This window comes from Brienomyrus brachyistius, unplaced genomic scaffold, assembly GCF_023856365.1.
Source record: "Brienomyrus brachyistius isolate T26 unplaced genomic scaffold, BBRACH_0.4 scaffold107, whole genome shotgun sequence".
Classification (NCBI taxonomy): Eukaryota; Metazoa; Chordata; class Actinopteri; order Osteoglossiformes; family Mormyridae; genus Brienomyrus; species Brienomyrus brachyistius.
In genome coordinates this window covers 285,145-357,233 of record NW_026042382.1, presented here as the reverse complement: position 1 = coordinate 357,233, position 72,089 = coordinate 285,145, and the positions used below count along the sequence as shown (strand labels likewise).

Genomic DNA, 72,089 nt, shown 5'->3' with positions numbered 1-72,089 from the left:
AAATAATCGGACACAGCTGGGTACGATCAGGGAAGCACACGTGGATAATCAGGGGGCGTGGCACACACGGTGGTCGGACTGTCCGGGACCTCCTCGGGGACTAGGGCAGGAAAGTCTGGAGCTGGGTCAGGGACAGGAGTGGGGCCAGGAACAAGAGCCCCAGGGGGCACAGTCATTTGAGGCAGAGGGAGCGCCTCGGGTTCTAGGGCCGCAGGGGGCAGCGGAGGCGGCTGCTCGGGCTGCGCAGGAGCTACGGGCGACGAAGGCGGCTGCTCAGACGCTGTAGCAGGAACCCAGGACTTTATGCTCAGCCCACTGCTGTTAACTCCGATGACTCACAACTGAGCAGCAATGCACATTTCGAATCACATCATCAACATCAGGCTGATGACAAGACTGTGGGTCTCGTCAATAAAAACGGTGACTCAGCATACAAAGAGGAAGTGTGATGACTATCGGACTGCTGCAGAGCCAACAACCTGTCTCTGAATGTTGACCAAAGAAATGGTTGTTGACTTTAGAAGAACACAAAGCACAGAGTGACCACTCTCTGCTGCACATCGATGGCTCATCTGTGGAGATCGTAGAGAGTACCAGATTCCTTGTTGTCCATCTGGCGGAGAATCTCACCAGGTCCTTCAACATCAGCTCCATAGTAAGGAAAGCACAGCAGCACCTCTACTCTCCACGGAAGCTCAGAAAAGCCCATCTCCCATCCTCACACTCTATTGGGGAACTGTTGAAAGCACCCTGAGCAGCTGCATCACAGTCTGCTTTGGGAACTATGTCGCCTCAGATCGCAAGTCCCTACAACAGATAGTGATGACAGGTGAGAAAATCATTGGAGTATCTTGTTAGAGAAATATGTACTTTTTTTATTATCATTTTGCTAGACGCTTGGAAACAACACCCTGCCGCAGCTTGATCTTAATTGAGCAATAACACGTCTCAAGAACTGTCGCTTGAATATTTCCACCCCATATATGGTGACAAACAATGTTCAATGTCAGTTGCATATCCTGTTTGTGTACCTCAATAAAAGACACTGCGAGGGGAGTTCCTTTTTCGAAGTTGGCCGAGTTCGACTGAGAGGCTGACACCTCGAGGTCAGGACCGGGCTTCCCTTTGTAAGGAAAAGTGGTAAAAATGCCCCAAGGTTCTTGGTTGATCATTTGAATGCAGACAATGTTAGGAATTTATGATCATGGGGGAAGCCAGGGAGAGAATGGGGGTTCCAGTTGGCACCACTAGGGTGATAAGGATAAGATAAGGTGATAAGAATTTAATTACAATGATCATAAAAGTCTCTACCCTGTTCTGTCCTGTCCCCGTCTCAGGATCCTCACACTCCAGGGGGTCACTCTTTATATGTAAATTCACTCACAACACCTACACACAACACCTTGGTGGGGAGGGCCTTTTTGGGTATAAAGGGGGGTGAAGAACTGTCTTCAATTTGTGTCTGAGCTGCCTTTCAGTACCCGGTGTGTCTCTACACTGTATTACATTGTATTATTTTTGCTGTTCAATAAACCATCATTTTGCTGAAACTGCGGAGACTCTGCAAGTGGATTCCCTACACCTTGCAGCAAGTAAAACGTCATCACAGCTGTCTGTGTTGTTCTGTGTTCAGAGACTGGTTTGTTTCCAGCGCATCTTCAGAAGAAGATAACCCTAACATATCTCTCCCCTCCATCACGGATATTCACACCACACACTGCATCCGCAAAGCCACCACCATTGTGGATGACCCCACCCACCCCTCACATTATCGTTTCACCCTCCTGCCTTCTGGAAATAGGTCCCGGAGCATTCGGGCCTTTACAGCCAGACTCAAACAGCTTTATCCCCCATGCCGTCAGACTACTGAACTCTCAGGGACTAATCTGATACCACACACACATACACTCATTAACACACTTTATTATTTAACTACTATTTTTTTATCTTATTGTAGCCATGTTTACAGTTACTTTTATTTATTTTTATTGCTACCTCATTGCACAACCAAACTGCACCTTATCAGTATTGGGTTTACTGTGCTGTTTGTGCTCGTTGGTGTCAGTTGTCCTCTCTTTTTGCACTGTCCTGCAATGTTTGCACAGTTTTTGCTCATTATGCACCATACAGTATGTTGCTAGGTTGGTATGTGTTAGTCTTGTGTTAATTTAAGTAGCACCTTAGTCCGAGGGAAACAGTTTCTTTTGTAACTGTACTATACTCAACTGTGTAAAGTTAAAAATAACATTAAAGACCTACTTGACTTGACTTTTACTGATAACAGGTGCTAAAGTGAAGTGACTTGCTTCTGGGAAAGATCTCCAGCTGAAATTCTCTACAACAATTATGGGAGAAATATGGGAAGGACGCGGCGTCAGACCTGCCCCAGTGGGACGAATGTGGTTTTCCTAGAAACAGCAGCTTCAGTCCCAATCAGATAAGCCAGATGCGTTTGAAATTAGAGGAACAGGATCAGACTGGTTGCTCAGGTATTAATGTGGTAGAACTAAAACGGAGACAAATTGGAAGGTGTTTCAATTGTGGGAAAATGAGACAAAGCAGGCAGAGGAGATGCGGGTGGCAAAAAAGCATGAGATAAGGAATGCAGAGAATGTGGATGAGGGTGAGACTCCTGTGAAAACTGTGTATTGAAAATTAGGGCCACAGTATTGTCATCCATCCTGTCAGGGTATGTGGAAATACACTGAGGGTAAATGGCCTAATGCAGGAAGTGTCTTAATCCTATAACATCCAGCTGATTCAGGCTGTTGGGACAGTGTGGGACTGCACTCTTCTGGCTGGGACCTCGAATAAATGAATGAATGTTACATGTATACAGCCCTTTTCTAAGATACACAAAGAGCTTTACAGAGGCAATGGGGAGCCACTTCAACCCAAAGGTGAGGCAGCAGGAGAGGGGGCCCAGGCAGAGAGAACAGCCAACAAGAGGGGTGCTTCCACAGACAGGACGGGGGCCCCGGCAGACCAACGCTGACGACTCCTGGGACCAAGTCAACAGAGCAGCTGTTGTCATTGTGACTCACCCTCATACATCCATCCATCCATTGTCCAAACCGTTTATCCTACTGGGTCGCGGGGGGTCCGGAGCCTATCCTGCAAACAATGGGCACAAGGCAGGGAACAACCCAGGATGGGGGCCAGCCCATCGGAGGGCACATTCACACACCATTCACACACCATTCACACACACATGCACTCCTACGGCCAATTTAGCAAGAGAGAACATGCAAACTCCACACACATGTGACCCAGGCAGAGACTCAAACCGGGGTCCCAGAAGTGTGAGGCAACAGTGCTAACCGCTGCACCACCATGCCGCCCCACTGTTGGTTACATGTGTACATATTTTGTCTGATCTCTTCACCACCAGGTGGCAATATAGCAGCTCCAGAGTTGTTGATGGCTAGAGTAAAAATAAAAACACAGTAGCACAGAGGTGTAGCTAAAAATTCTGGGCCCCTGACAGAATGTCACCTTGCGCCCCTCTATCGAATTTTACATACTGGGAGAGAGATTTGTTGAGCCATCTTCCAATCTAATCCAATCCAGCTTTATTTAAAAAGCACTTTAAACAACCTTATAGACCAAAGTGCTGCACAAAGGAATAAATAAAAATATTCACAAACTTTAAAACGAATTAAAATAAATTTAATAAAAACCAAAACATTAAATGTAAGTAAATGGCCATTAAAATAAAAATATTATATTAATAATTATTTATGAATATATAAAAATTTATATTAATAAAGAAAAGGCTAAGATTGAAATAAAATTTACTATTAAAGTTAATATCTCACAAGGTGTCCAAGGAGAAGAGATGAGTTTTAAAAAGAGATTTAAAGATTTAAAGAGAAGAGGCCTCTCTAATGTGAAAAGGCAAATCATTCCACATTTTAGGAGCTGCGAATGCAAAAGCTCGATCCCCTCTAAGCTCACGCTGAGTCTTAGGAACCATCAGGAGCAGCTGATCAGCTGACCTGAGAGAGCAGGTGGGGGTGTAAGGGTGAAGCAGCTCACAGAGGTCAGGTGGAGCAAGACCCTTGAGGGCTTTAAAAGCAAATAACAGAATTTTAAAATGAATCCTAAAATGTACGGGCAGCCAGTGGAGTGAGTCTAAAATGGGGGAGACATGCTCATATTTCCATGTGCGGCAGTATTTTGAACCTTCTGGAGGTGAACAATAGTGGAGCCTCTAACCCCAACATAGAGGGCGTTACAGTGGTCCAAACTAGTACCGACAAAAGAGTGGATTACTGTCTCAAAGTGCTGCTTAGAAAGAATTGGCTTTATTTTGGCCAACTGCCTCAATTGTAAAAAGCTTGACTTGACAACTGATCTTATCTGCGTGTCAAACTTAAGGTTGGTGTCGACTTTAACCCCTAGGTGTGTGATGACTGGTTTACAATATTGTTCCAAGGAACCTAAAATTACAGTGGAGGTCAGAGGAGTGGAGTTACCAAAAACCAACACTTCTGTCCATTACCTCCCCACTTCCTTGTTAGTTACATTATTTGTTCTGCATTACTGTACTGCTTTGGAGCCTTTTGATATTAAGGTGAATAACACAGTGAAAAAAGAGACAGATGCATTGACAGCAGTTGTGGCCACACTTTGGACTGGGAGTGTAAGAGCAAAGGAAACTGAATCCACTATGTTCTGTCCTGTAAATTTTTATTAAACAACACATGACACACATACGAGTCCTGTTTTAACTTTCAGGGCTGATGGTCTGCAGCCTGGCTTGTGGTCTACAGTGCAGCGCAGGTGCAGTCACTGTGCTGAGCCCGGCGTTATAGTAATGATTGCAGCCTTTCACACTGACCAGTGAGAAATAACCTTGAAAATGACTGTGCTCTTTGTGGTTCTCCTTTTGGAAACATCTTACCACCAAGCAACAGACATTTGACAACAGACTTCTACTCATCAATTATCAGAAATGTCATGCAGTAATCAGAGGTTAGACGGAAAAAATGACTTTTGTATTTTTCATCTTTTATCTTGGAGCAAACAGTTTTAATTGATGTACATGAGAGTAAATGGTGAATCAGTTTATTTGCTTTCTAGCTTTCTAGCACTTGGCTACCCAACCATTCATCAGTATGTGACCACTGCCATCTGGCTGAGTAAGTCTACTGTAATACTATTATTACAGTAGTATTATTAGTATTATTATCAGCTTATTGTGAGAATGGGGTGTGGGAAAAATGTCTTAAATGCAGACTGGTTACAGTGATCAGGAGCTTACTAATGAAAATGAGAAGAGCAAAGGGTTTGAACATCATAGTGGTTCCACTTGTTTTGAATCAGCCAGTGAGAAACTGACAAAGGGACCGGAAACAGGGAGGTACATGCTACAGAGCAGGCTGATCTGATTGGCTGTTCACACAGGTTTGCACGGCACTGCAGTGATTTACATTTTAATTTTTCTGGGTGTCTGTTAGCTTAACCCTAATAAATCAGTTTCACTTGTTGGATTTCCACTTATGGTCCAGCATGGTGGTGCAATGGTTAGCACTATTGCCTCACACTTCTGGGAGCTGGGTTTGAGTCACGGCCATAACACCATGTGTGTAAAGTTTGCATGTTCTTCCTGTGTTGTTGTGGGGTTTCCTCCAGGTTCTCTGGTTTCCCCCCCCCCCCCCCCCAGTCCAAAAACATACTGAGGCTAATTGGAGTTACCAAATTGCCTGTAGGTGTGACTGGTATCTGTGCCCTGCGATATGCTGGTGGCCCATGCTGGGTTGTTCCTTGCCTCACACCCATATCCTCCAGGACAATGTACGCTACTGTAATACAGAATTGAGATCTTGCAAGTACAAGTATGAGTACGTTGGAGGGCACGTCAGAGGCGGAAATGCTGTAGGTGACGTCAGACGCCGGAGACTTGGCGGAAAATCTGAATGAACAGCGAGGGGAATTTGGAATCTCTTGTGGAATATATCGACTGGTACTTCAACATTATAGTCATGAAGAAGAACGCAGATGCATCTTCTCCAGCCAAAAGCGAGACACCGTCCTCCAAAAGAAGTTGCCCGGCAGACTCCCCTGGCACAGCATCGCCGACTGGTAAAGACTTTGCCGACATCCTGGATTCAATCGACAAACGATTGTCCAGCTTCGACGAGAGGTTGGCTCTCGTCGAGATTCTACATCAGGAATTCAAATCCCCGAGGGAATCTTTGGAATTCAACCAGCAGCAGGTGGAAACACTCGCTGCTGAAAACACCTCACTATGGGACTCGGTTAAGTCTCTAACTGAAAATGTGACCCATCTAAATGAAGAAAATAAAAAAATAAAAGAGACTGTCGTCGATCTACAGGCCTGTAGCATGAGAAATAACCTGGTGTTTTCAGGCATCCCAGAATTACCGTCAAAACCTTTATCAAGAACCACCTGAAGCTTTCAGAGGACACTGAAAAACATCTGCTTTGAGAGAGTCCATCGGCTGGGAGCCAAGAGGCCTGGTGCACTGAGACCGTATCCTATTGTGGTTAAATTTGGATATTTTAAGCAGAAGGAGCAGGTGAAGAGCCGCGGCTGGGAGCTGAAAGGAACAGACTTTGTCGTAAACGACCAGTTCCCCAAAGAGATCCTGGAGCGACGCAAAGTTCTGTTCCCAATCCGACGCAACTTTATTTAGAAGGGTTCCCGAGCTCTCATCGCCGTAGACCAGCTCTACGTGGATGGGCAGCTGTACGGCGACCCCAGTACCACTCCCTGGTAGCCAGCTTAAACTACAGGCAGACGTTTTATTACAAGAGACTCATAGACCTGCCAAAGGATGAACTTAAAACACCCGAGTTTCCCAATGTGTTCTCAGCCTGCTATAACTCTAGGCAAAGTGGGCACTAGGGGGCAGCGTGTGGCTCAGTGGGCTAAGCCTGTGTCCTTGTAATCAGAAGGTCGCAGGTTCGAACCCAGCCTCAGCACGTCTGCGGCTCCTTGAGCAAGACCCTTAACCCCCAGCTCCCTGGGCGCCACTATGAGTGGCAGCCCTTCGTGGTCAACTTACTCCACAAAGAGCAAGTTGAGGAGGCGTAAAGATTATTGATCCCCTGTAGGGAAATTAAGTTATTTATTTATTATTATTATTATTATTATTATTATTATTATAAAGAGGGGTAGCAATTCTAATACATCTATCCACCCATCCATTTTTCAAAGCGCTTATCCTACTGGGTCGTGGGGGGTCCGTAGCCTGTCCCAGAAGCAATGGGCAAGTGGCAGAGAACAACCCAGGATGGGGGGCCAGCCCATCGCAGGGCACACTCACACACTATTCACTCTCACACGCACACCTAAGGGCAATTTAGCAACTCCAATTAGCCTCAGCATGTTTTTGGACACTGGGGGGAAACCGGAGTACCCGGAGGAAACCCCACGATGACATGGGGAGAACATTCAAACTTCACACACGTGACCCAGGCGGAGACTCGAACCTGGGTCACCCAGGTGTGAGGCAACAGTGCTAACCACTGCACCACCATGCCGCCCCCATGGAACACCATAATACTCAAAATTAAATTAATAAAAATATCCATCCATCCATCCATTTTCCAAACTGCTAATCCTACTGGGCCGCAGGGGGTCCGGAGCAACAGTGCTAACCACTGCATCACCATGCCTCCCCATTCTAATACATAAAAATGTCAATTTCACAGTACTCAACACAATTATAGATCCACAGGGTAGATTTATAATCATTAAATTATCTATACTTAACAAAAAGTTATGTATTGTTAATATATATGGTCCAAATGTTGATAACCCCTCATTCTTCCACGTTTTCTTTACCGCACTCTCTGAACACCAGGACTGCGCACTTGTTCTTGTGGGCGACCTCAACTTTGGACCAAATAAAGAAATGGACAGGCTCAGTACAGCTGCTCAGCGCAATTGGGAATCCACAAACATAGTTAAACAGCACATGAGCGACTATGGACTTTGCGATGCATGGCGTTCTCTTCACCCCACCCGTAGGGAATATACTTTCTTCTCACATGTCCATCACTCTTACTCTCATCTGGATTATTTCCTAGTCAGTAGCTCTCTGCTGAGTGACATTTCAGACACAGAGATACACCCTATAGCTGTCAGCGATCATGCTCCTGTATCTTTAACCCTAATAAATAAGAAGGCCATTCCACCAAGTAGAAACTGGAGATTTAATACATCATTGCTTAAAGATGGAGATTTTATTAACTATTTTAAAAAAAGAGTGGGCTTTATATTTAGACTATAATGACCTGCCTGGAACATCAGCATCTGTTCTCTGGGAAGCAGGCAAAGCTGTGATGAGAGGTAAAATAATCTCATTCTCATCACATAAAAAGAAGAGAAAACAAGTGTATCCAGGACTTAGAAGAAACCATGTGTCACGGGAAGGTTCGGGTGGACAGGCGATCGTGCGGGCGGTGGTTCAGAAAACCAGGCTGACGAGCAGGATCGGGGTAATCGGGGTTTATTCGGGAAAGGGAGACACGGGAGACAAGCGAGGCTAGATACGATCAGTTAAAAATAAATATGGAAAAAAACAACTATATGTGCTGTTAAAGACTGAAATGGGGATACAGTATATGACCCTGACAGAAAAAACAGCACTTTCAGGGACTTTTACAAATCTTTATATTCACCACAGATAAACCCATCTAAAGACGAAATTGATCAGTTTCTTGATAGTATAACCCTTCCGAAATTATCAGACAATCAAGCGATGGCACTGGATTCTCCGCTGACACCAGGTGAACTCCAGGAAGCCCTGAACGGTATGCCCAATAAAACGGCTCCAGGTCCAGATGGATTTCCAGCAGAATTCTATAAAGAATTCTGGACAATTCTGGCATCAACATTCTGCAGAATGTTGCAAGAAACCAGGGAAAATGGTCGGCTACCACCAAATATGAATTCTGCAAACATTAGTCTCTTGCTAAAACCAGGCAAAGATCCTACAGTATCTACCAGCTATCGTCCAATATCCCTTATAAACGTTGACCTTAAAATAATCTGCAAAGCTCTCTCAAAAAGAATAGAGAAGTTAACCCCTCTCATAATTCATCCTGACCAAACTGGTTTCATAAGGGAGGCACTCATCAACAAATACACGTAGATTACTTAATCTAGACATAGACTATTCATGCAATAAAAACCTTCAAATTACAATACTGTCTCTAAATGCAGAAAAAGCATTCGATAGAGTTACAGTAACTGGAATTTTTTATTTGCAGCTTTATGCAAATTTGGTTTCAGAAACTCTTTCATAAACTGGTTAAAAATATTATATAGTTCACCAACAGCATGCGTCAGGACGAATGACTAAACATCCTCCAGTTTCTGTCTCAAGAGGGGCACCAGCCACGGATGTCCTCTATCCCCCTCATTGTTTGCGATTTTTATTGAACCACTAGCAGCAGCAATTAGACAGGCTACAGTGATTAAAGGCATTAAATGCAGGAATGTAGAACATAAGGTAAGACTTTATGCGGATGATGTGTTACTTTTTCTCCAGCATTCACAAACCACTCTTTCTGAGGTAATTACATTAATAAACTCTTTCTCAAGAGTCTCAGGTTATTCGATAAACTGGTTAAAATCTACAGTTCTTCCAATTAATTGCTCCTTCCAGAATAATTCTTCCTCTCCACTGTAGTCTGGAGATATTAAATATTTAGGAATTAATGTTACACCTAGGCTGGCAGATTCAACTAAACTAGACCATTTCCCACTTTTAAAGAAAGTAGCGGATGATCTGGTTAGGTGGAAGTCCCTACCCATATCACTTATGGGAAGGGATGCCTCAATAAAAATGATGGTTTTGCCAAGAACTAATTATTTATTTGCAATGATCCCGAGCAAAACATCACCTGACTGGTTTAGATCTCGGGACTCCGCTATCTTTCCAGAGGAATTCAGATGAACCCCCACGTATTAGCTTAGAAACACTGCAAAGGACTAAGGATAAAGGAGGACTAGATCGGCCTAACTTTCACCACTATTTCTTTGCCAACAGGCTCCAAAACATCTCAGGGTGGTTAAAACATACCCTCTTAGATGAGCCTTGGCCAGACGTAGAACAGGCACTATGCAATAAGATAGAGATTTCGGATCTACCATTCATTAGCTCAAACATCAAAACGACAGGAATGCTTCAAAAGCATCAGTATCAGCTCTTTTCTGACAGCGTGCTGGGAGTTTCTAAAAATGACTGAGTCTTCATTAATCCCATGCAAGCGTACTCCCATCTGGAACAACCCTGATGTACTACTAAACAATAATTGATAAACTTCCCAGATTGGAGTTGTAAAGGTATTAAATACTTGGAACATATATTTGAAGGAATAGACTTTATTCCCTTTGACATATTAAACAATATGGGATTAGCAAGAATAGATTTTTAGAATATCAACAAGTTAAATCTATAGTAAAAAAAAAAAATAAGGTCTAATCAAATCAAATTACAAATACCGCAAAGTGTGGCAGAATTCCTTAATCTGAAACCCCCCAAATTACTGTCTAAAATATACAGGACACTTTCTAAAATGGATGACTCATTGCAACATGGGTGGAAGATCTATCAGTCAGCTGGGACCACAATTTCTGGTCTAAGATATGTTTAAAAACCTATAAACTGATTAGAAATTCCAGTTTACAGTTAATACAATACGAAATCCTGCATAGAGTGTGTAATATTCGTGCAGAAAATATTGCATAATTTGTTAGACACAGAATTGATTATTTAAATGATGTGTACGTGTTAAATAGAAGCTTTATGTTGATTGGTTAATGCACACGTGATCTGTTTATGCATACTCGCTGAGACTCAGTCGGAGTAGTTCTACCTGCCTGTACGGAGTACAACATAAACTCCGTGTCATTCAATAAAGATTCTGCACAGCTATCCTGCCGTAATTCTTTATAAACAAGACAAAACATGGTGCGAGAGTAAAAGTGAATCACACGGACACAATGGACGTCGCTGGTGTTCCGTCGCCCCGCATGGACAAAACAGACAAACAAGACAAAACAGCATAAACGTCAAATTCTCAAAACGAATACTGGAAGAAATAATCAAGCTTAAAATTGAGTATTATATTTGTGACCTTGAGCGAGTACCCCCCTAATCAAGCGGTATCCAAAGCGAGCACACAGGAGAGATTAGGGCTGGATCATAAAAGTATTTATTGGTTTTATTAACAATCGCAACAAAAAGGGGAGGGTTCAATAACTCCCGGTGACCTGGTTGATGTTTCCACTGGTGAAGTATATCCCCCAGTAGGTAGTTTAAAACCCCGGCCCGCGCCACTGGGCAGCCAGAGATATCCTCACAGCAGGCTGGGACCCTATTGCTCGATTAGCACCCCTGGTTTAAACAAATCAAAATACCATATACTCAAAACAACAAAATAGTCCTCACTGCAGAACAAAATAAAAACCAATACCGACAGCGCACAGCAAATCCACTCCAATACGCACACTGGGGTCGTCAGAGCACTGGTCCCAGGCTCCAACTAATAAGTCCAGGGACAGCCTGCTAGAGGGTACGGACAGAGTCACCCGAGAAAGTCCACGGTCTCAGCGGAGTTATACATGTGTATCGTTCGCAGATAATTTTACAAAGGCAGTATATACGTTGCGCCCTAAAAGAGGGGAAGAGAAACAGTGGGTACAACTTTCCCCAAAGGTTGCGGTTTCCTGCAAATGCCAAAACAGAAATTACAAAACCCACACTCCATTCCTCATAATAAACATAAAACCAACATGTATCCCACACAGCAAAAGCGTTTATCTACCTCCAGAGGACCCGCACTCACACCAGCCGATCAGGTTTTCACCTCCGGTCGCTCTTTTATATATTACCATCGCGTCAGTCAATAATTAAAACTATGTCCGACTCAATAGCAATTAACTATGTTAGGAAAAAGATAAAACCCATACCTTGTCTTTGCAAACAATCTTGTTCTGGATACACGACTTCACCCCCTTGTGCCTTTGGGCAAATGCGTTCGTCCCTCACCATCAATGCCCCAAAACTTCACGAAGAGTGGTCCGCCTTATCCAGAGGAAGACTAGGCTACTTGCCGCACTCCCTCTTCCCAAGAAACCTCCAAGACCAAACAGTACTTCGATTCGAATCGCGAGATTATGCGGGTATAAATCTGATGGAATACCGCGCCCCATATCATCATAAAAATCCCCTCGGGGTATCAAAATAAAGGTCCCCTTTTCAGCTATATGGTCGCTACTCGTACCGGTTATATATTAATTGTTGTTTGTATTATGGTATAAAATTTAATCAAGAAATTGACTAAAACAACACCTGATGCACTGACAAATATAATACATTTTCATACCCGTAGTATCATATTTGATACACACATTTTCAGCACGTTTTTCTATAAAATATTTCATGATATATTAAGTTATTATTAGTTAGTTCACACTAATAAAGACTCATTTTGAAATATAATTAATTTTCGCTACATTGCGCTTACTGTAACTGTTCCCAAAATAGGACTTCTTATCCCATGAAAATCCTGCCGGCTACAACGTGTTTGCAGCCGTCAGTGATTCTTGAAAAAAAAAAGACGTTTTCCATCTGAACTACATAGGTCATCCACCAGAGGGCAGAATACAGGTATATCATTATATACACCAGGTTTTTGAGGAAAGGGATAATCGTATTACTGACGTAGAGGTCTTAAATATGATACATGTGGCGTTATAGGGAGTTAATGTAATTTTCTATTCACTCATGCAAATAAATAATTGTTTGATAACAAAAAAATACATTTGTTTTAATTCTTTTTTCCTGTAAACATATCACTTGTCCCCCCCCCCATGCTCCCACATTCAAAAATGAAACTTTTGATAGCACTTTATTGCCATCGGTTCCACGGGAATGCAGACCTCTATTCTTTTCTTCTACCTGGCAAGTCCACCATTATAATAGCAATTCACCAAGGTGCAAGCGCATGCAGCTCTTAAAGAAATTGTTTGAAAAAATTAGTTTATAGCATGTTTACACCCTAAATACACCAGTGACTGAGTACAACCCTTGTGGACCAGGCGCCTGGCTTTGACAATTTTTCTGCCATTAAACTAGCAAACATGGGTTGGCCATGAAGTAAAATAACTTGTGCCTTTAAATTGTTAAAAAAAAAGTCCTGTGTGTTGTAAAGTGAGGTATGAAACAGATACCAGGCTGCTTCCGTGAGGGTCAGCGTAAGTTTTATTCATGTGATTTTGCGGTTTCAACTGTTTCATTGGAATCAATCCAAGCAGCAGCATGAAGACTGTAAACCAAAGAAGTGGGACGATGCCTGAGAAGAACAACTCAGTCAATCCTCACATCTCCTCTCTCCTCAGGCGATTGATGGACTCTGAGCATGACACATGTACAAAAGATGAGGACTCTTCTCCACTATTCGAATGGAAATTGTTCTTAATCTTTTATTTATACCTTTTGCTTATACCGTAAGATTTAGGAACACACTGAAAAAGATCAACTTTAATACATTTGAAGGTTGAAGTTATTGGAATTTGTTACGGCTGATTTGGTGGAATATGTTTTTGGACAGAACTGTCAAAAAATGTGGAATGAAAATGCAGTTTAATGGTTGAATCTGTAGCTTGCCTAACTTGCTATAAATTACACACACATGCAGCATTAAAGTAACAGGGAGCTATTAGAACAGAGTTGTTGTATTACATTAACACAGACCAGCAAAAAATATTGTAACAAGTGGGCTACCAGGGCGCACTTGTCGAAGTTCGCTGCCACCACCTTTTTAATGTAAAGAGGCTGGGAAGGTCCAACCAAATAAGGACACCAAAATATAGGAAGATCTTTATTAAATATTCCCCGGATTACAACCCCTTCCCGAGGGCTAACTTCATCTCACTAGGAATGATACAACCACAGTTCCCCCCACGCCACTCAGAATCCAAATATACAGCACAGCAAACTTAAATCACAACGCCCGTGCAAACCCTTACACACAGCAAACAAATCATTCCCGATGCACCTTCTAACCCCGCCCTCCTACTCACGACCGCAATCCGGGGATAAAATTCATACACAAACATACGCTCATTCATTCCAAAATTACACCATTAAAAGCGGTTACTCCCCTGGAAAGAGGCACACCTGGCCTCCCCCGCTTTCTCCAGGGAAAAGAAGTTGAGGTCTCTCAGTCCACGGGGTTCGTCTCCCCGCTGTACTTCGCTGCCAGCCCTTTAAACCGCTATCTTTCTAAAAGCATTATCCCCCCCCATAACTAACTATAACTTCATCCACGGCCAGTCTACCACCGGCGACGGACACACCACGGTTCCTTTTCCCACAGACTGACAGCTACTCCAACTCCCCCAGTTTCCCTACAAGACCAAAGAAAGACCTTTTCTCTTCCCCCCCTCCCACATAGGCATCCTCTTTATAACTCTCCCTCCCCCACCCCAATCCTAATCACCGGTGTTCCCCATTAACATGGCAGCGAATGACCACGCCCAGATTCGTTCATTACACTATCCCCCCCTTCAACCGGAGAGGACTCGTCCTCGAGTCACTGCATGTCATAATCCTTGGTCCAGACAGGCAACCGTCTCTCTCGCCTCAGTTGCCATCTCTGAGGTCGAGGACCACCCCCTGTGTCAACCAAATCCCCTTGCACAATCACAGCAGTAGGGCCACTAGACCCCACTTGCACAGCCAACTCTTCCCGGGCTTCACTCTCCAGCTCCATCATACAGCTTGATGCTGCAATATCCTCTGTTGCTCCTGGATCTTCTAACTGGGAACCAGCCGCAGGAGCCTTTACCGATTGTTCCTCTGAGACTCTTCCTTGGGGAGTTCCAGACTGGAGGTAAATCCAACTAGCCGGGGAATGAACCTCTGGAGGTCCTGTACGACCTTTACCTCGCCGCCTCCACTCCTTCCACACAGGCCCAGACCCCCTGGAAGATGGAGACACCTCAAAAGAGGAAGGCACACAAGGTTTTAGTCGGTTGACATGAACGATAGTGTCCCCCCCCCCTTTTTCTGGACACACCCTATACAGCACCTCAGAGATCCTCTCTTTAACCTTAAATGGTCCCTTAGACCGCCGCTGTAACTTAGGACAAACACCCCTCCTTCTAGCCTTATCCCGCATCCATACCAACTCACCCACAGAATAGAACTGTGGCTGTGCTCTAAAATCGTAACACCGTTTCTGTCTATGTGATGCCTCCCCCTGATGCTTTTTCACAGCCTCCACCACAGTCGCTAATGTCTGAGACACACTAGACACATACTCTGACATGGGTTTTAATCTTTCACCATGATCCAAATTCAACATGACATCCACCGGTAAAATCATTTCCCGGGCAAACAAAACTTTATACGGGGTAAATCCTGTACTGGCATGTACACTGCTTCGATATGCCATCATCACAAAGGGCAACAAAGTGTCCCAATTCGACTGATTCTGATTAACAAACAGTGATAACATTGTTACAAGAGTACGATTAAACCTTTCAACCAGGCCATCCGACTGTGGTGAATATGGGGATGTACGAGTCTTATTTATTTCTAGTAGTTGGCACAATTCTTGAAATACCAGTGACTCAATCCCTGCACCACCGACGGACGTCCCCCGACCACCCTGGCCAAAAAAAACGTTCCCGGACCTTAGCCTGTACCTTCTGTATCCCCAAATGCCCCCCAGTCATAGTGTTATGCAGCCAGTACAGAATACACGGCACCATGTTCCCAGGGACTACTAACTGCACCAGGGGTTCCCCACTAACCCCTTTCAGATCTCCCACCTGCCTCACCAGCACCCCATCATGGACCACTAATTCATCCCATACAGGTAAATAACACTCTAAACATAGATGCTTTGCAGCTTCAGCCCGACTAACCCCACCTTGTTTCAGACTAATCATTAACTGGATGTCACTGTCTCCCTGCTGTGCTTCCTGCAGCTCATCAACATTATTCGCTTCCTCCGGCCTCTGGGCTGCAGTTTGGAGGACACAGACTTGCGGGTCTCCCACCTGCTCACCAAAAGATGGTAACCTCGATAACACATCCGCATTCACATGCAACCTGCCTACCCTATGTACAATTGTATAATGAAAACTGGCCAATTGTTCCATCCACCGAGCTAGTTGACCCTCCAGGCCCTGGAAATTATTCAGCCACCGCAGTGAGTTATGGTCAGTCCTCAACACAAATTCTCTCCCTAGGAGATAATGTCGAAAATGCTTCATAAAGGTGACCATACTTAGGAGCTCCTTCTTCGTTGTAGCATACCTCCGCTCTGCCTTAGTTAATGCCCGGCTGGCATAAGCTACCACTCTCTCACCTCCCTCAGTTGTCTGAGAAAGCACCGCGCCTATGCCCACATCACTGGCATCTGTGTCCAACACAAACTGTTTACCTGGATCTGGGTAAGCCAGCACCGGGGATGTAATTAAACATGCTTTTAGGGTTAAAAAAGCTTTATCACAATCAGGAGTCCACTTAAATCTCCGCCCTTTCTCCGTCAACTGGTGGAGGGGCCGTGCAATCTCCGCAAAACCTTTAATAAACCTCCTATAATACGAGGCTAAACCCACAAAACTGCGCACCTCAGTTTGATTTCTAGGTACTGGCCATTCTTGGACCGCCTTAATTTTTGCAGGGTCAGCTGTAATTCCCTCATCTGAGATAACATGCCCTAAGTAATGTACCTGTTTAGCAAACAGGTCACACTTAGCTGGTTTCACTTTTAAAGTTGCCCCCTGCAGCTTCCCCAATACCTCATCCAATCGCTGAAGATGTTCCTCGAATGATCGACCAAACACAATAATATCATCAAGGTACACCAAACATGTGGACCACTGTAGGTCAGCAAGGACTAAATCCATCAACCTCTGAAATGTCGAGGGGGCATTACATAAACCAAAACTAAGCACGTTAAATTCATACAAGCCCTGCCTAGTAACAAATGCAGTCTTGGGTTTATCCCGCGGGTGCATCTCTACCTGCCAGTACCCACTGGCAAGATCTAATGTAGAGAACCATGATGCATTAGACAAACTATCCAGCGCATCATCAATGCGCGGCAGTGGATAGGCGTCCTTACGAGTGACCTCATTTAGCTGGCGATAATCAACACAGAGCCGTAGGCCCCCATCCTTCTTTCGCACAGGTACAATCGGCGCTGCCCATGGACTACGGGATGGCTGAATAACATCCGCCTCCAACATCTGCTTTATCTGGTCATCCACTTCTCTCTGTAAATGTAAAGGGACTCGCCGAGCCGGCATTTTAATAGGCCGGGCCTCCCCAGTGTCAACCGTGTGCATCGCCAGCTGCGTTCTACCCAAATCAGCCTGCCCCATGCTGAAAACATCTGCTCGTCGGTGCAACATCGCCTGGACTGCACACGATTCTGCTAAACTGAGTCCCTTTTTATCCAGACCTAGATGTTGGAAAAGTTCCTCACCCGTCCAGCACTGCTCGGGCCCCCCACCATCTGTGAGGACAGCTGTCTGCCCCACTTCGATGTCTGTGACCAATGAACCCACCTTCATTCCCCGCTTGAGTTTACACTCATCTTCGGTCACATTAATCACTCTTACAGGCACAGCTCCTTGGGTTACACGACAAACAACCCGTGCCACCAAAACATCATGTCGGCTGGCTAATAATGGAGCAGGTTCCAGCATCCCCACTAAGGGGTGGGCAGACACCACTTTAACTGTTCCCGGAATGACCACCTCACTCCGTGGGGGGACTATAACATCAGTACTCAGGGTCACTATCCAGGGCTGTTTACTAGAGGCATGTGCCACTAGGGGCACCATCTTCCCCATCACCTGACAACTCTGCCCCTTTAAATCAATCACTGCCCCATATTGGGTTAAAAAGTCATTCCCCAACAACAGATCTCGCATATCCCCATCAGTCACTAAAAATTCCACCCCCAAGGCTAAAGACTCAAATTGGCACACAGTGCACCATTTACCCAAGATTTTAAGCTCAGCCCCATTCGCTACAGCCACAGCGCCAACATAGGGCACCAACCCCGGTCTCCCCCCTGTGGCAGACTCCCAAAAACTCCTTGGCACTACTGAAACCTGAGCCCCTGTATCAACCAATAAATATGCCTCAACCCCCCCAACCTGGGCACCTATATATAGCCCTTGACCACACAGACTCGCCATTGGAGGAATTTCTACCTCAGGGCCTTCCTGCTTCAGGGCGGGCACACGACCTACCGTGCCCGCCCTCGAAAGTTTCCCGACACATAGGGACAATCCTTTTTTAGATGTCTGTCACATCCACACTCCCAACACACCATTCGCTCCGGCCGAAGTGCCTCAGACACTGCTACCCGGGATGACTGCAAAGGAGCTACTATGCTCTCACCAGCAGTAGGGGGACTATTGCGGGCCTTTAACGTAACCACTTCTGCACGCAGGGCCTGCACCTCCTGTCGCAAACCCTCCACCACCCCCAACAATGTCTCCATCTGATCCTTATTCCACCCTGATCCACTTATACCACGTACCGCCGAGGGGCCAGCATGTCCCTCCAACCGTCTAATAGACTCAATTTCAGTTGCAAGGCTGATGGCGTCCTCCAAAGTGGAGGGTTTGGCACTACGTAGCTGAATATGCAAATCTCCAGCCCCCACAGTAACCACAAAATGGTCCCGTGCCAACATATCTTGAGTAGCATAATCAACCAGTGGATAAGCTCGCATAACAAGCCTTCGCAACGCTGTGCCAAATTCTCTAGCTGATTCTTGAGGTAAACGAATGCGAGATGAGAATTCTGCACGATACCAATCAGTACTCCCACTGGGTTCCATGCATCCCTGCATGGCCCCCTTTAAAGCCCCATAAGTAATACGAGCCTGCGGAGGCAGCCCCGTATAGCACTTACTCCCGATAACTCACGCTGTCCGAGTTGAGGGAACTCTAATGTGGAACTGGCGGATGCCGACGCTGCCTGCTCACTTTGTGACATGATAAAAATTCAAGTCGTTTAATACACAGGGGAAAAGGACACGAAAAAAAACTTGTTCTCTCTCTTTTCACTCTCCTCCCCCTTTGCAGGATCCCACCGCTGCCACCTGTGTAACAAGTGGGCTACCAGGGCGCACTTGTCGAAGTTCGCTGCCACCACCTTTTTAATTTAAAGAGGCTGGGAAGGTCCAACCAAATAAGGACACCAAAATATAGGAAGATCTTTATTAAATATTCCCCGGATTACAACCCCTTCCCGAGGGCTAACTTCATCTCACTAGGAATGATACAACCACAGTTCCCCCCACGCCACTCAGAATCCAAATATACAGCACAGCAAGCTTAAATCACAACGCCCGTGCAAACCCTTACACACAGCAAACAAATCATTCCCGATGCACCTTCTAACCCCGCCCTCCTACTCACGACCGCAATCCGGGGATAAAATTCATACACAAACATACGCTCATTCATTCCAAAATTACACCATTAAAAGCGGTTACTCCCCTGGAAAGAGGCACACCTGGCCCCCCCCGCTTTCTCCAGGGAAAAGAAGTTGAGGTCTCTCAGTCCACGGGGTTCGTCTCCCCGCTGTACTTCGCTGCCAGCCCTTTAAACCGCTATCTTTCTAAAAGCATTATCCCCCCCCCATAACTAACTATAACTTCATCCACGGCCAGTCTACCACCGGCGACGGACACACCACGGTTCCTTTTCCCACAGACTGACAGCTACTCCAACTCCCCCAGTTTCCCTACAAGACCAAAGAAAGACCTTTTCTTCCCCCCCCTCCCACATAGGCATCCTCTTTATAACTCTCCCTCCCCCACCCCAATCCTAATCACCGGTGTTCCCCATTAACATGGCAGCGAATGACCACGCCCAGATTCGTTCATTACAATATCATAACATTATTCTAACATTAATGTCATGTTGTTCTTAATAGATTTCTGTCTCAGGTCCTGATTTCAGATTGAGCCTTTAATCTAGAATATGGTCAGTTTTAAAAACACTTGACTTTGTTGCAACTCATTTTTGTCATGCCCTGCCCGTCGGCTCCTCCTGTGTGCCACGCCCCCTGCCTACCCACGTGTGTTTCCCGGATTGTACCCAGCTGTGTCTGATTATTTTCAATCAGTCCTGTGTATTTCAGTCCGTGTCTTACCCGAGTCCTGCGTCCGTCATTGATGTTCATTGATGTTTGTTCGCGTGAGATCCCCGTTCTTGATTAAAACCCCGTTTTCCCCTTATCCCGCTTGCCTGCCTGCTCCTTCCGCACGATCGCCGCTCTGCCCGCGATCGCTCACCTCGACCCGTGACAATTTTCATGTTAATGTCATCTTTCCTGTTAATGTGAGTTTGTTCTGTGTGGGTCTCTGTCTCAGGCTGTCATTTTATTCATAGTCTCATTTAAACCACTTAACAATATGCATAGATTGCATAGTTGCTAATGTAAAAAATAAAAATTAACTTCTATTCTACAACAACATACAGTATTGTGAAGTATTAATAGTACTTATTGCCAATTCCAGTTGAAAGGGTAACTTCTGTAATTTGAGTAAAATGCAAGATAAATTTTTAAACCAGATTACAGTAAATTTTTATTTTTCTGTTTAAAAAGATAGTTGCTGTAATTTACATAGGACAAAACCTGTAAAAGACATTTTGTAATTATTTTCTAAATGAAATGAAGATACTTTGTTACTCTCCTTGCGGAAATTCTCTTTTCACCTACCCCATCTTGCTCTACTTGACACACGGGCACAGAAAAAGGTGACAGCAAGCCTGGCAGCAAAGGGCAGCCACCTGTAGGGACACCCATGGAGCTGGGGGTTTTACAGTGATTAACAGCAATTTTGCAATACCTTTCTGGCAGCTTTTTTTTTTTGCTAGGTATTTACAGTAAATTCCACATTCAATTCTACACCAAAACAGACGTCATTCCTAAGCGCAGCATGGACTGCTTCCAGACACAGTATCATATGCAATTTCCAGAGTCACTTGAGTAAGCTGGAGATGCCTCATCCCCGGGTAAGAGAGCCTGCAGTAGGCAGCCTACCAAAAGAGGGCCTTTCCTGTTCCCTTCGTGAATTATAAAACCAGTGGAGAGAGCTCTCCTGTTGCAGTTTCAAAGAGAAGACCAACATGGAGAATTTTGGACTGAGGTTTTGCAGTATGAGGGTGCTGAAGGAAAAAGGAGTTTCAAAGACATTGGTCTGCCTGTACTGCCGATTTTGTCTCTGGCAATTTCAGATGTTCATGTAGAACGTGAATTTACTAATGTGACATTCCTTAAATCTGACCACCAAACAGAATGGTTGTAAATTTTCTGTCCAGTTTGGTAGATGTACAATTTGGACTGCAAAGAGATGGACTGATGCAGAGGCAGAGCTATAGATAGGCCTGGGTGAGCTCTGCTGGGCCCACCCATTCAGATTAATGAAATTACATTTTTTATATGTATTACCGGCTTCTAACTCTGTTCCTGCACATCACTGCTGTTACTGTGGCAAGTACGACAGAATGTGTGAGCTCCCTCTAGTGGTGCTCTTTAGGTAGAACACCACAGTCGTGGGTGTATTATTGTTGCAGTCACCATGTTGTAAATATCTAAGCCTATATAAGAAAATGTAGGGTAATGAGCTTCACTCAGGCCCACCCAAATTTAATACAGGTCCATCCATCAGCCACTTTTCCATATTTAAATGCTGCAGGAGGATGCTCACATGAAAAAAAAGACTAATTCATTTCTTTATCCAAAACTATTTCTTTCCTCATTCATTACAAAGAAAAGAGCTTTAACTTGTGCGTGCATTGCTTAATTTTAAGCAGCATTATGGAGTATTTTTGGAGATAGAAAAGTTTATGAAGGGTCTGATTTTGGGTATCTTTTACTTGTGGTTTGGGCTATAAAATTGGAAGGAGTTGCCAACCTTCACTGTGCAGGGTCTGCGCTGTTCTCATCCGTGGACAGTGTGTGAGTTTGTGGGTCAGTCATAAATATGCGGGGGGGCTGTATTTATTCAAAATAATACAGATAAAATTAATATATCTCATCAATTAATTTAAAGTTATTTTTCACCCCAAGCACACCTACCCTTCCTGAAAATGGTTTAGTCTACAGTCCTGCTCTGGGGTACGTTTCCTGTACCATGATGCATGTTAGCAAAACACAAAAATATGCCAGGAAAATAGCAAGAGATCAAAGAAAAAGATACATTCTGTGGGCCATGGCTGCTGCCGCATGGCAGAGCATGTGAGCGGGAAGTGCAGGGACGATGTCAGCATCACCAAAAGGAGGGCTGCAGCTCTCTGGAGGGAGCAGGAGAAGAGGACTGAGGGAGCACCAGTTTACCTCCTCTCACTCCTGGGGAGGACCGAGTATTGGCCATCCTAGATCTGAGAGGCACTTGAGGGAATCCCGGGGTGCATAAATCTCTGTAGTCTACCCACCTCCAAGACATCTATGCTTTCTACTCCCCAGCCACTTCCTCTTGGCCCACCAACATTTGGCCCCCTGTAGTGTGATCACCAGGGTTCCTCAATATGTGGCACCTCCACACCTGGCTCCTCTACATCAGCCATCCCTTGTCTGGGCCCCTCTACATCAGGCCCCCTCTGACGTGGCCCTCAGTCCCTCAGGGCGACACTGTCCCCTGAGTCCCCAGAATCCCTTTCAGTCTGGGAGATCACCTAACCCACCCATCCTGCTGCCTAATGCCGGTGTCGTGCTGTAAACTGTCCCCCTGCCACGGAATGTAATCTCTCATTTTAAAGGCAATGTCGCTTCGCTTCTCCTGCGCGGCAGCAGCGTCCGCTCGCTGTAACATCAGTTGTCTTGTTTAAGCAGACTAAAAACTCATATTTCTTGTTTATTATGATATTTTACAGTCAAAGTTAAGATAAACATCCTCCTGTAAAATATCGCAAATGTGACACTTACTACTATTTCATTTAAACACGACAGTAATGCATTTCTTTTTGACGAGGCTCGTTTGTGCAAACACAGGCGCCTATAGTCTCAAGAGGTGATTCATTTTCTTGAATAATATTTTTGATACTTTGTTGAATTAATTCTGCCTCAATATTTTTGCTATTCTGTCTTCTTTTCATACCTATAATGCAGCGATTAGCTTCATACTGGGCACCGACACACATAGAAATGACGTAACATCGAATCAAATGCCAAAAGTAATCAGAAGTCAGCAGCCTGCCCAGAATGCACAGATAACAAGCTACACTGCAAGTCGTCCAGCCACGACGTCACCCAGCCCATCATCTACCATCTAAAATACAGATAAATTACAAGTGCTCCGTATTTCTGCAGATGACATTATTTTGAATTGGGCCATAAAGAAAAAAACATTCTTGGCCTGGAGGGAGGGGGGCTTGAGCAGGCTATTCTTATTTAATAACCCAATTTTTAATTCAGAATAATAAGATTAATAGGATGTTGGTGGCTGTCAGTCAATTACAAGTTGTGGTCGAGACTAAGTAAAAGATAAAAAGTAGTGATAATATAGCAAAGCAGTGGCAATACTACATTGCCAAAGCAGGTTATATGCACTAAAATACAACTGCAGCTTCACTAAGCACATCACAGTGCAGTCTGACCAGACACACAGTTCTCAGTCAATTATCTGCATTGTGGGAAGATATGAAAGGATTTACAAACTACCATTACTAGTTACCACACTGCAAAATGCTGCTTTACGTGGAGTTATATTACGAAAGGCCGTCAAGGCCACGATGTCTTAAACTCTTTGCTTAGAGGCGGCATTATTTCATGCCTACAGTTATATTTTTACCTCTATAGACAGCCGTGTAACTGCGCTTACAGGCAGCATTTTGCAACGTGTCTTGATGTCAACAAATTATCTTTCAGAATAAAAGCACCATTAATATTGAATCACAAACACCATAACAAAACCAAATTCTGCACAGTTTGCTTATTATTCTGGGTGCGGGCTGCTAACATCCTGCCTTACGGTTTGGTTTGCGGGCTGCTGGTGGCCTCCTACCGCTCTGCCATGGAGAGCATCCTAACATACGGCCTTACGGTGTGGTATGCGGGCTGCTGGTGGCCTCCTACCGCTCTGCCATAGAGAGCATCCTAACATACGGCCTTAGGGTGTGGTATGCGGGCTGCTGGTGGCCTCCTACCGCTCTGCCATAGAGAGCATCCTAACATACGGCCTTACGGTGTGGTATGCGGGCTGCTGGTGGCCTCCTACTGCTCTGCCATAGAGAGCATCCTAACATACGGCCTTACGGTGTGGTATGCGGGCTGCTGGTGGCCTCCTACTGCTCTGCCATAGAGAGCATCCTAACATATGGCCTTACGGTGTGGTATGCGGGCTGCTGGTGGCCTCTATGACTTTTTTGTAGACAGTCCATCTGTGTGGTGCTGTTTGCATGAATTGTTTTGGGAAATGCACTTACAGTTTTGCAGATGTTAAGGGTGATTCCAGAAATCCATCAAAGCAACTGAGGAACTGCAATGTCGCTGTACAGTTCCTTATAATGGATGTAATGTAATGTAATGTGTAGAGTGGCAAATAAACTGATTCACCATTTACTCTCATGTACATCACTTATCAAAATGTTGCTCTAAATGCAAATGTGTGAATGTAAATGTAAGCAGTAAAGCTACAATTTACGTTCGGTTTGCATGGTGGAAAGAACATTTAATCTGCCTTTTAAGTGTGATTAGAAGATCTAATGCCTGTGTGTTTGTAATCAGATGGTCGCTGGTTCAAACCCAGCCACAGCACGTCTCTGGGTCCTTGAGCGAGGCCCTTAACCCCCAGCTCACTGGGCATCACTACAGGTGGCCGCCCTTCGCAGACAACTTACTCTGTTTACTCTAAAAAAAAAGACAGCAATTTGAGGGAGAAATTAAAACAATTTCTCCACAGGGACCAGTAAAGTATCAATTATTATTACTGTATGAGAGACTGTCTAATATCAGATTGATAACAGACTCATACTGTGCTGCGCTTGTCTGAGAGAGATGATTAGCAAATGCTCTCCCACAGTGTCTCAGCACTCTGTACAAAGAACTTTATATGCTCAGTATCTGCTCCTGTTTATCTAATTGTTCTCATTTTAACTGGATGTTAAGGAGTAAATTAATAAACGTCATGCAAGTGCACATTAGAATGCTTTTTCACTGTTACTTAAGTTCCCAATCAGATCAGCCTGATGTGTGTCTGTGTTTCCTCTCTGTTCCCTGCCCTTTCATCCCGACCACGACCATGATCTCTCACTTAGCAGCAGAGCAGTTTATTCTAAACAGTGGAACCACGAAGATGTTCAGACTCTTTGGTCTTCTCATTTTCATTAGTAAGGCCCTAAAATATAAATTATTTTTGGATTTTAATATTTTCATTTCTGGTATGATGTTATCATTGGAATTTGGCCATTTAATCTTCATCATAGTTAATAGTTATTTAGATTACTATTATATGTCTTATTTGATTATGATTTTTTTGTTTTTCTGTTTTTGCAGACACTGCACTGACTACAGATGTTGTTCAGCCCAGTCACCTGACGAGGGTTCAGCTTGGAGACAGTGTGAACCTGACATGCTTCTATCCAGAAGAAACAACATCTGTTGCTTGGTTTAAGCAAGCTGCTGGTCAGAAGCCCCAGCCCATGGCGAAAGCACTTCTCTACGTACCTGGTGAATTTTACAAGGAATATAAAAGCATAAAACGTTACTCCTTACTGAATGCAGAGGGGAGTTTTAACCTCACTATTTCTAACGTGGAGCCGTCAGATTCTGCAGTGTATTATTGTGCTGCTGTGTTTCTTCATGAGGTCACCTTTGGGAATGGAACCTTTGTCATAATCACAGGTAAATGAGATTCCAGCTATTTTCATATTTGATTTATTATAATGTCAGTAAGATTATTCCCTGTAAAATATTTTTGACAGTTGAGTTGTTTCTCAATATAAAATTAGCAAAGATACCTTATTGTCTGCTTTGTTCCATAAATGTTTTTCTAAACAAACAAAAATCATTTATTATTATTTTTGTTGTTATTATTATTATTATTATACAATTTGTTGCATTTTGCTTGCTGTCAGTAATCTTCAGCCAAAAGCCTAACCTTCTCTTTATAGAGATGTTAATGTTACACATTGCAGCCTCTTTAAAACAAATAACATAAAAAAATGTATAGGACTGTGCAAATATCTTAAGCAACAAAAGAAAATTATTTTTGACGTTATTTATCTGAGCAGTCAGTGTGTATTCACTCTGAACAAAAAAGACGAACGAAAAAGGGTTTGGATTCAAATTCAAGTTCATATACGTGCTGTAGGTGTAGCTTTTAACTATACAGTCTATTATTTAAATATGAATTATACATAAACACATTAACATTGTTGTCATTTTGTGCACCATGGTGGATCTGCTCATAGGAAGAACTGAGTGTCTCTCCTTAAACGTCAGTGTTGGCTGCAGTGACTGCAGTTTCTAACCTAAGAAACGTCCCAAACACTTTTCCTGCATCAAAAGTCAAACTAGTCCCTATTCCTGCCATGAAAGCTTCACATAATGTCACTGATACCTGAGCCAATGTTTATCAAAGGATGCCAACCCTTTGGCTGCAGCTTTCTCTGCACAGGCTGAGAGAGTCTTCAGTGTAGCAGGAAAATATTTCAGGCCAGATTGCAAATTAAATCCTAAATAAGATATTATTCTGACTAAATGTAATAATAATGAAAAATTGGACGACACACAATGTCGACACAATGAGATTTCATTCCCATTACTGCAACGTATGAAGAGGATTATGACTTATTACTTTAGGTTATCGGACTGAGTGAGTTTTGGAAATTTGCTCTTCGATAACTTAAGCAGTGCTGTGAATGCAGAGGTTATATGCGTCGCATATCAACAGAACTGTATGTTTATCTCTTGTCTTAATTATTTTGATTAAATGTCTGACTATTCCCAATATGTGTGAACATACTTGGCCAAATAAAGCTGATTCTGATTCAGTCATTTTGAAAAACAAATGATTTCTTGCCGAAATTGCAATACCTACTTTTGGCAGCAAGAAAATAGAAAAATTATTTTCCCACGGTCTACTAGCAGCTTTGTGTGGTAATTGTTTGTATTAAAAATACATTGGACCAAGTCAAATTATTAGAATGAAGAATTAACATCTAAAAGCTGCTAGTAGACCGTGGGAAAATAATTTTTCTATTTTCTTGCTGCCATCTCGTGGCCAAAAATAGGTATTGCAATTTCCATCATGTGTAAGAGGGCCTGCCCATCAGAGTAATGTACATCCTGTGACATGTATTGACTATCAAGACAAATTGAAACACGGTGTATTAGGCTGTCAATGAGTACTGGACTAGGGCGAAAATCTGTCTGATCTACCTATTAACTAGAAGAGTACAAACTGGAGACGGATCCCCTAATACAGAGGGATTAACGTCTGTGCCACATCCAGAACCATTCAGTGTAGGAGTCTGGTGGTTCTACTGGATACTGACAAGTACCCAGCCCCTTTGTTCCCTCTGATAATCATCAGTCCTCCTCTGAATGCCTTCACCACTCTATTCCTGAATAGGTACACATTTAAATATGTTAGCAAGATCAAGGTATTGGGATAACCGTTAGGTTCGCTGTTCAGAGAGTTGCAGTGAAAACCATCATACACAGTGGCCCTTTCTGGATAAGATTACCTCCCTCTGATCTAACGGGTCAAGATCAAAGCAAGGTGCATTGCAATGTCTGACACCCAGCACACTACAGCATATAAAATACAGGTATCCATCGCATTTGGAACCAGGACCACTTGTTGCAAGTCAATTTGGGCGTATCTCAAGTTATACGAGAGAGGCAAGACATTAAGGACAGTATACACAGTACTAAAATAATAATGCACATATTAAACCACAGCACTTAATAAACAGATACTGCAGTTACATTTCACGAAAAAAATAAAGCACAAATTGCACTGTGAAGAAATCAAAAGAGGCATGTGCTACCAAACAGTGGGAGCTGAGGAAGAAGCAGTGGTGAAATACTTTATTGTACAGTACAGTAAGTTTCTTTTTATACAATGAAATAGCATACAGGGGGCGGCATGGTGGTGCAGTGGTTAGCACTGTTGCCTCACACGTCTGGGACCCGGGTTCGAGTCTCTGCCTGGGTCACATGGGTGTGGAGTTTGCATGTTCTCCCCATGTCGTCGTGGGGTTTCCTCCCGCAGTCCAAGAATATGCTGAGAATATGCTGAGGCTAACTGGAGTTACTAAATTGCCCGTAGGTATGCATGTGTGAGTTTACATTTACAGCATTTGGCAGATGCCCTTAGCCAGAGCGACTTACATAAGTGCTTTGAGACTCTGCGATGAATTTCCGATGCTAGCTCAATAAGGACCCAGGCTATGAATACCATCTGTCTGAAAACTCCGTTAAGAAAGTGCAGAAATTTTATTTTATTTTTTTTTTATTTAAACACACACACCAGAAAAAGAGCCGAGTGTGAATGGTGAATGGTGTGTGAGTGTGCCCTGTGATGGGCTGGCTCCCCATCCTGGGTTGTTCCCTGCCTCGTGCCCATTGCTTCCGGGATAGGCTCCAGACCCCCCGCGACCCAGTAGGATAAGCGGTTAGGACAATGGATGGATGGATACACCTGGGTCTATTAAAAGAAGGTGATGCTGCCTGAACCACCAACCAAGGCTGGGAGGAAAGGGAGGAACACTAGTCAAATGAAGGAAGAAAAGGCCACCCTATCTCATGGTCACGAATACAAAAGTCAGGGAGTGTTATGAAGAAGACACCACACTTAAGACCATTGGTTTTATGCAGTGAATTACACCAGAGAGAGTTTTTGCATTTTAGCTGTGTTATGTAACATTCCTCAGACTTCATTTTAATGTTTTCTTCAACACAAAAAGTCCCATGGTAACAAAAGCGCTGAGGTCTGGATCGTTAATTGCAATGTGGGGAGTGCAGACCAGCTGGGGTGGGGGATCGTGCTCAGTCACGATAAAAGGCAAACGGGTAAATTGTGAATACGCTCTTAATCTAACTACAGCTTCTTGAATTGTGGGAGGCGTGTGTAACATAACGTTGTTCCACATACCAATATCACTACGTATCGGTATCGCAAAACAAAATTTAAAATGTTAAGATTCTGTAATTCTGAAAATCTGAGTATTTAAGACATTATGTTCCATAGCGATTTGTGGAGATAAATACCCTCGGACAGTAGTGTTCATTTCACAATTAAGTCTCTTTAAGTCATTGTTTTATGTTAAGCAGGATGAATGTGTGATTTTTAATTAATAAACGTTTAAGGAATATATGCTTATGCTGTCGCATACTGTTCTCGATATACAACTTAACTTATAAAAGTCTGTTAATCTTATTATAGAATAATATAGAGAATAATTATACAAGAACTATAATTATTATGATGTTATTATTTAATGTGTGTGGGCCGTGTTGCTTGATTACATTTGACTCCTCGGCACGTGGGACGCTGCCGGTTTGAAAGACGCGGCTTCACTTGTTTTCTGCACCAAGGTGGGTTGCCATTCTGCTCCCATTTTATCGGATAATTTATCTTATTATTTAGTATTTGTCAAATTTGCATGTATATTAAAATATGTTTGATGAGTAAAGTCAGTATATTGCTTTTAAATAAAGTGATTTTGTTCCGGGCTACTATGTTAATTATATTTAAATTTTATGCGCAAAGTGTAGTTGACATTTAACTTTTCCGCGTGCGCTTTCCTGCGTTTAAGTACATTATTGCGCTTGCTAGTGAGTAAATTAGTTCATTTCCTTTAAATAAAGTGAACATTGTTGTGGGGTGCTGTGTTGGTTAAATTTAAATTTCATGTGCAAGTCGGCTAGTTTCCTGTGCCGCAAAGTCTAGGTGATATTTCACTTTTCCGCGTGTGCTTTCATGTTGCATTCTACTGCGGATGCGGGTGGTTTCGCTCGGTGCTGCCTACAGCAATGATATTCCACCAGACCAGGAGAGGGCAGATGTATTGCAAGAAACACGAATAAAAGTAGTGAAGCAAGTCCTGTAAAGTTTGTTTGGTGACTAAAATCAGTATATTGCCATTTAGTAAAATTTAAAATTGTTCCAGGCTTCTGTTTTGATTATATCTAAATTTTATGTGAAAGTTAACTAGTTTCCTATGCTATAATGCAATTGTTCATTGCGGAGGTGTCAGTGCAGAACTGTATTCCATGTGCCAGGAGTGACTGACAGCTCCATTGTATTGCCTGTATGTTGTTTTTCCTCATTCAGATACAGATGAATTGCAAAAGCTGTCAGCTGGAGCAACGCTGAACAGGAGAAGCGGTTTCAGAAAATGGATGAATATCCCCAGAGGTGTGAGTTAAGTTTTAACCACTGCATCACTGTACCATGCCCATGTATAGGATATGTAGAAGAACCTGTTGCAGTTATCTGATGTGTGTGTTTTTGACTTTCCCTGCCGGCCCCTGGAGGTTTGGGCTTCCCCTTTGAGTCTGGTGCCTCCCAAGGTTTCTTCCTTCTAGGGAGTTTTTCCTTGCCACTGTCGCCTATGGCTTACTCACTGGGGGCTTTGGGTGGGGATGCTGTAAAGCGCTTTCACACAATGTAATGTTGTGATAACGTGCTATACTTTGTTGTGTAATTTTGTATTTACTCACGCAAATAAAAAATTGTTTGATAACAAAAAACACTTGTTTAATTCTTTTTCCCTGCGAACATATCAGTCACTTCCCTCCTGCTCCTGCATTCAAAAATGAAAGTTTGTCCTGCACTGCACTTTATTGCCGTGGGTTCCACAGGAATGCAGACCTCTACTTTGGTGTAATCCTGCTGCTGTTGTAGATGGTCTGCTCGCACGCTTTCACATTGTGCACAAGCAGATTTTTTGTATCTCTGCAGAGAAGCACTCTTTTCTTCTGCCTGGCAAATCCATCATTATAATAGCAATCCACCTAGCGCACCTAGCTCTTAAAGAAAATGTTTGAAAAAATTAGTTTATAGCATGTTTACACCATAAAAACAGCAGTGACTGAGTACACCCTTGTGGACCAGGCGCCTGGCTTTGACTATTTTTCTGCCATTAAACTAGCAAACGTGGGTTGGCCATGACGTAAAATAACTTGTGCCTTTAAATTGTTAAAAAAAAGTCCTGTGTGTTGTAAAGTGAGGTATGAAACAGATACCAGGCCGCTTCAGTGAGGGTCAGCGTAAGTTTTATTCATGTGATTTTGCGGTTTAAACTGTTTCATTGGAATCAATCCAACCAGCAGCATGAAGACTGCAAGCCAAAGAAGTGGGACGATGCCTGAGAAGAACAACTCAGTCAATCCTCACGTCTCCTCTCTCCTCAGGCGATTGATGGACTCTGAGCATGAGACATGTACAAAAGATGAGGACTCTTCTCCACTATTCAAATGGAAATTGTTCTTAATCTTTTATTTATACCTTTTGCTTATACCGTAAGATTTAGGAACACACTGAAAAAGATCAACTTTAATACATTTGAAGGTTGAAGTTATTGGAATTTGTTACGGCTGATTTGGTGGAATATGATTTTGGACAGAACTGTCAAAAAATGTGGAATGAAAATGCAGTTTAATGGTTGAATCCGTGGCTTGCCTAACTTGTTATAAATTGCACACACATCCAGCATTAAAGTGACAGGGAGGTATTAGACCAGAGTTGTTGCATTACATTAACACAGACCAGCAAAAAATATAACATTATTCTAACATTAATGTAATGTTGTTCTGAATAGATTTCTATGTCCAGTCCTGATTTCAAATTGGGCCTTTAAGCCTAGAATATGGTCAGTTTTAAAAATACTTGACTTTGTTGCAACTCTGACTAAGTTGAATTCCATCAAGTGGTTAACGGGTGTGAAGATAAATGTAAGGTACTCCATCTAGGGAGCAGAAATATAAAGTACAGGTATTTCATGGGTGTCACTGAAATAAAGGTAGCTGATCATGAGAAAGACCTTGGTGTGTATGTTGATGCTTCCATGTCCCATTCTCGCCAGTGTGAGGAAGCAATAAAAAAGGCCAATAGGATGTTGGGGTATATCTCCAGGTGTGTGGAGTTTAAGTCAAGGGAGGTAATGCTAAGATTATACAATTCCTTGGTGAGACCTCACCTAGAATATTGTGTGCAGGTTTGGTCACCATATCTTAAAAAGGACATTGTGGCCTTAGAAAAGGTGCAGCGTAGGGCCACAAAAATGATTCCTGGTCTTAGAGGAATGTCATACGAGGAACGGTTACTTGAGCTAAATCTGTTCAGTCTCAAGCAAAGGAGACTGAGGGGGGACATGATCCAGGTATATAAGATTCTAACAGGTTTGGATGCTGTTCAACCAAACAGTTACTTCAGCATTAGTTTAAATACACGAACTCGTGGCCATAGGTGGAAATTAGCGGGAGAACATTTCAAGCTGGATTTAAGGAAGCACTTCTTTACACAGCGTGTAGTCAGAGTATGGAATAGCCTTCCTGATAATGTAGTGCAAGCTGAATCCTTGGGTTCCTTTAAATCAGAGCTAGATAAGATTTTAACAACTCTGAGCTATTAGTTTAGTTCTCCCCAAGCGAGCTTGATGGGCCGAATGGCCTCCTCTCGTTTGTATAGTTCTTATGTTCTTATGTTCTTAAGATTATCCTGAAATTTTCAAGTTAATGTCATTCCAGTTAATGTGAGTTTGCTCTGTGTGGGTCTCTGTCTCAGGCTGTCATTTTCGTCTTAGTCTCATTTAAACCACTTAACAATATGCATAGATTGCATAGCTGCAAATGTAAAATACAAAAATTAACTTGGAAAGCATTCTACAACAACATTCAGTATTGTGGAGTATTAATAGCATTTATTGCCAATTCCAGTTGCTAGGTAACTTCTATATTTTGAATAGAATACAAGATAATATTTTAAACTAGATTACAGTTAATTGTTATTTTTCTGTTTAAAAAAGACAATTGCTGTAATTTACATAGGACAAAACCTGTAAAAGACATTTTGTAATTATTTTCTAAATGAAATGAAGATGCTTTGTTACTCCCCTTGGGGAAATTCTCTTTTCACCTACCCCATCTTGCTCTACTTGACACACGGGCACAGACAAAGGTAACAGCAAACCTGGCAGCAAAGGGCAGCCACCTGTAGGGACACCCATGGAGCTGGGGGTTTTACAGTGATTAACAGCAATTTTGCAATACTTTTCTGGCAGCTTTTTTTTTTGCTAGGAATTTACAGTAAATTCCACAGTCAGTTCTACACTAGAAGAGACATCATTCCTAAGCGCAGCATGGACTGCTTCCGGACACAGTATCTAATGCGACTTCCAGAGTCACTTGAGTAAGCTGGAGATGATTCATCCCCGGGAAAGAGAGCCTGCAGTAGGCAGTCTACCAAAAGAGGGCCTTTCCTGTTCCCTTGGTGAATTAGAACACCAGTGGAGAGAGCTCTCCTGTTGCAGTTTCACAGAGATGAACAACATGGAGAACTTTGGATTGAGGTTTTGCAGTAAGAGGGTGCTGAAGGAAAAAGGAGTTTCAAAGACATTGGACTGCCTGTACTGCCGATTTTGTCTCTGCCCATTTCAGATGTCCAGATGTTTACTAATGTGACATTCCTTAAATACAACCACCGAAACAGAACGGTTCTCAATTTGTTGCCAAGTTTGGTAGATGTACAATTTGGACTGCAAAGAGATGGACTGATGCAGAGGCGGAGCTGAGGATAGGCCTGGGTGGGATTGACAGCTGGACCTACCCAGTCAGATTAATGAAATGACATTTTTTATATATAAATTACCGGCTTCTAACTCTGTTCCTATACATCACTGTTGTTACTGTGGCAAGTACGACAGAATGTGTGAGCTCCCTCTAGTGGTGCTCTAGGTAGAACACCACAGTCGTGGGTGTATTATTGTTGCAGTCACCATGTTGTAAATATATAAGCCAATTTAAGAAAATTTGGGGTAATGAGCTTCATTCAGACCCTCCCAAATTTAATACAAGTCCATCCATCAGCCACTTTACCGTATTTCAATGTTGCAGGAGGATGCTCACATGAAAAAAATAAGACTAATTCATTTCTTTATCCAAAACTATTTCTTTCCTCATTCATTAAAACGAAAAGAGCTTTAACTTGTGCATGCATTGCTTCATTTTAAGCAGCATTATGGAGTGTCGTTGAACATAAATTTTTCTATGAAGGGTCTGATTTTCTGCATCTTTTACTCCTGGTTTGGGCTATAAAATTGGAAGGAGTTGCCAAACCTGACTGTGCAGGGTCTGCGCTGTTCTCATCTGTGGACAGTGTGTGGGTTTGTGGGTCAGGCATAAATTTGGGGGGGGGAGGGGGGCTCCCTCTAGCATTAAAATAGGGAGATATCCACTAAAATAATTCTTCATATTCAAAAAAGTACAGATAAAATGAATCAATCTCAACAGTTCATTTAAAGTGTTTTCACCCCAAGCACACCTATCCTTACTGAAAATGGTTTAGTCTAAAGTCCTGCTCTGGGGTACGTTTCCTATACCACAATGCACATTGGCAAAAGACAAATATATGTCAGGAAAATATATAGCAAGAGATCAAAGAAAATTGATACATTCTGTGGGCCATGTCTGCTGCCGCATGGCAGAGGGTGTGAGGGGGAAGTGCAGGGACGATGTCGGCATCACCAAAAGGAGGGCTATAGCTCTTTGGAGGGAGCCGGTGAGGAGGGCTGGGGGGAGCCAGTCTGCATCCTCTCACTCCTGGGGAGGACCGAGTATTGGCCATCCTAGATCTGAGAGGCACTTGAGGGAATCCCGGGGTGCATAAATCTCTGTAGTCTACCCACCTCCAAGACATCTATGCTTTCTACTCCCCAGCCACTTCCTCTTGGCCCACCAACATTTGGCCCCCTGTAGTGTGATCACCAGGGTTCCTCAATATGTGGCACCTCCACACCTGGCTCCTCTACATCAGCCATCCCTTGTCTGGGCCCCTCTACATCAGGCCCCCTCTGACGTGGCCCTCAGTCCCTCAGGGCAACACTGTCCCCCGAGTCCCCAGAATCCCTTTCAGTCTGGGAGATCACCTAACCCCACCCATCCTGCTGCCTAATGCCGGTGTCATGCTGTAAACTGTCCCCCTGCCACGGAATGTAATCTCTCATTTTAAAGGCAATGTCGCTTCGCTTCTCCTGCGCGGCAGCAGCGTCCGCTCGCTGTAACATCGGTAGTCTTGTTTAAGCAGACTAAAAACTCACATTTCTTGTTTATTATGATATTTTACAGTCAAAGTTAAGATTAACATCCTCCTGTAATACGTCGCAAATGTGACACTTACTACTATTTCATTTAAACGCGACAATAATGCATTTCTTTTCGACGCTCGTTCGTGCAAATACAGTCGCCTTCAGTCTCAAGAAGCGATTCATCTACTTGAGTAATATTTTTAATACTTTGTTGAATTAATTCTGCCTCAATTTCTTTGCTATTCTGTCTTCTTTTCATAACTATAATGCGGCGATTAGCTTCATACTGGGCACCGACACACCTGGAAATGACGTAACATCGAACCAAATGCCAAAAGTAATCAGAAGTCAGCAGCCTGTCCAGAACGCACAGATAACAAGCTACACTGCAAGTCATCCAGCCACGACGTCACCCAGCCACTCGTCTACCATCTAAAATACAGATAAATTACATGTGCTCCGTATTTCTGCAGTTGATATTATTTTGAACTGGACCATAAAGAAAATATTCTTGGCCTGGAGGGAGGAGTGCTGGGCTATTTTATAGGAGGCTACTCTTTCTTAATAACCCCATTTTTAATTCTGAACAATAAGCTTAATAGGATGGGGCGACATGCTGGTGCAGTGGTTAGCACTGTTGCCTCACACCTCTGCGACCCGGGTTCAAGTCTCCGCCGGGGTCAGATGTGTGTGGAGTTTGCATGTTCTCCCCATGTTATCGTGCGGTTTCCTCTGGGTTTTCCGGTTCTCCCCCACAGTCTAAAAACATGCTGAGACTAATTGGAGTTGCTAAATTGCCCGTAAGTGTGCATGTGTGAGTGAATGGTGTGTGAGTGTGCCCTGCAATGGGCTTGACCCCATTCAGGGTTGTTCCCTGCCTCGTGCCCATTGCTTCTGGGATGGGCTCCCGACCCCCGTGACCCAGAAGGATAAGAGGTTTGGAAAACGGATAAAACTGAAGAGCGATTTAAAATAGGTGATTGTCCAGTAAGAGGATTTAACTTTAGCTACAGTGTTTTTTGTTATACAGGTATATTTTGTTTTACAAAAACAACATTTACTTCTACACTATACGGTCAATTAAAGTACCTTCTGCATCCTGGAGATGGTCATTACCTTCTGGAGAGTCTATTTCCTCAGCAACTCTCTTGTTGCTACCTTCTGGAGACAGATGAATGCTGAAAAGATCTTCCATCTGGTCAGCAGTAATTGTGATTGGCTCAAAGCAGAACAGGTGGCGCAGAATGTAGACAGTGTTTATAACTCACTTATTAATTATCAATGTGTTACTGGTTACTTTATTAGTTTATATTCAAAGAAATAATAGCAACTTGATCCATGTTGGTCAAAGGATAAAATTCTGATCCTAACTAACGTACATGTAAACAGAACACAGAATACATCTGAAATGGACCCTGACCCCTGTGGATGACCTGAAACGTGACAATGTCATGTTCCAGCAGATTCCCATCTCTTATTGACCGGATAGGCCTCAGACAACCTGCATTGGCCATGAAGTCAAGCAGAGGTGTCTTTCACTTCTCAAGGTCCTCCAGAGTTGTACTTTCAGGTACCTGCCATCAAAATGTACTGTTATTGAGGCTACTTGAATTATAACTTTTTAGTAAGAACCCACACACCCATATCATGTTTGAAGCCTTTCAATTGCAGCATTAAAATTAGGCAGCATTCGGCAGGTAAAGGAGCAATATTTGCTGGCAGGCACATGGGACGATTAATCTGCGCAGTAGGGACAACATGAAGAGAGGAAAATTTGCTGTAAAAAAACTCAATTTGTTCGCCATAATATCTTGCTGACCTCCTTCCCAGGGCTTAACACTAGAACTGCCAAATCTACGCGAATTTGCGTAAATTCCCTGGGCCTAACACCTACTAGCATCCCTGCTGAGAGTTTCTTGGGCTATTGTCCTCCTGCTTTTGTTGTGCAAACACACCAATTACCTGTGAGGCCTGGCACATTTGCATTTTTTTTACTCAGAGCAGCTAAAATCCAAGGCAGGCTAAACCTCTGTGTGTGACATGGAAACCTTCACAAAAGTCTGCCATATCTATACCAAATATCCCACACGCTGACTGACCTGCAAATATGAAAGACACACATTCACAAAATATATGGAAGCACCAGTCTGTTTTATTTATAAAAAAAATTGAGTGTTTCAAACTTTGCAGTGTTTGCAGACCCAGTGACCATCATCCCTGCATTTGGCGCAAGTGAATTTGTAACACTTTGCACTGGTAAACCTGCTGCGGTTTCTGTTGCAGTTCTCCTGTACCTGACACTGAGTTGTCCATACAAGTCCTGGCACAGCAGCAGCCTTCCTCTGTCCCCATAGCCTTTTGTGGAATAAATTGGCAATGGAGTTCCTTGGCTAGATGACTCAAAAATAATCTTCTTTTGCCTTCCCACCCTGTACATGCCTTGTACAGAACGTAGGAATTTGCCACCACCAGGTCCAGCATGTTGTAAAATACAGCTACTGGCCACCTGCATGTTGCTGCTCTTACGGAATACATGCACGCCATTTGGTCCAACACATTTACACCACACTATAACAGCAGAGAGAGAGAGAGTCATGAGTGTATTTGCTTTTTTTCTACCTTCTTTCTATATAGGCCTGTATAGTACATATCAGAAAACATTGTAGCACTGATGTAAAATTATACACACATTCACATACCTTCATGTGGTTATAGTCTGTTATCGTGTTGGGTTTCCTCTTTCTGCCTTCACAGATCGCCACATTTTGGTCCAAGGAACTCAGAACACACACAATCTTGTTTTTTTAGGTGCATAAATTGTCAAGGAGACACTGCCACTTCTAAGCACTGACGCGGAGAATTCCTCTTGCTGTGCAGTGTCCTTTGAAATTGGAGGAAGTTCATACCAAACTTTATTCCCTGTGCTCAGTAGTGTTGTTTTGCGCTGAAGCAGTCTGTGTGACAGTGCCAGTGAGGTGAAGAAATTGTCCGTTGTGACATTTCTCCCGTCATCCAGAAATGGCTCCATCAGACTCATGACCATGTTCTCTGCCAGCCTCTCCCTTTTCTGGTGACTGGGGTCCTTTCCCAAGTTAGGGGACACGTTGCAGACGTATTTGGTCTCCAAATCCGTGGCCATCCAGAACTTGATCCCAAATTTGTCCGGCTTGGATGCGATATACCAAGTGACATGGAATGGATCCACATCTACTCCACGTTGTCTTTCCACCGGTGTCCCTCAGGGCTCGGTTCTTGGCCCTCTCCTATTCTCCCTCTACACTAAATCTCTTGGCGAAGTTATATCCTCACATGGCTTCTCCTACCACTGCTATGCCGATGACACTCAACTCATCCTCTCCTTCCCTCCCTCAGACACTCATGTCTCCACTAAGATCTCTACATGCTTGGCAGACATCTCATCTTGGATGACCACTCACCAGCTAAAACTCAACACTAGTAAAACTGAGTTGCTTTACATCCCGGCTGACTCATCCCCCCTCCAGGACCTTGCGATCTCCTTTGACAACTCCCTGATCCGTCCTTCGGTTTCTGCTAGAAACCTTGGAGTTACCATAGATGATCGGTTGTCATTTTCCTCACATATCGCCAGTCTTTCTCGCTCTTGTCAGTTTCTCCTCTTTAACATCAGGAGGATACGTCCATTTCTTTCCACCCAGGCTACCCAGATACTCGTCCAGTCCCTCGTCATCTCACGCCTTGACTACTGCAACTCGCTTCTAGCGGGTTTACCACTGAGCGCCATCCGTCCCCTCCAACTGATTCAGAATGCAGCTGCTCGTCTTGTTTTCAACCTTCCCAAGTTCTCCCACACCACTCCTTTGCTGCGCTCCCTCCACTGGCTTCCTGTAGCTGCACGCATCAGATTCAAAACACTGATGCTCGTATACAAAGCCAAAAATTCTCTGGCACCATCCTACCTAAAGGACCTCATCACACCCCGCTCTGCACCACGATCTCTCCGATCCTCCAGCACTGCTCGACTGGTCCCACCTCCCCTCAAGGCACAAGGAAGACACGCATCTCGGCTCTTCTCTGTCCTGGCACCTAATTGGTGGAATGAACTCCCCCTAGATGTCCGAACAGCTGAATCCTTGAATGTCTTCAAGCGACGACTCAAAACTTTTCTTTTTCAGAAATACCTGACGTAGAACTTCTATATTCTTACTCGACTCTTTTTCTGGTGTGTGTTTTAAAAAAATAAAATAAAATAAAAATTCTGCACTACTCAATGGCGTTCTCAGAGATAGTATTCGTAGCTGGGGTCCTTATTGAGCTAGCATCGGAAATTCATTGCAGAGTCTCAAAGCACTTATGTAAGTCGCTCTGGCTAAGGGCGTCTGCCAAATCCTGTAAATGTAAATATACTGCATGGACAATGAACCTTGGTCGAGAACAGCTGTACATCTATGTTCATGTGTTCTCCTGGAGTGAAACTTTCAGCACAGTTCTTGGTGAAGGCTGGCAGAGAACGTGGTCATGAGTCTGATGGAGTCATTTCTGGATGACGGGAGAAATGTCACAATGGACAATTTCTTCACCTCACTGTCACTGTCACACAGACTGCTTCACTTTACTGGGCATGGTGAATAACGTTTGCCGTGAACTTCCTCCATTGGCAAAGGACACTGCACAGGGAGAGGAATTCTCCACGTCAGTGTTTAGAATGGCGCGCATGTATTCAGTACGAGCAGCAACAAGCAAGTGGTCAGTAGCTGTGTTTTACAACATGCTGGACTTGGTGGCCGTGAATGCCTACGTTCTGTACAAAGCATCTACAGGGTGGAAAGGAAAAAGAATATTGTTTCCGATTCTTCTAGCCAAGGAACTCCATTGCCAAATACAGGGATGATGGTCACTGGGTTTTCAAACGCTGCAAACACAGACTTTGAAAGATAGACAGACTGTGTGGGACAGTAACCACTGAGACAAAAGGCAGAAAGATGACGAAGAGATGAACCTGGAACTGAGGCACGGATACATCAATTTTTACATGAACAGCCAAACATGCAAAGCTGGAGAGATCACACAAAAACAAAATTCACTTTTGGTGTTATAATTCAGTGATGGCCAATGAAAATGAAATGACATTTTATTCTGTATGTGTATGAGCATGTCAAAAACCATGGACCATGACTTCACTCAGCTTATGACATTTATATACAAACATGCATTGGAGACTGAAGTGTTAGCATGTTTTCATTTTATTCATTTCATTCTATTAGCAACTTTTCATTCTATTTTCACTCAATTTGTTTTATAAATAACACAGACTTGTGTTTCCATATATTTTGTGAATGTGCGTCTTTCATATTTGCAGGTCAGTCAGCGTGTGGGATATTTGGTATAGATATGGCAGACTTTTGTGAAGGTTTCCATGTCACACACAGAGGTTTAGCCTGCCTTGGATTTGAGCTACTCTGAGTAAAAAATGCAAATGCGCCAGGCCTCACAGGTAATGGGTGTGTTTGCACAACAAAAGCAGGAGGAGGATGGGGCTGAAGACCTGCGAAAATCACAGCAGGGGTGACAAACACCTTGGGACTCTCAGCAGAGAATAAAAACTCGGTAAATCTAGTGTTAAACTGCCCACAATGCTTTTCCACCCTCTATGCATATTTAGTATTTCCCTGATATATCAGACGCTGATATGGGCAGTACGGTATGCGCTCCGTCTGGTTAGATGTGGGCCTGCACTTTCTTAGGGGCCTGCCCCTCCTGACACAGACTCTTCCAGAATCTCATACTCCTCTCCATTTCCCATTCTTCACACTGTTTATTAGTGTATGGGAACGGGACAACCCTAACTGAAGGGTCAGGACTTGCACACAACACACACCCCTCCTGCCCTAATGAAGTGGCGGTATACTTAGCCCATTTATACCACCAATTTCCAAGTGTACGTTTTGCTAACCCATCCAGGTCTACTTCATCCTGGGCATCCTTCTAAAATTTGCTCACTCTCCTCACTCCCATATCTCCCCCCATTTCTCTCCGCTTTCGCTCACTGTAATCTGAGAGGTTATTCAGCATCAAAGGACCAGGCTGAGTCAGTGAAGTCAGTTGTCCTGTGCTCACCTGACCTGTGGTCCTGCTGTGCACCCAGACCTGAAGGGCCTGATAAATCATTAGCATCACTAACATCGTTGCTGTCAGCCGTACCAGAACCCACAGCTTCGTGTCCTGTCTGGAGTGGCTGGTCTGCTTGCGATGCTCCCTCTTGGCCCTCACTCTGCTCTGATCCTGAAACTGACTCCACCCCAAGCTGTGGAGCTCCTCTGGGAGCTCCATCAGGGCCATCTGAGTCAAGGGCAGCTGCATCCTCTGTGTAGTTTTCAGTGACTCTGTCTTTCGTGCGGTACTCTAGTGCAGTGGTTCAAATGGTACCACGTATTACTCCCTTCTACCTGCACCGCTGTTGCTGTGGCTCGTGTCACCTTGAAGGGTCCCTTTCGTCGGGGCTCGTGCCACTTTCACCGGAACACTCGCAGGTAGACTTTATCTCCGGGAAAGATGACTGGCTCCTCCTGGTCTGTGTCTTCTTTCTGTGCTTTCTCCTTTTCCTGTTTGGAAATAGTTTTGTGTATTTTGGTTAAAGTCCTCATGTACAACTTTAATTCATCCCCCAGCTGATCTAGGCTGGGTCCCTTATACGCCCCCTCAAGTCGATCCAGGCATAGGTCTCCCAGTCAGCATTTCATGCGGAGACAAATGCATCACCTGTGCGTTTCCATCCGATATGCCATCAAGGCTGTTGACAGGGCATCCACCCAGTTCATTTTCATGGTGGTGCAAATCTTATTCAGCTTCTGCTTAAGTGTGCCATTCACTCTCTCCACCATACCCTGCAACTGAGGGTGATACACACATGCCAACTTTTGTTTTATTCTCAGCTGTTAAACCACTAACTTTTAACTTTCCCCACAAAGGCAGCTCCATTATCAGAGCTTATTTCAGTTGGGATCCCAAACCTCGGACTCTCTGATCAGGAATTTCACCACTGTCATCGCCCCCATGTCCTTGGACGGTATTGTCTCCACCCATCTGCTGAACCTGTCCACAATCACAAGCATATATCGCTTTCCATATGCTGTTTTTCCCATGTCCACATAGTCCACCACAAGTGTCTGAACGGTCCCTCAGGCACTGGAATGTGCCCTACTGGGGCCGTGATTGCTTTGCGTACATTGTTCTTAATGCACACCTCATATTCACATTCTGACAACCTTGCATCCATCATTGCTTGCAGCTTGTTGTGTAATTTTCCTTAACTCCTCCCCCCGTGCGCAATGGTCAAGACCATGCGCATCCGTTATCAAAATATTCACCAGAGACAGAGGTGCAGCCAAAAGTCCCTCATGGTTGCGATACAGACCATTAGCATCCTTAGAGGCCCCCCTTTTTAGCCACACTGAGGCCTCATAGGGGCCCGCCCGCTCCTGCAGGGCCACCAGATCAGAAACCTGCTCTGTAGTCACCATAGGTAAAAGATCAGCAGTACTCACCTGCGCAGCCGCCCTGGCTGCCGCATCAGAGGCTGCATTTCCTTGAATAACAAAATCACGACCTTTGCGGTGGGCCTGACACTTAACAATAGCCAAACGCTTGGGACGCATCATTGTGTGTAGCAACTCCAAAATCTGATTATAATGCTGAATGGGGGAGCCGTCACTTTTGCGAAAGCCCCTTTGCTTCCAGACTGCTCCAAAGAGATGGCATACACCGTGTGCGTATGCAGAGTCTGTGTAGATAGTAACTGTCTTATGTTGTCCTCGCCGGCACGCTGTAGTCAAAGCCTTTATCTCCACTAATTGAGCGGAACAGGGTTGTGCCACTGGCTCTGAAACGAGAGTGTGAAAATCATCACCCTGTGCCTGGACTACAGCAAACCCAGCCTTCAAGGCATCCCCATCTCTCCAACATGAGCCATCCACAAACAAAACCATCTCGCTATTTTCAGTGGGAGAGCTCTCCAAGTCTGCTCTCAGTTTAGTGTAAACCAAAGACTCTGCCACACACTCATGTGGCTGCCCCTCATCCTCCAGGGGAATGCTGTCTGCAGGGTTTACTGTAGTGGAGCGCTTTATTGTCACATCCGGGTAAGTGAGAAATGCAAAGTACGCTAGCTGCCTTGCTGGGGTCAACACAAATTTGCCTTTGTCAATAAGGTCCACCATCTTATGTGAAGTATAAAGTGTTTTTGCATTCTAGCTGTGTTACAGTATGTAACACAGCCTTCAACTTTTTTCCCCACACAATGCAGGACATGCAGGGGTGCCAAACAAAACAGTGGAGCTGCAGTGTAGCCAATTATTTCTTTCAGTAGTTTTAAAATCATTTCTGAGGCTGTGTGTTAGAGATGGAGGTGAGCAACACTGAGGCATCTCAGGGAACCATGTTGCCCATATTAAAAAACACACACGCATGCAACTCAGGCAATCCAGCATTTCTTATTTCAGTTATATATGACACTGCATGGGGGTGGCATGGTGGTGTAGTGGTTAGCACTGTTGCCTCACACCTCTGGGACCCGGGTTCGTGTCTCCGCCTGGATCACATGTGTGCGGAGTTTGCATGTTCTCCCCATGTCGTCGTGGGGTTTCCTCCAGGTACTCCGGTTTCCCCCCACAGTCCAAAAACATGCTGAGACTAATTGGAGTCGCTAAATTAACCATAGGTGTGCATGTGTGAGTGAGCCCTGTGATGGGCTGGCCCCCCATCCTGGGTTGTTCCCTGCCTCCGGACCCCCCGTGACCCAATAGGATAAGCGGTTTGAAAAATGGATAGATGACACTGCATGTTGTTGTTTTACATGTTCACTACAAGTCAGTGTTTTTTTCATTGTATGATTAATGCCACATTCATACCAAAAAACACACTAGACATACTGTACAAGGCAATCAAGGGAAAAACCTTCTCAGAATACAAAGTGAATGTATCAACCGAAGAAGGATGTTTCCTTTTCAGAATATTCATTTTTTTACCATGTGGAACCACTGTCCATGATTCAATTGAGTGCATTCAAAGAATGATACATCAAGACTAATAGTGACAAAATATTCATTTAATATGCATTGTACATGAATGTAGGACTTAGATGTTGATGAATTTCTCATCAGTGAAGGGCATATACACTCAGGGAAAAAAAAGTTGAAAACCCAGAACTATCCAATTTAGATGTAATTTGGTACACGTGCAGACCAGTGATGGATATGTAAATGATTAGAATTGCAAGGAGTTGGCATGTTTAATTACCAGACACAGGATGCCTCGTAGTCACATTAGACAGTGTTAACAGCACTTGACGGAGTTTGATAGGGTTGCATTGCGGGTTTGCATGAAGCCAGGTGGTCATATGGTGCAACTGCATGTGGGCCATGCGGATATCAGTCGCCTGATATTGAAACCAATGGGCACGTGAGGCATCCACACACGTCGTGAAGTTTCTGGTCATCCAAGACAGACCACGCCAAGGAAGGATCGTTGGATTGTGCTCCAAGCATCACAGATCCCCATGACACCTGCGCCTGATATATGGACACAGCTACTGGACTCTCTACAACACCCTATATCATCGTGTCGCGATGACTGGCATCAGCTGGACTACGGGTTCACCGTCCCATGCATAGGCTGCCGTTCACAATAGCACAGAAACGGTTGCGTTTGGAGTGGTGTAGTCACTGGGAGGCATGGACTGATGACGACTGGCGTCCTACCATGTTCAGCGATACATCTCAGTTCTGCAGTACCACAGATGACCGTCGTGTGCGTATGGTGGCGCCGCAGGGAGAAGAGCAATCCTGCCAACACTGTGGAGTGACACACCACACTCTGACGGCACAGTGGTACACCAGTGACATCCTAGTGGTATCCGGGCCCAGGGGTGTGCTATACCCTACTGACATGGGACCAGCAGTGTGGCCATACCGCCAACTCCGTTTGATCTGATATTATAGTCATCGAGATACTGTCACATGCCCTTTCATCACATGCAGATTTCATTTTCACAACTTAGTCTGTTGTGCTTCACTTTTTTGCCACCGAGTTTGTGTTCTGACACCAAGTTGATGGGAATTGATTATTTGAGCGTCATCTAAAGAGCTTATATTACTTTAGATGGTATTTAGACTCACATGGTATTTTGAAAAGATTCCCATATGCGCTGATTAGCTGGGGTTGATCCGAGCAGCTGTGCACTTTTCTCCTGTAACACAAAAGTTTGCTTTTAGGACAGAAAACAAGGTTAAGACCATATTATGTGGTTTACATCTATCAAAATAAAACCAAAGTCACTATTACCAAAAGAGTAACCATGTGTTGTCAAATTCCCTAACATTTTGCTTCATCTTACTTTGGATGTCCATGGTTAGGAGAGAAGCAGAAATCTGCTCAACCATTAGAAAGACTTTACTCGATACAGGGAGTGAGATCTTGTTGCAGGTGACAAGGCAGGATAGAGTGTATTTAGAAAAATAATGAAGAGGGAATGTGAGTGTGAGCTATTGTGGCATCTGTGTATAACCCAATATGGCGGCATCCTTCTGAATGTAAACAACATAGCCAGCTTAATTAGCTTAGTCAAGTGTAATTGAACTAAGAAAAACTTAGCAATATACGTTCCCTGCTTGGTGTGATAAATACAGCAGCAGCTGCTGGTGGACGGGCTACAAACAGACATCAAGAAGAAATCCCACCTCACAACCATTTACTGTACCAAACCCCTTAATGTAACTTGTAAAGATGTAGGTATTGGAGTATTCACATATTCATTTGCAGTGTCCACTTCCTGTCCAGTAAATTTGGCAGGACGAAATTTGAATAACCTAGGCCTGACTCGTGTATGCGGCTGAAGGAGTAAAGGTAGAATGGGTGGAGAATCCTGGGCTGAGCTGCATGGTGGCCTGGGGGACAATCATGAAAACACAGACCCTGTGATATCCTCAAAACCCACAACTAAAAGGGGAGTCAGGAACCACTTGACCCGTTAAGCCACATGGTGGCCCTATGAGCAGGCAAACACACTATGGGCTAAGGGGTACAAGACAGAGGAGAGAATAGGATGGCCAGTGACATGTGAACAGGACAAGGCAGGGATGGATTCTGACACAGGTGCCATACTACTTTGTTTAAATATGCCCAAGTGCTCAGAATGTTTTAGTGCAAGTCTTAGACAATGGTATCTCTGAATGAGGCAGCAGTTTGGTTCCTCCTGAAGGCCCTATAACTGTCCTGAGAAGTTGTTTGTATGCACTTACTGCCTTGACACTTGTTGATGTACATGTGCTCTGCTCAAGCAGTAAAGGGGAGATCACATGCAGAGATGATTTTCTGTAGCCTCTCAGTCCGAGTAAAAATAAAATATCCTTGTCATATAGGAACCAAGTCTCTGGCTGGAAATTTCTACAACAGAACCAATTAGTCATCTCTATAAATATATACAGATGTAGCCGCTTGAATTTTCCCCAGTTTCCATGATGGGACCTTGGCTGGTCCTTGGCTGATCCTTGGCTGGCCCCTGCTGGGTTCTGGGTGGGACCTTGACTGTAATGAGATCCCCCACTATGATGTAATGAATAAGTGGGCCGGCTCTTGCTGACACCCACTGTTCGAGAAATATGTACTTTTACTATTGTCATTTTGCTAGATGCCATTTCTTAGACATAACACCCTGCAGCAGCTTGATCTTAATTTAGCAATCACCCTTCTTAAGAACTGTCGCTTGAATATTTCCACCCCATACATGGTGATAAACAATGTTAAATGTTATTCGCATATCCTGTTTGTGTACCTCAGTAAAAGATACTGCGAGGGGAGTTACTCTTTCGAAGTTGGCTGAGTTCGACTGAGAGGCTGGCACCTCGAAGTCAGGACCGGACTTCCCTTGCAGCAAGTAAAAAGTCATCACAGCTGTCTGTGTTGTTCTGTGTTCAGAGATTGGTTGGTTTTCAGCGTATATTTAGGGGAAAAAACCCAACACCCAACAGAACAAAAACAACACAGTAACACAGAGGTGTAGCTAAAAATTCTGGGCCCCTGACAGAAGGTCACCTTGCGCCCCTCTGTCGAATTTTACATACTGTGAAAGAGATTTGTTGAGCCATCTTCTAATCCAGTGCAATCCAGCTTTATTTGAAAAGCACTTTAAACAATCATATGGACCAAAGTGCTGCACAGAGGAATAAATAAAAACATTCACATACTTAAAAACGAAGTAAAATAAATTTAATAAAAACCAGAACACAAATTAAATGAGAGTAAAAGGCCATTAATAAAATAAAAACAAAAAATTACATTAATTAATAAAGAAAAGGCTAAGATTAAAATAAAATTTACTATTAAAGTCAACATCTCACAACATGCCAAAGGCCAAAGAGAAAGGATGAGTTTTAAGAAGAGATTTAAAAACGGACAGAGAAGAGGCCTCCCAAATGTGAAAAGGCAAGTCATTCCACATTTTAGGAGCTGCGACTGCAAAAGCTCGATCCCCTCTAAGCTCACGCTGAGTCTTAGGAACTGTCAGGAACAGCTGATCAGCTGACCTGAGAGAGCGGGTGGGGGTGTAAGGGTGAAGCAGCTCACAGAGGTCAGGTGGAGCAAGACCCTTGAGGGCTTTAAAAGCAAATAACAGAATTTTAAAATGAATCCTAAAATGTACGGGCAGCCAGTGGAGTGAGGCTAAAATGGGGGAGACATGCTCATATTTCCATGTGCGGCAGCATTTTGAACCTTCTGGAGGTGAACAATAGTGGAGCCTCTAACCCCAACATAGAGGGCGTTACAGTGGTCCAGACTAGTAGTGACAAAAGAGTGGATTACTGTCTCAAAGTGCTGCCTAGAAAGAATTGGCTTTATTTTGGCCAACTGCTTCAATTGTAAAAAGCTTGACTTGACAACTGACCTTATCTGAGTGTAAGAGCAAAGGAAACTGAATCCACTACTGTATGTTCTGTCCTGTACATTTTTATTACAGTTTTTCTCAATTGCTTTGGCTCAGTTCTCAAATGATTTTTTTATTTCCCAAAACATTAAGTTCAGATCTCTGAACAATTCGCATCTTTTTCACATCAGATTGGAATTTCTTATTGATTTGAGCAAATTGCAAATGTTTTGGCACATGTGTGCAAAGAGTACATACAACTGTCTGCAGTTTGGACAACAAATAATTGCAAATGGCTTGTTGATCAAAACTGATGACTCGATTCTCACTTACACTGTCAAACACTTCAGAACTTCTCAGACATTTTTTATTGTGTAAGCCATCACATTCAAAACGATCTATTCAATTATCATAATTAGTATTCATGAATGTATATTCTAAAATATATCTAACATTGACATTGTTTGTAATGTCTGCTACATTGGCACATGCCCTGTAATTGCAATCGCAATCTAATTGCAAAGTACCTCTAATATGACTCAACCATTTAACCATTTAACCAATCACTTTGGGAGTATATATATGTAGATTGCCCACAGCACAATCACTGCTGTAGAATGTTTTGAGAATGGAGGACGTTCACAACGCTGAACTGCAGCAACATGCTCGTGGAAGAGCAATTGGAAGGCGTGTAAGAATACGTGGTGGTGGTAGAGGAAGAAATAATCGAGGAAGAGGTGGAAATAGAAGAGTCAGAGTCTCTGATGAAATCAGAGCCACACTTGTGGATCATGTCATAAATCATGGTTTTACAATGGAAGAGGCTGGTCGAAGAGTACAGCCTAATGTAAACAGGTCCACAGTGTCATCAATTGTGCAAACCTTTCATAGGGAAAACAGGTACATATGTATTTTTTTGTTTTACAGTATGTAAAGTATTTTTACAGTATAAACAACAATATTGTAAAGGTAAATGCAAGTCTATTTGTTCATTCTATAGAACTGCACGACAACCTCGCGCTGGTGGCAGAGCAGCAGTATTTAACCAACTGCAAGAACAAGAAATTTGCAACATGGTCATAGCCAACAATTCCATCAGGCTAAGAGAGATCCAAAGTGCAATCATAAATGACAATGAGGTCTTTGCAAATATTAATTCTGTCAGCATTTCCACCATAGTAGTTTTAGAAAGACATCAGATGACTATGAAACAGCTCTATAAGGTGCCATTTGAGAGGAACAGTGAAAGAGTCAAGGCATCGCGCTACCAGTATGTCCAGGTAAACCACTGGTGTGCACTTAGTGAGTTTTCCTGTATTTCTAAGATGCCTGTATTACTTTACTGTAAGTTTCAGAAACCCATAAGAAAATACGTTTACTGTTACATTTTTTCCTGTGTTCCTTCATAGAGAATCATGGAGTTAGAACTACATGAAACGACCCACATTCTTGTTTTTGTGGACGAGGCTGGGTTTAATCTGTCCAAAGGCCGGAGACGTGGTCGCAATCTCATTGGACAGCGAGCCACAATTGACACACCAGGCCAACGTGGGGCCAATATTACAATGTGTGCTGCCATTTCAGAGAACGGTGTGAGCACACATATTCCACACATTGGGCCCTATAATACCAAACTTCTCCTGGCCTTCCTAAATGCACTTTACAGAGACCTGATTCCAGAACAAGAAAGAGGTTTGGTTAGACCACATTTGCCTAATTATGTTGTTGTCTGGGATAATGTCAGCTTCCACCGAACCAACAGTGTTAGTGACTGGTTTGCTGCACATGAAAGGATAACAGTGGAATTCCTTCCACCATACTCTCCGTTCCTAAATCCAATAGAAGAGTTTTTTTCAGCATGGAGGTGGAAAGTGTATGATCATAGACCACAATATCTCAAAAATTTGACCGTATTTCTCTCTGACCATTTAAAACATTTAAATTATTTTTGTGATGCATCAGTATCAATAGCTACAACGTCATAACAGATATAGATATAATGCGGTTCATACTTTTGAAGTTGATGCGTATCTCCCGAAAAAAATCAACTCCAGAAGAGTCCGCGTCTGTAAATGCCTGAACTTCGGAATCGATCCTACCTTTGTTAGGCGCGGCATCTGTGTCTTGCAGCTGTTCCCTTGGATAAAGATGTTAATTGTCATGCTTACAGCATCTCGATCTCCGGCGTTTGTGAAGTTGGGATTGATGCTGTCCTGTGTTTTTTTTTTTCCTTCCACACTTAAGCTCTGCTTGTTACTGCCCCATAGCGGAGCGCAAGTGAAACGGACTACCGGAGATTTGCACTGTTTTTCTGTTAGTGTGTATAATCAAAATATGACTCAGTTTGGCCAGTTAGAAAAATATGATAATAGAAAAGTATTCTTTTCCTCTCACTTTTTTTTCTTGATTTAATTACCGACTTCACGTACTTACACTGTGTCCCGTTGCACGATGTAATATTGCGAAACTATGATTTTGTGGCAGTGTTTTGTAAAGGAATTTTCCGTTTAATCATCGTCTTAGTATAAAGCTATATGGTTGTTCTGGTATCAGTGGACGTACATTATGTATTTTTTCTTCTCTTGAGCACCATGGTCATGACATGAAGCTCAGTCATTGATTACTCGCAAATGTTAGTAGTCATCCGCTGTTTATCTTGAAGATGTAAAAGTAGTGCGCGTACATCTCCTCGTTAGTATAGTGGTGAGTATCCCCGCCTGTCACGCGGGAGACCGGGGTTCGATTCCCCGACGGGGAGAGTCTGCATCTTTTTGCCTCGGTCTCAAAAGGCACCAAGCTAGAACCGGCCCCGTGTTAGTGGAAACGGGGCTTGTGACTTGTACTCATGCATAATATTCTGCGGGTCGCTCAGCAGCGCAGCATATGAAACTAGACTCGGATTGTAAGTGTGTGGTTTTGATAATTGATGTATGGATGGATGGATCCTTAATAAGAGATATAAACAATAAGGTCCAGTCGCCAACTAATCATGTAAAATACGTCATAAACTCATGGTTGTTAAACCCAGAATAAAAATGAAGACGTATAACTAGGAAAGTCAACTTGCACATTTCAATTTTGGTTCGATATAATCACGTTGTCCTTAACCCTCCAGTGCAGGAGGGGACGGTAATGCGCATCGAATGTTTCCGAACCTGTGTGTGATACAACCGAGGAAGAGCCGATGACTTCGGGGGAGGAGGGGCAGGCGACTCGGAAGAAAAAGCAGCAGAACCCAATGCAGCCTGTAGCCCATTCAAAGGCCTACTGTTGGACCTCTGCTTATTTTGCAATACGTCTTTAGTACGGACTGAAAAATGTCCGATTTCGATGAGTTTGAGAAGCAGTTAAGCGAAAATCGGCAAGGTAAGTTTGGCTTTGAAGATCGGTGTATGCTCCCTGTTTTAGGGTAATAAAGTGGCCGGCGTGTCCTAGCGCCGAGGATGGTGCGGAGGGCACTTCTGCTGGTTCCGAAAAGAAAAGCGCGGCTGGGAAATCGGTGCCTTTTATCCGAGCGCTCGCCGATTCTGAAACCTGCCCGATTCTTCTTCTCCCAGCTGCCGCAGGATCCCCGAAAACTGACCGCTTTGGTAAATCAGTGACATTCTTTGCTTGGCATTGTTATAGAGATCGCTAGGCCTGCATCCATCAGTGCCCGGCGTACATAACATGGACATTTCAATGAAACGTTATTGGGGTGCACTCGATGTGAAAGCCTGCGGTTTTATTTATTTAATTATTTACCATTATACACTTGGATCATAAATTGCGACCCGCGTATTTTCATTCGCAGTAACACACTATGCATGGATGTTTGTTGCAAGCGTTATATTTTCAAGATCACGTTTAAAGTTTTATGCAAATAAAAACGACCGCGACCACTTGATTTAAAGTCCGCACTTAATAACAGTGTTAGTTACTTGGTTTTTAAATACTACGACGAGTTTTCTATATAATGATATGATTTTGTCTCTTTCCGATGCACAATAGCCTTTCCCTTGGGTCCGAAATGCTGGCCCTGTCATCCGTACAGAATAAGTCTTTCTCACACGATCGCCGTTTCTTCATGATGTATAGACTCTAAAAATCAGCCGCGTTCCCTGGAATCATAACAACTGCTTTTAGGTCGTTATTGCAAAGTCTTGCACCTGTATCTACCTTTACAGCGGATAGCAGTAACTAACAATGATGTACAGTTATATAACAATACACATATAACTTCATTAAAGTGCAGAGAATCCAGTAAACTGAATAAACTTAAGCCATACTAACGCAACTGAAATATACAACATGCGTTACAACGGAGTCGAAAGTAGGATTGATTTATGTACCTATCAAATGGCAATCTTGTCATATCAGCTCCTTATCACTAAATCACTAAAATGTCATTCGAAACGACCTGATTCGGCTAGACGAGCACTAAGTGCCGCCGTGTTTGATAAACTAGCAGTTCCAGTCATTCATATCTGCGCTCTGACTATGCCTGCGATTGCGGTAATTGGTTATTACCGATTTACGTAAGATGCATTGGCCGCTCCGTGTCTGTACTTTTGCAGCGGTGCATTACCGTAACGCTGTTATAACTGATGCATGAAGCTGATTCCTCGAGCAGCACCTGCGTTTAAATGCTTCACTGAAAACTGCACCTTCAGGGATTTATTTAAGCTTCTATATGAAGGACCTGCTGGGATAGAAAGGTGATATTTTATTGCTAGTTTAATAAAGTGCTGTCTGTCAGATTGAAACTATATTAATTACCCATCCATCGTCCAACCAGTTATCTTAGTCAGGCTCCCCTGGAGCCTATTCCAGGCAAATTCCCCATACAGAGAGCAGAGGCAAAATTCAGGCCTCCAGACTCGGAGGCGTGAGACAACTGTACTCACCACTGTGCTCCTATATCATTAATTAGTCTGGTTATGTTTTTATTGTTTCACAACAGACTGACATTCAAGGGGATGTCCTTGTGCCCTTGAAATTATTAGCCATTGAGAGATGGGTGTGTTTGTTTCAGGAGGGTGTGATTGAATATGTGAATTGAATGGAGGTGCTTCATTCTGGTGAGGAAACTGGGGAGTTAGACCCCGTACCACATCTTGGTCTCCGTAAGTGACTTTTAAGGCATAGCGCTGGGTCAGTCAGCATCCAGCACCCCAGGGAAGTTGGTAATATGATTACTCTGTGACTCATGGGCTTCAAACCCACAACCATCCGGACACACATTCATAATCCCTCTGAGTTACACATCTTGGATTTATCGAAATGGATGGTAGGGGGGCAGTCATGTCGCTCCGCCCACCGTCTCACTGGTACCACGGTGTCGTCCCCCAGAGCGGGAGAAGGAGCGACACAAGAAGCGTAGCCGCAGCCGGTCTCTGAGCCGTGGCGAGAAGCACCGCCGCTGGAGCAAGGACTCCAGGGGGCGGAGTCACGAGAAGCGCAGCAGCAGCCGCGACCGCAAGGGTCGTGACCGACGGAGCAGCTCACGCGAGCACAAGAAGCACAGGTACCCCCCCTCACGGTCCCGGTTACAGGCACTGAAGCTGATATCTAGCATGGTTTGAGGCCTCTTAACAAGTTTCTTTCACAATCAACCAATTGGTTTCTTCGTGGTGGGAAGGGGGACTGTACCCATATTAAATTTTAACTGGCGTTTATAAGTAGCCCCCGCCATAGCGATGGGACCTCAAAGCCAGCCTAAAAAGTGGCGCATGGTCACACCCTCATGACCTTAAACTGCCTGCGATCCAAAGTTAAATGTAAACATTCTGCCATCTGTTTGTTTTTGCCAGATTCTGAGTGTTTACACTGTATTGTTTGGGGAAAACAACCTTCTGTTTTGTGTTTGGGCAGCTACTCTCCTCGGAGAAGCCGTAAGAAAAGGACATACAAGTACTGGGATGTTCCCCCTCCGGGATTCGAGCACATCACCCCCATGCAGTACAAGGCAATGCAAGGTTTGGATGCGACGCTTCCATGTGTGCTAGTTCAGTATTGCAAGGTTATGGTATATTGGTTGCAATGAAAGCATTTATTCTGGAGTGCCCTCCTCCCCCCTGCTGGTCAAAGAGGGAATAACACTTGGGATGATTTCAGACAGTGTGAAGAGAGCTTAAACCTAGGGGTTAGAAGCAAATGAAGGCGACGATCCGGATGTTCTGGCCGTCCCTGGTTGGGGTCTTGAAGCCCTTTCTCCTCCCCACAGCTGCAGGGCAGATCCCCACGATAGCTTTACTGGCAACATCCACCACCAGCGGCGTGGCAGTGACGCCCACCCAGGTGCCGATGGTCGGCAGCCAGATGACCCGGCAGGCCAGGCGGCTTTATGTCGGCAACATCCCCTTCGGCCTGACGGAGGTGAGTCCAGGCAAAGTCCCGCGTTGCCTTCTGTCATGCATACTGGTGTCATGTGTAGCTCAGTGAGTTAGGACACTGAGCCGGTCACAAGAAGGTTGTTGGTTCAAATCCCTTGGGCAGCAGAGTGATTTCACCATTGGGCCCCCGAGCGCAGCCCTTAAGCACTATTTGCTCTAGGAACTGTCTGGTCCTGCTTCTTCAATGAAATGTATGTTGCTTTGGATGAAAGTGTCCGCAAAATAAATAGATAAATGTACTAGACTTGTCAGTCATTTTTTTTCTCGTTTGCCTGTTTTGATGTCTTCAGACGTCTGCCTGTCTTCATTCAGTGTGTCTGCCTGTCTTTTTAGGAGGCCATGGCGGATTTCTTCAATACCCAGATGCGATTGGCTGGCTTATGTCAAGGTCCCACCAATCCCGTCCTCGCTGTTCAGATAAACCAGGACAAGAACTTTGCCTTCCTTGAAGTAAGAGTCTTTCCTGCCTAATGGCTGCTGTGTCCAGGCGGAGACCGCAGCCTTCCCTGATTAACGACGTTCTTCGTTCTGCCCTAGTTTCGGTCCGTGGATGAGACCACGCAGGCAATGGCCTTCGACGGCATCATTTTCCAGGGTCAGTCGTTAAAAATCAGGCGGCCCCACGACTATCGCCCCCTGCCTGGCATCTCAGAGCAGCCCGCCTTCCACGTACCAGGTCCGTTTTGCTTGTCGCCGTCATAACCTTAATCTTTATTTACCTTTGAAGAGCCGATCGGCAAGGCCAGTTTTTTGTACTCGTTACGGACTGACTGTCCTTCGCAAGCTGCGGATGTCTTGTCATATAAAGAGGGAGACTTTCACTTTTATTTACTTAATGTTGTAAATATTTAGCAGACAGTTTTATCCAAAGTGAAGAATGTTTTTTTTTTTTTTTTTTTTTGAGAAATCAGGGTCAGCCTGTCCCTAGAGCAAACTCGCCGGCCCAGTGGTGTGATCACCAGTGATGTGAACCAGTGATCTTCTGATGATAACGCTGGCATCCTAACCAGCTGAGCCACACACACACACACACAGCTCAGTCACTCACTTCTTACTGTTAACATAGGGGTGTTGTGTGGCTCTGTGATGTTTGCCCATGAAAAGAAGGTTGCTGGTTCAAATACCAGGGTTGGCAGAGTGATTTCACCACTGGGCCCTTGAGCAAGGACCCTAACCCCCAAATTGTTCTAGGGTTGCTGGCTCCTATTCTAGTTAAAAATTCTGGACACACCTACTGAAAATGACTTGTTTTTCAGCAAGATAATGACCCAAAGCCCACCTTGAAGGTTATGCAAGTAGCTTATTACCTTGTGAACTAGGAAAGAGATGGTCCCCACAGCCCCCCAACCTAAACTCTATAGAGCTGGTTTGGGATCAGTTGGATGAGAGTAAGAGTAAGGTAGCCAGCTTGCGCGCAGAACTTGTGGAAACTCGAGGACTGTTGGAGAAACGGTCCAGGTGGGTACATATGTTAGCTGGTTGAGTCCGCAATGCTGTCATCGAAGCCAATGGCTCCTATTTTGAAGAGACAAAAATTTTGTCTTTGCAGTACTTCATATGCATAACTTCCATGCCCAAAGGCCTTTTACTATAAGGTGAATAACAGCTAAAATAGAGACAAATGCATTAAGAGCAGGTGTGTCCATACTTTTGACTGGTGCTGCATGTGTCAGCATCTCCCATGGAGAGCAAGATGGGAGAGACAAAAAACAGTCGTCAAACTGCCCCAGTATTTAGGTATTTTTTTGCTGGAGTTACATTTATCTGATATTATATAGGAGATAACGACGTCATACTGATTTGAAGTTGGCTTATTTCACTCGCGCCGTTTGCTCGTGGTCATTATCCGGCATGTTGACGGTTTGCTGTGATCGGCCGGCTTTGGGCGCCGTGCCGCTCTGTCTGCAGGGGTCGTCTCCACCGTGGTTCCAGACTCGCCACACAAGCTCTTTGTCGGAGGCCTGCCCAACTATCTCAGTGACGATCAGGTACCCCGCCCTCAGTCTCTGTCGCCGGGGAGCCGACCCACAACCCTCCTGTGTTTCTGTCCCACTGCTGCACGTGGAACTCAAGCAGGCATGCACACACACGCACACGCACGCACGCACGCACGCGCACGCACATACATACATAAAATAAACACTCGTCTCTGTGTAACTGATTAGTAGGAAAAGAAAGCCTGTCAAAGTTACCTCACCGCTTAAAATTCATTACAAGATACTGGGGGGTCAAATGTCAGCATCATGTTTAAAGCTAGCTGCTGAAAATAGCCGCACATTTGAGGTTTTTTTTTTTTTTTTTTAAAGATATTCATGGGATTTATTAAACATTTATTAGACATGTAGGTAATGAGTTGACAGTTACATTACGCTCATTGTTTATCCAGCTGTAAATTATGAAGATATTGAGACCCCGCTAATGTAAAAGGTACGTTTCCCAAAACCTCATGTTATCGACTTGCATAGTTGGAACCATTCAGTTGTTATCTAATGTTGTTAGCAAATAACCTTATTAGCAACAAAGGCTTTGGGAAACGTGCCTTACAGCTGGCGGCTTGCCAAACCAGTCACGTAGCCAGTCCCTGTGCTGCCTGTTGCTGGGTACCCTGGAATATTTGTATATCGGGTTAATTGCTGAGTGTTAGTCGGATGAATCAGCCGCGTCGTTTTGCTGCATGAAAATTTAAAATCGAGTCATCTGCGCGTCACCTAACTGACGAATACCTCCACATTGCCGTACACCTGTGTTTGCCCAATCCCAGTCCTCGGGGAACCGCCGACTGTCCACATTTTCGCTCCCTCCTAGCTCCCAGCCAATCAGGAACACCGAATACCTGGTACAGGTGTGCTGAGAGGAAGCAAAAACGTGGACTGACCGGGGGGGTACCCCCGAGGACTGGGCTGGGAAACACTACCATAGACTGTGCTTGAAATGTGGGGGAGATCGACCAAGTCCCCAAACGCTTCAGTATTCGCAGACGTGCCGTGTCTCACGTCCATGTCCGCACACTGAGAACGATGACTTCACATCCCGTTAACAGCGATGGGGAGCTGCGGAAGAATCGTTCCCTACATTGCTGTGTCGCTCGAAAGGCAGAAAATACTTCGGACCTTTTTCCCGGTGAACGATTATCAGCTTCACTGGAGTTTTCACATCGTGCCCCATGCCCTATTCTGTTATGACGTCAGTGATGGATAATATTACCATAACAACATGCACAGATGAGGTCGTCTTACTCTGAAAGTGTTGAAAGGGTCACATTTTAGACATTTTCTACTTCTCATTAGCATCTTTTATGATTTTTTTTTTTTCTTCCTATATCGCCACCCCACTGAAATCGGCCCATTATAGACATAATCCATACAGGCATTTAATAGTTTACCTATTTATTTTGCAAAAGTTAATCGCAAAACGTTTTGCGTCCACCCCTGCATTGTAACATTTTGAGCTCCGGTGTCCCACTCACTTTAGCCTAAACTGTTAAAAATGGCAAGACTCAGCCCACAAGATAGTGATCGCGGTTTCAGTGAAAGGTAAGTGAGAAGTGCAGTCAGTTTGTTTTTCTTTGATTTTTTTCCTCCTTTTCGGATTGTCATCGTAATCTTTCTTATCCAGTGTGAGTCACATGTAATCCAAGTCAAGAGGAAGGCTGTACCAAAGCAGCACTGGGGGGAGAGAGTTTGAATCCAGCAGAACTGTTAATGTATTTCACGTCAAAGCCAGTAAATGTGCCATAGACAGGTGAAATGGAAACCGCTGCTTGTATCCTGGTGTTTACATTTTTTTTGCAGTCCCTGCTACCGCTTTGATACTTACAGCTCTTTCATTTTTGTTCCCCACTTTGTCCCCAGCTAGGGGCCTGTAAGATCGTTAAGTCTTCGCTCATAATTTGTTCAGTAGTACTGACCTACTGCTGCCATGCCAACATGTAACACAAGGCAAGTAAGACATTCCGTCCCTCGCACGGATATCCTCCCTGTCGACGGCCTGCCCCTGTGGGGGGGCTCTGTCCTGGAGTGCTCTTAAGCATATGGGGTCCTTTTTTTGGGGGTTGAAGGCTGGGGAGAGACTTATTATGCTGATTACAGGGTATAAATTTGATTTTATTTTTTTTTTTGCCCCTAAGAGAAGGTAGGAGGTAGCGCCCTCTTGTGGCTGCCAGTGTCCCAGGTGACTCCTTTCTGAAGTCAGTGGTTAATGCGGCTTTACAGTAGATTCCTGTAGAATAAGTGAGGAATGATGTTAGCAGAGCTATTTCGTCCTGTTTGGCTTCAAGCCGTGGCCCCTTTAGCAGGACCCTGTGGCGGCTCTTAGCTTTACCTGTGAGTTTATCTCCTGTAGGCTTTGTCCCTCTAATTAACTGCACCAATGTGGTTCTTGGTTTTAAGAACAGGAAGTCAGTGATTCGGCTGGGTTTGTGTTCTGCCGAGTCGCCCCCCCCCCTCCACATTGTATACATGGAACACTTAACATATAATTAGCTGTTTTTATTTCGTTTTTTTTTTATATACCATCTAGCTTAATTATTGTGGCCCTTAAAATCAGATGCAACTCGGTCCATATTTCAAAATTCGTAGTTGGAATTATCAGAGAACTTGATTAGGAATTCAGTTGTGTTGTATATGCTGTAGGATGGGGGGGGGAATCTGTGTTATCATTCATTGACAAGAATCAAAATAGTTACTTTTGTACGCTCCCAGTAAGTAAGTCATGCAGAAAGGGCACAGGGGGCTTTGAGCTCTAGTGTTGCACCGTAATGTCGAGCCACTTGTCATAAAGCCATTTTCCTGATGTCTTCACTGTTTCCTCATGTCGTTTTGCAAAGTTTAACATGCTGCTTCTCCCACAGTTAAGATTAGCATTTCTAGCGAGGCGCCGTGCCTGGACTGTCGGGCTAATCGCCCCCCCGCGTCTCCTCCTCTTGCCCAGGTGAAGGAACTCTTGACGTCGTTCGGACCTCTTAAGGCCTTCAACCTTGTGAAGGACAGTGCCACGTCACTGTCTAAGGGTTATGCTTTCTGTGAATACGTGGACATCAGTGCCACTGACCAGGTGCGTGAGGTGGGGCAGCAGCTGGAAGGTCTGGGGTGACTCGGGGCTTCCGGATGGAATTGCTGACGCTTGTGTGGGATGCATCCCGCAGGCCGTGGCTGGACTCAATGGCATGCAGCTCGGAGACAAGAAGCTCATCGTCCAGCGGGCAAGCGTGGGGGCTAAGAATGCCAACGCTGTGAGTATTTGCCCTCGGCTGCCGCCTTTCTGATGTCCTAAACCCAACTTGGTTCCTGGGTGCCTCCCAGGAAGCTTAATGCCCCTATTTCTTGGGTTTATTTGGGTCCATGTAAATTTCTCGCTGTTACTCGAGACGATTGGACGATCAGGGGGTATCTGACACTCTTGTCGCCCCCCGGGACAGACGGCCATCATCGAGACGCCGGTGACGCTGCAGGTTCCAGGGCTGCAGCGGCTGCAGAGCTCCGGCATGCCCACGGAGGTGCTGTGCCTCCTCAACATGGTCATGCCCGAGGAGCTGGTGGACGACGAGGACTACGAGGAGATCCTGGAGGACATCCGGGAGGAGTGTTGCAAGTACGGCAACGTGCGCTCCATCGAGATTCCGCGGCCCGTCGATGGCGTGGAGGTGCCTGGCTGTGGCAAGGTGGGACCCGTACTCTCCTGTACCAGTGGCAAAAAGAAGACCTCTGTAGGCACTAAACACAGGCTCATGGGAGCATTTCTTGCACAAAAGTGTTTTGAAAACGGAATAATTTTTTGTGTAAGAAAAACAATCTGATTGGTTCAGATAGACAGACAATCTGATTGGTTCAGATAGACGACGGACAATCTGATTGGTTCAGATAGACGACGGACAATCTGATTGGTTGAGATAGACGACGGACAATCTGATTGGCTCAGATAGACGACGGACAATCTGATTGGCTCAGATAGACGACGGACAATCTGATTGGCTCAGATAGACGACGGACAATCTGATTGGCTCAGATAGACGACGGACAATCTGATTGGCTCAGATAGACGACGGACAATCTGATTGGCTCAGATAGACGACGGACAATCTGATTGGCTCAGATAGACGACGGACAATCTGATTGGCTCAGATAGACGACGGACAATCTGATTGGCTCAGATAGACGACGGACAATCTGATTGGCTCAGACAGACGACGGACAATCTGATTGGCTCAGACAGACGACGGACAATCTGATTGGCTCAGACAGACGACGGACAATCTGATTGGCTCAGACAGACGACGGACAATCTGATTGGCTCAGACAGACGACGGACAATCTGATTGGCTCAGACAGACGACGGACAATCTGATTGGCTCAGACAGACGACGGACAATCTGATTGGCTCAGACAGACGACGGACAATCTGATTGGCTCAGACAGACGACGGACAATCTGATTGGCTCAGACAGACGACGGACAATCTGATTGGCTCAGACAGACGACGGACAATCTGATTGGCTCAGACAGACGACGGACAATCTGATTGGCTCAGACAGACGACGGACAATCTGATTGGCTCAGACAGACGACGGACAATCTGATTGGCTCAGACAGACGACGGACAATCTGATTGGCTCAGACAGACGACGGACAATCTGATTGGCTCAGACAGACGACGGACAATCTGATTGGCTCAGACAGACGACGGACAATCTGATTGGCTCAGACAGACGACGGACAATCTGATTGGCTCAGACAGACGACGGACAATCTGATTGGCTCAGACAGACGACGGACAATCTGATTGGCTCAGACAGACGACGGACAATCTGATTGGCTCAGACAGACGACGGACAATCTGATTGGCTCAGACAGACGACGGACAATCTGATTGGCTCAGACAGACGACGGACAATCTGATTGGCTCAGACAGACGACGGACAATCTGATTGGCTCAGACAGACGACGGACAATCTGATTGGCTCAGACAGACGACGGACAATCTGATTGGCTCAGACAGACGACGGACAATCTGATTGGCTCAGACAGACGACGGACAATCTGATTGGCTCAGACAGACGACGGACAATCTGATTGGCTCAGACAGACGACGGACAATCTGATTGGCTCAGACAGACGACGGACAATCTGATTGGCTCAGACAGACGACGGACAATCTGATTGGCTCAGACAGACGACGGACAATCTGATTGGCTCAGACAGACGACGGACAATCTGATTGGCTCAGACAGACGACGGACAATCTGATTGGCTCAGACAGACGACGGACAATCTGATTGGCTCAGACAGACGACGGACAATCTGATTGGCTCAGACAGACGACGGACAATCTGATTGGCTCAGACAGACGACGGACAATCTGATTGGCTCAGACAGACGACGGACAATCTGATTGGCTCAGACAGACGACGGACAATCTGATTGGCTCAGACAGACGACGGACAATCTGATTGGCTCAGACAGACGACGGACAATCTGATTGGCTCAGACAGACGACGGACAATCTGATTGGCTCAGACAGACGACGGACAATCTGATTGGCTCAGACAGACGACGGACAATCTGATTGGCTCAGACAGACGACGGACAATCTGATTGGCTCAGACAGACGACGGACAATCTGATTGGCTCAGACAGACGACGGACAATCTGATTGGCTCAGACAGACGACGGACAATCTGATTGGCTCAGACAGACGACGGACAATCTGATTGGCTCAGACAGACGACGGACAATCTGATTGGCTCAGACAGACGACGGACAATCTGATTGGCTCAGACAGACGACGGACAATCTGATTGGCTCAGATAGACGACGGACAATCTGATTGGCTCAGATAGACGACGGACAATCTGATTGGCTCAGATAGACGACGGACAATCTGATTGGCTCAGATAGACGACGGACAATCTGATTGGCTCAGATAGACGACGGACAATCTGATTGGCTCAGATAGACGACGGACAATCTGATTGGCTCAGATAGACGACGGACAATCTGATTGGCTCAGATAGACGACGGACAATCTGATTGGCTCAGATAGACGACGGACAATCTGATTGGCTCAGATAGACGACGGACAATCTGATTGGCTCAGATAGACGACGGACAATCTGATTGGCTCAGATAGACGACGGACAATCTGATTGGCTCAGATAGACGACGGACAATCTGATTGGCTCAGATAGACGACGGACAATCTGATTGGCTCAGATAGACGACGGACAATCTGATTGGCTCAGATAGACGACGGACAATCTGATTGGCTCAGATAGACGACGGACAATCTGATTGGCTCAGATAGACGACGGACAATCTGATTGGCTCAGATAGACGACGGACAATCTGATTGGCTCAGATAGACGACGGACAATCTGATTGGCTCAGATAGACGACGGACAATCTGATTGGCTCAGATAGACGACGGACAATCTGATTGGCTCAGATAGACGACGGACAATCTGATTGGCTCAGATAGACGACGGACAATCTGATTGGCTCAGATAGACGACGGACAATCTGATTGGCTCAGATAGACGACGGACAATCTGATTGGCTCAGATAGACGACGGACAATCTGATTGGCTCAGATAGACGACGGACAATCTGATTGGCTCAGATAGACGACGGACAATCTGATTGGCTCAGATAGACGACGGACAATCTGATTGGCTCAGATAGACGACGGACAATCTGATTGGCTCAGATAGACGACGGACAATCTGATTGGCTCAGATAGACGACGGACAATCTGATTGGCTCAGATAGACGACGGACAATCTGATTGGCTCAGATAGACGACGGACAATCTGATTGGCTCAGATAGACGACGGACAATCTGATTGGCTCAGATAGACGACGGACAATCTGATTGGCTCAGATAGACGACGGACAATCTGATTGGCTCAGATAGACGACGGACAATCTGATTGGCTCAGATAGACGACGGACAATCTGATTGGGTCAGATAGACGACGGACAATCTGATTGGGTCAGATAGACGACGGACAATCTGATTGGTTCAGATAGACGACGGACAATCTGATTGGTTCAGATAGACGACGGACAATCTGATTGGTTCAGATAGACGACGGACAATCTGATTGGTTCAGATAGACGACGGACAATCTGATTGGTTCAGATAGACGACGGACAATCTGATTGGTTCAGATAGACGACGGACAATCTGATTGGTTCAGATAGACGACGGACAATCTGATTGGTTCAGATAGACGACGGACAATCTGATTGGTTCAGATAGACGACGGACAATCTGATTGGTTCAGATAGACGACGGACAATCTGATTGGTTCAGATAGACGACGGACAATCTGATTGGTTCAGATAGACGACGGACAACCTGGGTGACATGCCTTGCCTGCTCACCCAGTTTTAGTGCACCTTAGTTATCCATACTGACCATCTAGTCTCGATACACCCATAAATATATATACTGAACAAAAATATAAACGCAACACTCTTGTTTCTGCTCCCATTTTTCATGGCACATTCCAGGGTGGCCTTTTATTGTGGGCAGTATAAGGTACACCTGTGCACTACCCATGATGTCAGATCAGCATCTTGATGTGGCACACCTGTGAGGTGGGATGGATTATCTCAGCAAAGCAGAAGTGCTCACTATCACACATTTAGACTGATTTGTGAGAAATGTTTGAGAGAAATGGTAATATTGTGTATCTGGAATGAATTGTAGATCTTTAAGTCCATCTCATGAAAAATGGGAGCAAAAACAAAAGTGTTGCGTTTATATTTTTGTTCAGTGTATGTATATGTATACATATAGTTTTTTTTGTGTTTGTGAAAACGGGTCTTTAATCGGGGAAACGGAGCGGGTAGAGCAGGACGGAACGCAGGCATTGACAAACTACAATGACGGACAGGGCAAACAGGTAAGACCAGGACTTAAAATAGGTCATGACTAATCAAAGTAATCGGGCAAAGCAGGAGACGATCAGGGAAGCACACGTGGGTAATCAGGGGGCGTGGCACACACGAGGAGCGGACAAGCCGGGCATATATGTATATCTATATAAAACCTCATTAATGAGGGACAGGGAACAGAACGGACAGACAGAACTGGCACAGGGGAAGGAGCCAGGACAAGACTTGACATAAGACAGGAAAGGCAGAGAAACAGATCAGAAAGGGGGACACGGAGGGAACAGGCAGGACAAAAGGACCGGGAGTGAACGAAGGGAACATCGGGGAAAGAGGAGCAGAAGCCAGAGGAACGAGGGACAAAGAGAGGAGGGACAGAGACAGGAGGAACAAAGCGAGGGGGAGCAGAGGCAGGAGGGACAAAGACGGGAGGCCAGGGAGAGAAGGAGGGGGAACCAAGAGGAGCCCGAGGGAGACCCAGCGGGCGACGGGAGGCAGCCGGAAGGGCTGCAGGCGGCCGGGAGGCCGGAGCCGGAGGGGCCGAGGAGACGGGGTGAGGGACAGACGCAGGGACGAAGGAGGGAGTCGGAGGGGAGACCAGGGAAGGGGACGAAGGAGCTGGAAGGGACCCTGGCGAGGGCGCAGCAGACGGCGACGCCAGAGCGGGAGGACCAGCAGGCGAATGAGGAGCCGCCGTCGGGGGGCCCGCAGGCAACCGATAAGACGCCGGAGGAGGGACCGAGGCAGGGCGACGAGGCCGCGGAGGGGGACCCGCAGACGACAGCCGACCCGGAGGGCCAGGACCCGCAGGCGCCGACCAAGCCCTAGCGCCGGCGAGGGAGGGCGAGCCAGGGGGCTGGGCGGGTGGGACCCCAGCCGTGCGTCTGTGTCCTCTCCCCTTATGGGACACAGACATAAGGACCCGTGGCCGGGGTCGGGCTCGTCGGGGTGAGGGTACCAGAGTCACAGGGGGAGAAGGGACTGGAGTGGGGCCAGGGACTGGAGCTGCAGGCTGCAGAGGGGGCGCCTGCCCGGGAGCTGCAGGCAGGGAAAGCGCCTCGGACGTGGGCGCGGTAGCTGCAGGCAGCGGAGACGGCTGCTCGGGCTCTGGGGCCGCAGGGGGCACTTATTTTATTATATAAAATAAGTGTCACACAACCGGGGTGACATGCCTTGCCTGCTTGTGGGATGAGGAAGACTCAGGGACTGGAAATGGGATTAAAACTGAAGATGTGCTCATTCCTTTGTGTATTTACAAATTTTCCTTCCGTCAGACATGAGGAGTTTGCTGCTATATTTGGCACTAATAGAGATTCTGATGCTGCTATTTTTATTGTCTATTAGTTTGTTATTATTTACAAGTTCTGTTGTGTTTTTGCATTTTTCTCTTCTGGTTAATTAACTGCTGTCTGATTGCTGTGAAGTATGAGTGTGGTGAGTAAGACTCAGGGACTGGAAGTGGGATTACAACTGAAGATAACATGCTTATTCCTTTTTGTATTGTTTACAAATTTCCTTCCGTCAAACATGAGGAGTTTGCTGCTATATTGTGCACTAACAGAGATTCTGATGCTGCTATTTTTATTGTTTATAAATGTGTTATTGTTTCCAAGTTGAGTATTCAATAAATGCTAAATTGAGAAATTTTGTGTATCGTTTGTTATTATTAGTGTGATATTTTACCATGCAAATAGAGGGGAAAACGTCCAATTATCGGCCAAAAAAAATCAGCAGCATATATCGGCCATCGCCTGACCCTGACTCCTAAATATCGGCATCGGCTATTGAAAAACCCATATCGGTCGACCTCTAGTAACAGTACATTCTGTCCAATTCATCCATCGAGTTAAGTCACACACCCACTTGAGGGGGCACTCCGGCAGACGTGAGGATGGGGATGTTCTTTCCGCTATAACATCCACTGCAGAAGTACATCTCGCTCCTGTTCACAGGGCTTACTTCAATGATGAAGCAGGGCTGGTTGTCTGGACAAGTGAAGTTGTCCTGCTGCTGGGTCTCGGTGCCGTTTTTCCACCTAAGCTTGAAGGTGGAAATGTGTTCCAACTTGGTCCCTGGGACTGCAGCATAGCCAAACATCGCGAGCAGCGTCGGCCACACCCACCACCAGAACCATCACACCGTCCTATACACATAAAGAAGAACTAAAACATAGAGTGTTGTGACAATCTATGCGTTAATGTTTGGCAGCATAGGTGATTCGTTAAAATTATACCGAAGAATGGAAAATGTGATATTTAGAATATTTTTTGCCATTTAGTAGCTAATTTAAGCACTTACCCAATGCCTCAATTTGTTTTAGGTCAGTAATGTCTGAGCCAAAAGAATGAATGTATGAATTTAATACAATTCACCCACTCCCACCCACACACAAATCTGAAATTCAATTTATTAAGACACTTCTTAAACATTAGTGCATTAACAAAAAAGGAAAATCTTAAGAGATTCAGTAGGATTTTCTATGTTAGACTTAAGTTAATAGTTCAATAGTTTTTATATATTTCAGTATACCAATTTGACTTTAATGTTGAAACAGATGCTAAAACATGGAATAATTTCATAACTAGAGAAACATGTTATTCACAAACACTAGCAAAGGTAGCTTATAGTTAAACTTACTTAAGTCAGCAAGTCAGGCTACAGTGTGTAAGAATTGTCGTAAACGATAATTTGTCTCAGTCTTACATGACAGAATAAGTAAACAGAAAATATAAAATGGCTGAAACAGCATCATTAACGCCAGCTACAGTAGAGGCGCAGAAAAGGTGTCATGACTGAAGTATTCCCAAACTTTGGAAGACCGCATGCGAGCCTTTTTTGCCGCGTGTTTCTCCAGAGGCTCCGGAGCTCCGCTGGTTGACGCAGCCAAGTTGGCTCATGTGCAGGGGGACAAGCGGCAAATTTCTTTTTTGCAGGGTGGTAGGTGATGTCTCATTAATATTTCTGAGAGAAGTGCTACATGATTGGCCAGTGCATGCCTTACAAAATGGTGCGGCACTGCATCCAAGCCTGCGGCACTCAGAGTCACAAATACAGTGGAAACCATTTGTAGTAATTACGTCTGTCTGGCTGATTTCCAACTAATTGATATTTGTATATTTATTACATGAATATAAGGTAATATAAGGTAATAGAAGAGGTATTTAATGGTTTTCCGTCTGAGGAATTTGCAAAAAACTGCAGTGCATGATGGGTCGGATCTAAAGGCTGCCTAACGTCCTCATCTGTAGGACGACTTACATCAAGACTAGGAAGGTGCATAATGTTCATGCCTGGTTGCGTTTGTTGGTCCAGAAAGTAATTCAATTTCGCCATGTAGGTTACGTTCTTAAAAACTGCTTGGAATATAGCCCGATTATATGCTGTGGGCCTTTTAATTTCTTTGTTTACCAGGTAGGCTACCTTCTTTAAACTGCGTTTTGTTAGACTACATATTTAGGGAGGTCTTTATAAATTTATTGTAGTCTTTATAAATATGTACATAGTTTAGCCTAACCCAGCCACTTAAGGGAGCAAGCCAGCTCAACTAGGTGTCGGTCCCAAGCCCGGATTAATGGGGAGGGTTGGCGTCAAGAAATAAAGAGACTGTATCTTCACTGCATGACTGATGTCAAAATGTGTGAAATATGTGGTTGTATAAATAAATTCATTAAAGTAGGTTAATGATTCTGTGCTGTCTAAATTGTATAGAAAATTTCTACATATAGCCAAACAAATCTCCTCCTGTTTGAAAAGGCATAGAAAAAGCAATTTAGCCACTAAAACTTTACAGTTTTTGTGAGGGACAGTCGAATTCTCTCGTTAAGTTTTTTGTGATCCTGCACCTACACTTTGCCGGCCCCAGGAGGATGGGCTCCCCCTTTGAGTTTGGTCCCTCCCAAGGTTTCTTCCTTCTTGGGAGTTTTTCCATGCTATCGGCGCCTATGGCTTACTCACTGGGGGCTTTGGGTGGGCATGATATAAAGCAAAGCATTTTCCCTTCCAGTTTCCTCCTCTGGTCCACATTGCAGGACCATCAGCCATCAGAAACAGCCCAGACAGTCTCCTTCAGCTTCTTTAGTGTCCTTGGAAGCCAAGGCAGTTTTAGATCTGAGAGGAGGTTTATCAGAAGGACACATATTACGTCGTTTGTCCTGAAATGTAACATGGGGAGGAAAAGTTAAGCGGTTTAGTCAGATTGGAGTCGTTTATTCAGCAGTGGCAGCGCCAGTGACTTAATGCTACAGGTGCTATAGGGGAGTGAGATTATTTAGAGCGGGTGCTTTAGCTTTTCAGCTTATGTAGATGCTGTATAGAAGCACACAGCACGATAAGCTACAGCATGGATAAAATATGATAAAATATGAAATTCTAACGTCTAGCTCACAGAGCCTCTATGTGTACTTTGAAGAAAAAATACACTACAAGTATGCTGTAAAAACCGCAAAAATGTCTTACACAATATACAGATTTTACAGATAGTTAAAGAAAAAATGAAACCAATATTTTGGGGGTGCTGTGGGGGTACTATGGTCATTGGAGGAGGAGCTAGAGCCCCCCCCCCAAGCTTTTCCCTGGTGCTGCCACTGTTGTTCAGATTAAAAGTAACCTTGTCATTAATAAACAGTACTCTGATCAAATTTTTGCATGTACAAACACAATCAAAGTTTAACCACATGTTTAGACACAATTCACACACCTGTTACATTTCCATAATGCTAAGACTCTCTACACTTACTTCATCCACTTTCTTGTTTGGTACACAGTCAATTGATGGATGTGTAAGATTATTACCAGACCGTCTGCTGCAAACTCTACAGTTAATGAATGGCTGCAAAAACACACAGACACACAAAAACAGTATTTAAAGAGTGGTGGGCAATAAATACAGTGAGAGAAGGTGTAGTAAAGATATATCTAAAGATTTAAGGCAGAGCTGCTGGACTGCAGGGTTTAATGACACAGAACAATTTTAGAGGAAAGAGCTTCCAAAGCAGGGTCACCTTAAGGCTATATTATACAAAGCAAGTTCATCTAAAAGTATGAACAACAAATCCCGTTTAACTGAACACTGCTCTGTATTAAAATACTGTCCTCCGATCAAGCTAAGTGGTCCTGTAGTTCACTATTTAAAGAGGTAAATTTAAAGGGTAATTCACACTGCGCATCTACCCTGCTCTGACCAGATTTAATTGCCCTTTCACCACAAAACACCACACTGCCATTTAATGCTGATTTCAACTGCCTGGTAATCCAGCCTTTAAGCCTGTAAACCTACTAAAATTTGAGAATAAGGTGATGGAACTGGCTGTTTGAGGCCACCTATCTATTTGTTACTTTATTGTTGGCTAACTTTCCTCCGCAGGGCATCAAAAAAGTTAACATGAACCTAAATTAATTTGCTAACTGATATGTCCAATGCTCACAGTCACAGTGACTCTTTACTTACCCTCTTGTCCATGAAAATACAGTCAGCCCGATGGTCTGTTGCAGTTGACTTTGGACATTTTGTTGCTCTCAAGAGAATCTCAATGTCAATGTATTCACTGCTGATCTAAATCACATAAACACGTTATATACAAAATTGCCTACAACTGTTTTAAAGGCAATATAACAAACAATAATCACCCAAAAAATGGCAAACTGTCACAGACTTGACTGCAGCAGATTCAGAGAGAAACTGTGAGAAGGTAAAATTGACCAGGGCTGAGATATACAACCATCACTTTCATTGTGAAGAGACATTAAGCATCATATGCATTGAAATTAAAACATCAAAATCAATGTGATTCTCATTAGTTCAGCTTGCAGATGATGAAAGTTTCACACTTTTGTAAACACTTTCTCAGCAGTTACCTTCGGACGGCCCTGGATGTTATAGAAATTCATGTGCTGACGGGTTCCTTGATGAGCATTTTCGACTGCGAGTTTAATGGCCGTCTTGTAGAGTGCAGGGAGACTGTGGTAATCTTGCTGGGCCTCTGTGGAGATAAGCAGAGCTCCATAAGCCAAAACCAGAACCAGCAGGCGGGTCATCTTCCTCTCAGCTTTGAAGGGAGAAGCAGGACTGAGGACACTGATCTGTGGTCCCCTTATCCAGCACGTCCAGGGGCGTGTCCTTCACCCGAAACAAACAGACCTTTGAACAACATTGGAAAACTCTTCAGGATGAATCGAGGCAGGTGGTCAAGTGGGTTTATTGTTATTTCAGCAATATACACAGTACACAGTGAAAGGAAACATTGTTCCTCCTGGACCACGGTGCAAGACAAAGAAGAAAAACAGAAACAACACAAATGACACAAGTGCGGGCAAGATAGAACTATACAGAGTGAAAGGAGCACAAACAGAGGGAGAAAGTGCAAGATAAACACAAGAGCAACAATACAATACTACAGGACAAGACAGCGCAGTCAAGAACACAGAGTGCAGCCAGAGCTAACCTGAATAGGGGCATCAAGGTTGCCAGGCAGGCAGAGAAACAGAAAATAGAGGTCTACTTCACATACAACAACCCACAGTGGGTGTGGCAGGGAATACAACACATTACAAACTTCAAAGGCAACAACACCGTCACTGTTAACAGCAACGCCCTTTTAGCAAAGGAGCTAAACAGCTTCTTTGCTCGTCTGGAGGAACACAGAGCAGACATAGCCACACTGCCCCCTCCCCCAATCTCCAGCACTCACAGACTCCCTCTGCAGGAACACCACGCGAGAAGGCACATTGCATCTCTAGGTGTGTGGAGTTTAAGACAAGGCAAGTGATGCTACGATAACATAATTCCTTGGTAAGACCCCACCTAGAATATTGTGTGCGGGTTTGGTTACCATACCTTAAGAAGGACATTGCTGCCTTGGAAAAGGTGCAACGTAGGGCAACGAGAATGATTCCTGGTCTTAGAGGAATGTCTAATGAGGAGAGGTTAGCTGAGCTGAATCTGTTTAGCCTCGAGCAAAGGAGACTAAGGGGGGACATAATCCAGGTGTTTAAGATTCTAACAGGTCTGGATGCTTTTCAGCCAAATGACTATTTCAATGTTAGTTTAAATACCAGAACTCGTGGCCATAAGTGGAAATTAGCTGGAGAACATTTTAAAACGAATTTGATGAAGCATTTCTGTACACAGCGTGTAGTTAGAGTATGGAATAGTCTTCCTGTTATTGTAACACAAGCTAAAACCCTGGGTTCTTTTAAATCAGAGCTAGATAAGATTTTTTGCAAAATTGCTTGCATTGCAGAACAGTATTTTCCCTTTTAAGGTTACTCATTTTAAATCTGGTCATTGCATTTTCATGATTACATTGTTTGTGTCCACTCCGTTATTTCGTGTTTATTGTTTGTTAGGTGTAATGTCTGTCTTATGTTAGTTATAGGAATAAATGCATGTCTTTTACACAACTTCAGCCTCTGTTCATTGAGTGCTCACAAGAATCCCTGCCTGTGCGATCTACGCTCTGAAACCTCAAATTCGCCTGAAATATCGCGAGACTCTCTCTCGTTGGCCGTGAGGGGAGCTTCGCTACCGATCGTTTACATTACCTGGTGACGCAGCTTGTTGTATGAGCCTTCTATTCTAACCCAGGTTATTATGCGATACTGGTTATTAATGAGTTCCATTTAAGTCACACATTAACAGA

The 72,089-nt window shown here is 44.4% G+C and overlaps 1 protein-coding gene and 1 non-coding gene across 2 annotated transcripts; both read left to right on the top strand.

Annotated features, from left to right (window-relative positions):
• Nucleotides 1-50,871: 50,871 nt before the first annotated feature.
• Nucleotides 50,872-50,943, top strand: trnad-guc (transfer RNA aspartic acid (anticodon GUC)). Its single transcript has one exon. It is a non-coding gene; the product is annotated as a tRNA-Asp (tRNA).
• A 559-nt stretch (nucleotides 50,944-51,502) lies between these two features.
• On the top strand, nucleotides 51,503-60,215 carry LOC125727654 (splicing factor U2AF 65 kDa subunit-like; the record flags this gene model as incomplete). The annotated part of the gene is made up of 10 exons (XM_049004527.1): nucleotides 51,503-51,551; nucleotides 53,517-53,691; nucleotides 54,039-54,142; nucleotides 54,391-54,542; nucleotides 54,893-55,009; nucleotides 55,097-55,235; nucleotides 56,468-56,547; nucleotides 59,489-59,611; nucleotides 59,703-59,789; nucleotides 59,976-60,215. Coding segments are annotated over exons 1-10 (1,266 nt in total), but the record flags the coding sequence as incomplete, so codon positions are not given.
• Between the last annotated feature and the right edge of the window lie 11,874 nt (nucleotides 60,216-72,089).